Here is a 71,036-nt window from a genome sequence, read left to right as displayed (position 1 = left end):
CCTTCCCAAGGCATCCAATGGGTTGGTAGGAGGAAAAGGAATTTGGAGAAGTGGTTTGGCAGGTTCTGACCCATTCCCAGCCCTCCCTTGGGAAGCTGCAGATCTGCACAAATGATTGTAAATAATCACAATGATTTAGAGATTGTAAATAATAATATAATTGTAAATAGATATTTAGAGACTGTTAATAATAAAAAAATTCCTTTATTCCTTTATCTAAAGGGATAAAGGATTTGTTAAAGATTTTTGTGACAGCACCGGGTGGGAATCCAGGGGTTGGAGCTCAGCTCCTGCTCCCCAGAGAAGGGGAAAAGCTGTCCTGTTATATCAGGAGCCTGTGAGAGCAAATGAGAATTAAAGGGGGGAATTCAAGCCATCTGAAGGAATCCAAGATGGAAAATCTCAGTGGGAAGAGCTCCCTGCTCATGCCTGGGATTGCTCTGGGATGGCTGAGCCGCGCTCTTGGGAGGCATCCTGGACAAAAATAAAATGTGCTGAGGCACTTCCAATTCAGCCTGGAGGCAGTGTCTGTCTGCAGCCCGTGGTTCGCTTCACCATCTGGCAGGAGGAGCTGGAATCCATTTCCATCAGAGGCTTTGCCAGCAGGAGGAATAAAGGCAAGGTGGGAGCTGGTTTTTCCTCCAGGCTGCCTGGGCAAGCAGGAGGCTTTGCCTGAGTGTTGTCATTGCCCAAATCTGCAGCAAACAGCAAACCCAGAGTGGTCTTTGTCTCCCCACAGGCTGGGGGATTTTATTCCAGTTATTCCCAGCCTGGCTGCTTAAAGAGTCCTTTCTTCTGGTGTGTAATTCTAAAAAATGGCTCTGTGGGGTTCAGTCTCATCAGTAACAGGGATCTGAGGGCAAGGAGCAAATCCCAGCGTCCCAGTGCAGATCCAGCACTGGGAAAGGGAGGAACCAGGGCCACATTGGGTATTCAGGGTGAATTTTAGCCCCCGGAAAGGCAGATCAGATGAGGGCTGCTCTCTAAAGCTGCTCCATGTCCATGCACACATTTCACACAATATTCACAGAGCAGAGAGGGCTGTGTCTGCTGGGAGCCTGATTCCCTTGCTCCTGCTGGTGCCTGCCAATAACAAACAGATCCATTTACAAAATCTCTGTCATTGTCACCAGGCAAGTTCCTGCAGGGCCACCGAGACGTGGGCCCCAGGCCAGGTTTTATTGCTCACTTCATCATCCTCCTCCTCCTCATTTTTGGGTTTGCCCGCCTTGAATTTTCAAAGCCCATTATTCACATCAGCCTGGGATTCCAGGGAACGGGATTCCAGTAGTTTGCAAATATCATATTTGGAACAAAAGCCATTTCCCCTCTGCAGAAAAAGCAAAGGGATGTGTGTTGGAGGTTCCTGCTGAGAGGCTGAGCAGGGATTTTGCTGCTCTCTGGGTTTTCCATGTGGCACTGACAGGCAGAGGAACCCATGGAGATCCTGCAGGTGCTCTGGTGGTGCCAACTGGGATCGTACAGAGGACTGAGAGGTTAAAAAAGGCCCAAAAAAAGCCTGCACAGGGCCTAAAAACGCCTCTGAAACAGCCAAGAGGCTGCCCTGCAGCTATAAATATCAAAGAACAAGTCTGTGGTTTGTCCTAAAGCCACAACTTCCCCAGGCTGGGACAGGGATGGCTCCTGGTGGAGATGGGGAGAAGGAAGGGACAGGGACTGAGCATCCTCTTGCTCCTTCCTCCCTACCACAACCAGATTTATGGGCCAGAGAGCTCCAGGGCACAGCTCAGAGCATGGTTTGTTCAGGGAATGCACTTGAACTGCCTCAATTCCCCCAATTTCTCCCTCAATTTCCTAATTTCCCCTAATTTCTCACCCCCTGCTGCACACAGGAGGGGCTGGGCCCTCTCTATCTCCTCTCCCTGCTGGAAATTTCCCTCCTCAGCAGCTGTTTCCATCCCCTGCCCCAGCCTTCCTCCTCCCTCCCTGGCCATATAACAGCATTTCAGCCACCAAAGTGGGACATAGGGCGATTTCATATTTCCTTGTTGTCCTTGGGATTAAATATTCTTAAATAATAACACCAGAAAGGCTTAGAGCAACAGAGGGAATCCTCCAGAGGTCCCATTAATTCAGCCTAGCCGAGAGACACAGGATTACAGGGTGGGTCAGGCTCTGCCCACTGCAAGGTGCAGGATTTATTTGTCCCAAAACAATCGGGTTTTTGCTGAGCTGGTTTCACGTAGAAGCTTAAAATCGGGAGGATGTTAATCTGCTTTTCCAGTCCCTGCCTTTAATCAAAGCCTGTTGTAATTAATGTGTACGCTAATAACTGTGGAAATGAAGGGCAGGTTTAATGGGAAGAGCCTGCACAAATGGAATTTCAAGCAGAAAATGAAGTTTGGGGTGGTTTGGGGTTTTCTGAAGAGCCACCAGGCTGCTGCTCCAGGGAAGGAGCTGCTCTCCCATCACATCACAAGGGACAAGTTAAACTCTTGCCAGGTAAAATCTCAGCTGGTTTGGTGAGTGAGGAGTGCCAGAAAAAGGCAGGAGGTGAAAAGGAGCCTGAGTGGGTGTTTTATCCCTCCATAACCTCTTGGGAGCTGCCAGCATGGAGAAGTTGGGAAATCACACCTGGAACAGGCTGGAAAGCAATGCTGACATCATGAGAGTGGCAGCAGGGCACGGAGAGAGCCACAGCCCTGCCCTGACACTTAATATTCCCTAGGGGGAAAAAATGTCTGGATGGAGAAAAATGCAGAAACTTGTTGAATTAACCCAGAGATTTTATGTCCAGCTGTTGTGGAGTTTAGAGGCATAAAAGATTACTGAGCTCTGAGGTCCTTTGCCACAGGGACCAACAATTTCTGCTGCAACGGGGCTATCAAGGATTGGGATTGTGTTTTATGGGGCTGATATATGGCCCCATAAAGGAGAGACAAGGTCTCTTTCTTCCCTCTTTGAGTAGTCAGTGAGTCACACCACAAAGACACAATAAACCCAGCTGGAACGCTCAGGATTCCAAAGCACCAATGCCAAAGTCTCCATATTATTCCTATTAATTATTCCTATTATGACATTAATTTCTAAGCCATCAATCTCCACACTATTTGGGTACTGTGACTTAAATTTAGCTCAAAATTAGCATACATTAGCTAAATTAATGTAACATACCATATGTGGCAAAAACTAACGCAACATAATGTGGAATAAATTACAATAATTTAACATTGACTCTCAGGACTTGATGAGACTGTAAATCTTCTTTAAGGACCGAGATTAAAGCAAGAAACATTCACAAGTAAATTCGTTTTACGCAGGAACAGCCTTTGCAAAGGCCGTGTTTTGAAACCCAGTTCATTTAGGGAAAGGTTTCATCCAATTTGCCACTTAATGGCTTTGCTTTGCAATTACAACGCTCCCTTCCACCCAGAGCACCTGCAGCACTTCCCCAGGAATAAATCATTTTCTGTGTGTCCTCTAAATCCCAGGAGCAGCAGCATCCCTGGGTTTTACAGGAGTGGGAATGGGCTGTGGATAAACCAGAGCTCAGGCTGGGCTAAGCCTCAGAATTCCTGACTGCTGTTTCCCCATAAAATCATCATAAATCATCCATAAATCATCCACAAAATCATCCATTAAATCATCATAAATCATCCATAAATCATCTACAAAATCATGCATAAAATCATCCACAAAATCATCCATAAATCATCAACAAAATCATCCAGAGCTCAGGCTGGGCTAGGCCTCGGAATTCCTGACTGCTGCTTCTCCGTAAAATCATCATAAATCATCCATAAATCGTCTACAAAATCATGCATAAAATCATCACAAAGTCATCCATAGATCATCAACAAAATCATCAACAAAATCATCCAGAGCTCAGGCTGGGCTATGCCTCGGAATTCCTGACTGCTGCTTCTCTGTAAAATCATCATAAATCATCCATAAATCATCTACAAAATCATGCATAAAATCATCACAAAATCATCCATAAATCATCCACAAAAGCATCCATAAATCATCCACAAAATCATGCATGAAGTCATCCACAAAATCATGCAACAAGTAACACAGGGAAACTCTTCCTCCATTGCCTTATCCCTCAGAAGGACACAGGGAAACTCTTCCCCCATTCCCTTGTCCCTCAGAGCAGCACAGGGAAACTCTTCCCTATTTTCTTGTCCCTCATAAGGACACAGAGAAATTCTTCTCCCATTGCCTTGTCCCTCAGAAAAACATGAGGAACACAGAGAAACTTTTCTCCCATTCTCTTGTCCCTCAGGACATGGGGAAACTCTTCCCCCATTTTCTTGCCCCTCAGAAGGACACAAGGAAACTGTTCCCCATTTTCTTGTCCTTCAGAAGGACATGAGGAGTGCAGGGAAACTCTCCCCCCATTCCCTGGTCCCTCAGAGCTTTGCTCCAATTCTGCCCTCTGGGATCATCCCAACCACATCTCCCTCTCTGTGGGAAGCCCTCTCTGCATGGAGAGCCTCCGGGGAGGAAGGGAGAGGAGGGACAGTGAAGACATTGCCCTTGGAAAATGCAGGAGCAGGTCTATTAGTCAGAGAAATCCATTACTCAGGATGATGGATGCCCTTTCCTGCTGTGCTCTGGAATTCAAAGCCGGATCTGTGTTGCAGCTTGCTGAGGACACATTTACATGACAAGTACACAGATCCCAGCCCCCTGGATTTCTGCTGGGCTGCAGAGCTGCTCTGGCCCTTGGAGAGTTGCTCCTTTCTGGGCCCCACATTTAGGAATCCCAGGCAAACACCCCAAATCACCCATGGCACTGAGGGAGCACAAACAAAGCTTCCCCCAAGGTGAATTTGGGGGAACCCAGGGGGTGTCTGAGGGATTTTGTCATCAGGGACAGCTCAGGGGTGCTCCTGAAATCCTAAGGGATGCTGTGGGGAAGATGAGAGGCCTTGTGTTTCCTACATGGATTGTGAGCCAGAATTCCTGAGCCCCAAACACACCCCAGAGCCACCAGCAGCCCAATTCCTGCAGGATGGGGACAGATCCTCACCTAAAACACCTTTGAGCACAAACCAAGGGGCAAAACAATTAGGAAAGCTGGCTCCAAGTGCACTGGAATGAGAGAAAAGAGATGAGGAAGGTGAAATTCCTGCCCTGCATCCCTGCATCCTTCCCTCCTGTGTGCTGCAGCTCAGTGGGGTCCTGCTGAGGAGCTCCCACTGCAGGAATAAATCCCTACAAATCAGCATCCGTGGCATGGAACAGCATTCCCATGGAAATTGTCATTTTCCTACACTAAAAAAAGGGGAGAAGAGGGTTTTAAGCCAGGCAGAGGGATGATGGAAGCCTTGAGGTCCTGGGCATCATCCTCAGCAGGAAGGTGCTGATGGAGGGAAATATTATTTTTCAATATTAAACCAATCTTGAAGTGACTCAGAATCCGGTGACAGTGGGGTAATTGAATCAACCAGCTCCAAATCATTTCACCTTTGGAGTAAGAAAATGCACAAGTGGGGAAAATCACAAATGAAATGTTCCAAGGCACCTGAAATCTACTTTTGGGGTATTTTTACATCCTATTCTCCGAGATGTTATGACACAATGGCAAAATGTGAAAACACAGGGATTTTCTGAGTGATAAAAAAATTGAAATTTCGCTCACTCCTCGGCAGGCGTGAGCTCAATGTTATAAAGGAGGTTTTAAAGCTGTGGAGAAGGTGATGAAAGAATATTAATGATATTCTTAGATGAGCAGTAAAATACACTGATGCTGCTAATAAATTGTAGCTACTTCCGTGGCCCTTGGGATTTGGGATGGATACAAGATCTGAGAGATAATTCTGGTTGTGCTTTGCTGGAACAGGGTGGAGGAGAAAGGTTAAAATTGGGGGCAGTGGCTGTGCTGGGAGGACACAAGGAAACCTGGGGTCATTCATCACCTCAGAACAAAGCATCCCAGACTGAAGGGACCATTAGAAACTCAGCTAAAACCTCCAAATTATTCATCAGTCCCTAAGCTGGGCCTGCTTTTTATCTTGCAAATAAGATGTCAGATCTCAGGAGCCTTAATTCAGTCCCTGCTTCCCCAATCTGGTGGCCCATCCATAACGATTTGCTGTTAAATACCCCACATTCACCAATTCCTCCCTTTATTGGCTTCATTTGAAACCATCCTGGCCATCTTTTTCTGTCTTCAGGAGATATGACAGAGCCCTTCCACGGAGAGAATTGACTATAAAAGGTGCTAATAAAGGAATCAATCTAACATTATAGCACATATTTAGAATTAATTCTACCTGTTCTCCCCCCCTTGAGCAGCACCTAATAACAGCAGGAATTATCTGGAAAGGTGCAGCCCTTGATTTAAAAACTGATGTGTGGCAATGGTAATGGGATTAAAAATGAATTGCCATTCCTAATGGTTTCCCACAGCATCCATCTCTCTGTCAGGGCTTCCTAAACAACACTGCCTGAAATTAGTCTGGCTTGTTTTAAGGCTCTTCCTAGTGATCTTCGGAATGAATCCCTGCGATTTGGCAACGTCATTTTGGAGTTAAATATCAGCTTTTTTTTTGGTGTGTGTGTGTTAATGGCGCAGAAGCAGCTCTTCACTTAGCAGTGGATAAAATAAAGTGAATTACTGGAGAAGGAGCGGATGTTCTGTTGCTCAGGTTGGTGGGGTCTTGGTGGAAATTAGCCCTAATTTGGGACATTGATCTTTTGTTCCCCTTGCTGAGCTGTGGGAGAGGTGCAGGGCTGGTTGCTCAGCAGGTTGTGCCATTTTCAAATGGATATGCCTGGGTTTTGCAGCCTGCAGCACACCTTGACAATCCTGGCCCTATTTAAGTGACAATCCTGGCCCTATTTAAGTGACAGTCCTGTCCCTATTTAAATGACAATTCTGTCCCTATTTAAATGACAATCCCATCCCAATTTAAGTGACAGTCCCGTCCCTATTTAAATGACAATCCCATCCCTATTTAAGTGACAGTCCTGTCCCCATTTAACTGCAGTCCCCACCCTGTTCCTTTGGAGTACAAACCTCATTGGGGTGCTGGCTGAGGCAGCACATTAAAGCATTATTTTCCCTTTCCCCCCCCCCATTTTCTCAAGTCCTAAAGTTTTCCACATCCCCAAGGGAAATAAAAACACAAGGAATCTTTGATATTCCCTGGCACATCTCCTGCAGAGCTCCCTGGGTGCCACCAGCAGCCCTGGCACGGGGGCAGAGGCGCCTCCAAAGAGGTGTGGAAGGAGAGACACCAAAAATAAACTGGGGGTTTTCCCTTTTTTCCCCTTGCAGGGCAGATCCTACAGGCTCAGGATGAGGGTGGTTTGTTCCCAGCTCATAGATGGGGGTGCCCATACAGGTGTCCCAATCTCCCTGTGTCCCCATCTCCCCGCACAGGTGACACAAATCAGATCCAGACCCATTCCCAGTTCTGGGAGCAGCCTGGGAGCTGGGATTCCTCTAATTTCAAGCACCATCCCTCTGGGTAGCAAAGACATTAAAGGAGCTGCTTTCAATTTCCATCTTCTGAGGGGTTTATTAATAAACGCTGTGGGTAAATATCCTCCATCCAATTATGACAAACACCTTGAAGGTACAGTGTCCTTTTAAACAAACATTAGATGCCTTATTAAATCCAAATTAAATGCTCACTGAGGGCCATTCATTGACAAAAAGCTGTTTCCCAGAGTAATGAGCAGGTCACCTCAGCGGGGTATTTCTGCCCAACCTTGGCTCCTGAGGGAGAGCCCTGCAGAATGCACCAAAAGCTTGGCTGATGAATGGCTCTGGCAAAATGCTCTTGACCTTAGGAGACACTCCAAAGTGATGAACACTTAATGATGAAAGGCTTCAGCAAGAGGTTTGTTTTAATTTCTGGCCAGAACGTGCAATTTTCAGGCTCTTTGCTTGGTGGAGGAGGGAAGGGAAGGAGAGGGGAGGGTAAATTGCAGGATTTGAACAAAGTGGTTTAGCAGCATTGCTGAAGAGCACTGAAGGGGCTGTGGGGAATGTGCAGGGTTTCCCTCAGCCCCTCTAAATTCAGGACAGAAGGAACCACTGGGCTTTTCCTTGGGGTCTTTGGGGGTGCCACCCCTAACACCGCCCTGGGCTCACATCATCCTTGGAGCTTTGTGTTCTCCCAGCCCTTCACATCCAAGGGGACACCAGCTAAAGCTAAAGCCCCTCATCACCTCATCCCTCTGAGCTCTGAGATCCAATTCTTCCCAAATTCCAGCATGCTGAGGTGCCAGAGAGGGACCAACTCCTCCTGAAGCCTTTGCTCTGCTCCCTTCTGCAGGCAATAAAGGAATGGGAGAAATGATGGTGCCATCTGCTCCCGTGCTTGTCACCTGCTCTGACAAGGCCATTTGTTTGTGTGACTGTCACACACATCCCCTGGGCACCCAGCAACCCCAGGGCCTTTTCCCTGGCACTCCCAGAAAGGTTGGAAAAGAAACATTGAGGTGCATCCTTCACTTGGAGGGGCACAGGAAGGGATGGAGAGGTCACAAGCCCTGGGTCAGAACAGCCCCAGGGCTTGGAGCCAGGCTGAGAGCAGCCAGGGACCCCAAAAACCTGTCAGTGTGGTGACCATAATGACATCACTGCAGTGGCCAGAAAAAGATGTGGAGATGTCACCACCCAAAATGGAAGGATGAACAAAACAAAAGTGAACAAGAGGTAAAGGAAGGGAGAGGATGGCTCCAGTCTCTCTGAGGGTTGGCTGGGAAATCAGTAGAGGAGGTTAAAAAAGGGGGAAAAGAAAGACTTGGCTGGAAAATTCACTTGGAATCACAAACCAAAATCTCCATAGAGCAAGACTTGCCCCACAGCTGCAGGTCCCCATGGGGCCAGGTTTGGAGACAATGGTTTGTGTATTTTAATGACACCAAAAATTCCCCCAGGAATGTCAGCCCTGCCCTCCTGACCCTCGGGCAGCCTCAGGGACTGGGATTGGCACCTCAGGGACTGGTGGGTACTGGTGTGACCCTCTGGGTGCGGCACCAGCAGCAGCAGCAGCTCCTCATCCATCCATCCCTCTCTCCAAGGAGATGAGAAGGATTTTTCCCTGAGTGCAGGAAGATGTATTGGTTCAATCTCAGCAAACACTCACAGGGTCTGGGCTCCAGAGGGATTCTTCTGTTCTGTTCTTTTTTCTTTTATTTTTTTTCCCCACCAACTAATTACATTTAAACAAATTCTCACTCTTGAGCTCGTTGGGAAGTGTCAGCTCCTGTTTCTGTCAGCTGGCCTCTCCCTGGCTCAGCTTGCCTGGCGCTTCCATTAACCTTGCAGGGCATTTTGCTTATGAAACAGTGGAACAAATGAACAACGTGCCACTTGGCCTGGAGTTCCAGTCCAGCTGCTCTTTAATTGGCCTGGGTTTTAAAGTGGCCCAGCCTCCATCCTGCAGGTTCCTCTCACCTCAAAGATAACCCCAGGGAAAGACAAGATGCAGCACAGATGAAACAGGGGGGTCTCCATCGCTGTGGATGTGGATAAAATCCATCTCCTCCACTTGGGGTGAGAGGCAGGACCTCACCTTACCCCAAGGCATTGCTCCTTTGTGATGGGCATTTGGGCATTATCCCAATTAACAGCAATCACAGACCCCAAATACTTGATTTTAAAGTCTTTTTCTTTAACCTTTTCTTCTTCCCAGGTGTTGGAGGGAGGGCTCTGCACTGTCACAGATGACATCATTAATTTGGATTTCAGAAAGCCTCCAGGAAGATCTCTGCTGTCAGCTCTGCTCTTTTTTTTTAAATTTTTTTTTATTATTTTTTTTATTTTAGCTACTAGACAAGCCAAGGAGATTTAGGAAAGCCCCGAGGGCATGGCAGGAGGACAGGCCCTGCAAGATGAAGAGTTTGGCAGCCAGCTTGGGACAGGCAGGCTCACGTGCCTCTCATACAGAGAGAATTCAGCCCAGCTTTGTCTCCAGGAGCATAAATCAGCCTGACACTGGGAACACTGAACATCCTACCTCGGGGAAAAGTCACCCCCAGCCCACGAGCACCGGAGCAGCTTTGCCCCAGCACAGAGAATCCCATCTCCCACATGCCTGCCCCATCCCTGGAAGTGGCCAAGGCCAGGCTGGCTGGGGGTTGGGGACACCACAGAGCAGAAATTCAGGATCCTGTGGGGCAGCAAACAACTGCCTTGCTTTGCATCCAGCCTTCCCTGGTCTTTTTCTCTCTGCTATCCCATCCAGCTTTCCCCGAGCTCTCCCACCCTGCTCACCTCATATCCAACTTTTCCCGATCCTTTTCTCTCTGCTGACCCCATATCCAACTTTTCTTCACCCTTCCCACCCTCCTCACCCCATATCCAACTTTTCCTGATCCTTTTCTCCTTGCTCACCCCATGTCCATCTTTCTCTGATCCTTCCCACCCTGTTCACCCCATATCCAGCTTTCCTTCACCCTGCCCAGCCTGCTCACCCCATATCCACCTTTCCCTCATCTTTCCCTGTCTGCTGACCCCATATCCAGTTTTCCTTCATCCTTCCCTCTCTGCTCACCCCTTATCCAGCCTTCCCTGATCCTTTTCTCCCTGCTCAGCCCATATCCAGCTTTCCCTGGTCCTTCCCACCCTCCTCACCCCATATCCACCTTTACCTAATCCTTCCCTCTTTGTTCACCCCTTATCCAGCTCTGCCTGGTCCTTTTCTCTCTGCTGACCCCATATCCACCTTTCCTTCATCCTTCCCTCTCTGCTGACCCCATATCCACCTTTCCTTCATCCTTCCCTCTCTGCTCACCCCATATCCACCTTTCCCTGATCCTTTTCTCCCTCCTCACCCCATATCCAGCTTTTCTGAGCCCTCCCTGCCTGCTCCCCCCATTCTCCAGCCCTGCAGGCACTTCTCAGCTTTGTCTCTTCCTCCTACACTGCCCCCAAGGTGATTCAGCCCCCTGCTCTTTATTCAGAGCCACTTTTGGCAGTGCCTGTGTTATTTATTCCCCGCTGTCCCCAAAGAATTGTCCCTCTGCTGCCTCCTCTGACAGGGTTAAGCCTTTTCCTCTGTGAAATAAAGGAGCCTCTTTTCCTGTCCTGGGAAAATAACGCTGATGGCACCAGGAAAAAGTGGCAGTAGATCAGATCAAGCCATGATACAAAGAACTTAAAATGGGCTTCAAGGCAGGGAAAAGCTGCCAGAATTCAAGGAGCACTTGGAGAAGGCTCTCAGGCACAGGGGGTGGGTTTTAGGGTGTCCTGTGCAGGGCCAGGAGTTGGATTGGATGATCCTTGTCCCTTCTGTGACCGTGTTCACAGGGGTCTTAGGATGAGGGAAGAGGCGAGGATCTGACTCCATGTTTCAGAAGGCTTGATTTATTATTTTATGGTATATATTACATTAAAACTATACTAAAAGAATAGAAGAAAAGGCTCTCATCAGAAGGCTAGCTAAGAATAGGAAAAAAAAGGAATGATAACAAAGATTTGTGGCTCGGATAGAGAGTCCAAGCCAGCTGTGATTGGCCATTAATTAGAAACAACCCCATGAGACCAATCCCAGATGCACCTGTTGCATCCCACAGCAGCAGATAATCAATGTGTACATTTTGTTCCTGAGGCCTCACAGCTTCTCAGGAGGAAAAATCCTAAGGAAAGGATTTTTCATAAAAAGATGCCTGTGACACCCTTCCAGCTCAGAATAGCCCATGATTCTAAACAAAGCCAGGAGTTTGCTTCAAAACACCACCAAAACAGCAAATTGCATTCACAGAGTGTGTTCAGACCTGCCAATCCTGGGATTTCATTTTCAGATCAGGCAAGAGTGAGGGGGTGAAATGACCTCATGGGAAATGTGGGTGTGGTGGTGTGACCGTGCTCACAGGGGTTTTTGGATGAGGGAAGAGATGAGGATCTGACTCCATGTTTCAGGAGGCTTGATTTATTATTTTATGATATATATTACATTAAAACTATACTAAAAGAATAGAAGAAAGGATTTCATCTGAAGGCTAGCTAAGAATAGAATAACAAAGGTTTGTGGCTCGGGCTCTCTGTCCGGGCCAGCTGACTGTGATTGGCCATTAATTAAAAACAACCACATGAGACCAATCCCAGATGCACCTGTTGCATTCCACAGCAGCAGATAACCATTGTTTACATTTTGTTCCTGAGGCCTCTCAACTTCTCAGGAGGAAAAAGTCCTAAAGAAAGGATTTTTCATACAAGATGTCTGTGACATGGCGGCTCCATGGGATCTCAGGAAAATTTCCCCCCAAAATCCCACAGACCTCCAAACTGAGCACTGCAATGCTCCAGTACAGACCAGTTTGGTTCCACAAGAGCACAAAACATCCATCACCTGCTCCTCAGAGCTTCTGTGGCTGCTGGGGCTGTACCACAGCACCAGTACACCCCAGCAGCTTGCAGGAAAAAATATTGTCCAGTTTGATGCCTTCTCCTTTGGAATAATCCCACAGCTGGGTCCTGACACTGCTGTTAAGTGCCCTGGACAGCAGCACTACTAAAACCAAAATATAAAAGCCAGGAGAGAGACTGGGAGAAATATGTGCAGGGAACAGTCTATTAATACCTGCCTACACTGCCAGTGGCTTTAATCAGCACTAATAATCCCTCACTGTCAGCAGCATTTCCATTTACCCTCTAATTTTAAATAATTATTATAATAAAGATTCTATTACCAAGTGCTGGAAACAGTGTCCTTGTCACTAAAACTGTGGCTGGTAATTGAAAAACAAACCAGCAGAGGATCTCTCAGGCACAAACCCCAAAGAAAGGGAGCATTAAGCACCAGGCTGCAGAGCCCTTTGCTTGTCATAACCCATTAGGGGTTTCATTACACATCCTGCTGGAGGTGGGGATGCAGGAACAGCCAGGTCCGGGAAGGGAAGACCTAAAGGGGCAGAAGTTCCAGGGAAATCAGGTTTGTGTCAACATTGTTCTGCTGGAATAAAACACCTGGCAGGAGGATTGGCCTTGGCTCCTGTGGGGGGGAAATACTACATCAGCACCAGCCACATCTGAGTGTGTTCTGTACATTGATTTTTTTTTTTTTTTTCTCTCTTTTCATTCATTCCACCTTGTGCAGGAAAATCCTGGAATCACAAACTGCTTTGCATTGGAAGGGAGCTTAAAAACCACCCAGCTCCATCCCCACCTCCCACTATCCCAGGCTGCTCCCATCCCCATCCAACCTGCCCCTGCAAATTCTCCTCAAGCAATCCTATAAACCCCACAGAAATCCTATAGAAATCCTTTTCCTTTGAAGCCAGTGCAGCTGCAGGGCTCCTGTGCTGGAATCTCCATTGCAGCAGAGTCTAATGAAGCCATGCAGGAGGAGAAGCCATTATCTCACCGGTCAATTAATCAATTTCCCAATTAGGCAGCCCACTCATGGGTGTGGGGGGAGTGCAGGATGAGCCCCAGGCCTGCTGCACCTTTGCTGTTTGGTTCTCAGGGCAGCAGCTCTGTGAGGATGCTTGATTTACCTGGGGAAAGGAACATTTCACAATCCTGAACCAGCAGAGCTGCAGTGGAAGGGGAGGTTTGCCTCTCTCCCTGTTCCTAGAAGCCTGGATGAAAATGAATCCAAAAACAATACTCTGACATAAATGTGATTAATTAAAAACGGGAAAAATATCAGTGGAAAGAGAAATGTGGCTGAAATTTACTCTCTACATTGGCACAGGGTGCCCAGAGCAGCTGTGGCTGCCCCTGGATCCCTGGCAGTGCCCAAGGCCAGGCTGGACAGGGCTGGGAGCAGCCTGGGACAGTGGGAGGTGTCCCAGGGGTGGCACTGGATGGGCTTTGAGGTCCTTCCACCCCAAACCCTCCTGCAATTCTACAAAAATAAAAAATTTTGTCATTAAAAATAACAACAGAGCCACATTTCCAACCAGTCCTACTCTCACAGCACAGCAGCCTCATCCCAACATCAAGCAGCTTCATTCCTTTCCTTTGGAACAACTCTGGAGCCCAGAGAAGACAAATTTCCCTTGAAAAGAGAAAAGAATTTGGGACAAGAACCCAGAAATCCCAGCTCAGTTTCTTTGCAGCCTCCCCACGACCCCAGCCCTGTTTCATAAGAGCTGCTCTTTATGTGCCACCAGCTGCTTCTCCTCTGCCTTTTTACTGTCCTTGAAAGTGGAAGCTCCAAGCTTTGGCTTGAAATTTATTATTGATAATAAAATAAATAAGCAATCATTGCAAAAAGCCCTAAAACACTTTCATGCTTAATTTAAATGCACCGATATAACATTTGGAATAATCTCATGAATAGATGCAAGGGACTAAGATCACACACAAGAAAAAAATCAGCAAATTATCCAGTTGCCAACACAACTTCCTGATAATAAAAGGCAGCTCAGGACAATTTACCATTGTTTAACCAAATTTATTTATCTGCACATAATAGCAGCACAGCCCTGGGGGAAGCAGCTGGGGGGAAATAATTGGGAGTTGATTTATTTTGTATTTGTTGGCTTGAAATTGGAAGAGAAAATAAAAAGGTGGAATATTGTAGAGGGAAAAAAAACCTACAGCAAAAAAATCATTCCAGAATAATTAAATCTCTTTAGAGGGAGGCAGTTTACAGCATCAAGGTGCCCACCTAGCTGGGGAGCCAATATTCCCATTCCTTCAATGGAAAAATCCATTCTTTTCTTCAATAAATCCATTCTTTTCTTCAATAAATCCATGGTTGCCAGCGAAAATCCCCAATTTTTATGGGAAGGCTATTTTCCTGTGAAAATGCCAACTTGATGTGGAAATAACAGAGCGAGCCCTGCTAGTGAGGAGTTTGAAAAGGTTAAAGAAAGTCTGAAAGATGTTTGGGAAACACAGGGAAAAGAAAATGCAAAAATGCGAGGAGAACACCCAGAATTTTCCCCCCTCATTGTAGAGGAGAGGCTTGAATTGGCAAGAAAACAAAATATCTGGGGAGAAGAATAAAAAAAGCTCATTATTTATGATATTTGATGCATTCCCAGAGCTGCCTGGAAGGGAGGCAGGGGAACATTGGGGTGTGGAGCTCTGGAGTCCTTCAATCCCAGATTTTGGCAGGATGGAAGGTTCCAGAAGGTCACCAAGGCAAAATCTCACCTGGGAGCTCCCAAACCCTGCACACGCCGTGGTGTTGAACCAGATTTCTCAGGGAGAGTCCAAGATCACTGCAGGGTTTTATTTTTCTAGATCCAGACTAAGTTTAGGCTGAGCAAGACTCTGCAGGAGTCCCAGCAGAGCAGAAGGCAAAGCTCTGGTTTGGCAAGGTGCAAACAGGGTGACAGCAGCAGAGGGAGATGAAAATGCGACCTGGAAATTTGGGATTGGAACTTCTCCTGAGCTCCTTCCCGCCTGTCCTTGCATCTGAGCTGAAGGGATGCTGCCAGGAGGGACCAGGGCAGGACAATCCCTCACCCACCTGCGACATCTGGGCTCTCCAAAATCCCCATGGACTCTGGGAGAAGCATTTTGCTTTGTGTCAAAAGGAATCACCTTAAAACTCCACATTTCTTTTAAATCACACTTGAAACATGAAATATTTTGCTGGAGCCTTGCCCTGTTGGTCATGCAGAGACTCCAGCCCAGAGGGAAGTTTCTTTACCCAATTTCCCTGTCCCTGCTGACCTTTTCTCTATCCCACATCCCAGCAAAGCTGGAAAATTCCTCTGAGGACCAGAATAATTTTGTCCAACCGCTTCACCTCCCTGAGACATCACTTCTGCCACCCAGACCTGCCTTTAGGAGCTCTGAGCTGTAAATCTTTGTTGTTTTTCCTCCTTTTTTACCCATTTAACATATTTACACACTATTTACAGTCAACCTTCTGCAGGAGGATCCAGGTAGCCACCGGTCACCTCAAGCAAACACAACCTCAGAGATCCCTTTGTGCTGCAAATTGTGCTGCTCCTTCCACTCTCCAGAGCCCAGCAGGAACAAGGAGCCAAATTCTCCCAAGGATTCTCCACTTCTCATGTGAAAATTGAAATTTCCTCGCCTTTCCTTGCGTTGCACCCAACCTGAGCTCGTTCTTTGGCAAAAATGAGAGGAAGCATCTCCTCTCCTGGAGGCTGAAATGGCAATTAAGGACTTAATTTGTAGATGGCTTCTCACATTGCTTGGGATTAATTATTCCACTAGATGGACCCAAGAGCATTCCCAGTGTCCTGTGCCCCCCGGGAAAGGTCTGAGCAAGGAGACATCAATTACCCATCACAGCCCTTGGAGGCAGGATTGCACATCCCCAGATGGAAATCTCATTACAGCTCCTTCCTTTGTCCCACATCACCACCAAATCCACGGGGAAACAGCTTCCTTGGCTTCTTTGCTTTAATTAAGAGTGTGTGTAACAGCAATTTATTTAAATAAAGTTACAGCAATCCAGCAGAGCTCTGCTCCACTTCCACAGCCAGTGCTGGGCCTTCCCACCTCTCCTCTGCACATTATTGACTGTGAGAGTGCCAAAAAATGGGGGGAAAAAGGATGGATTTGCTAGCAAACGGTGCCATCTGTCACCCTGGCCACTTTTCCTGGAGGATGTGTGTCCATTCCGCCAGGCCAGCAGCCCCTCCTGCTCTCCCAGTTGGTGTTTGTGCTCCCCAGCCCGTGCAGCAGTTACAGATGGCCTGGCTCTTCAATATTTTATCAGCCTCTGCCATGCCCCCAAATCCCCAAAGCAGCTTCGTTTCTGCCTCCCTCAATCTGCTGGAATGGAAAGTTTACCCAGAGTGAATTTTGGCCAAGCCAGAGTCCTTGGCTGAACTCACCTCACTCTGCAGCAGCAGAGCATCCTCAGCTCCCTCTGCCTTCAAACAGAGATGGGATGAAAGGATTCTGCTCTCAGAGGGCCCAGCTGAGCTCAGCTCATCCCTGCCAGAGCCACAGAGCTGCTGAAGCTCTGCCAGATCTCCTCATGGACAGATCCTGGTGCATCCCTGAGCCCAGCAAGGGAAGGAGTGTGTGACCGTGTTCACAGGGGTTTCAGATGAGGGAAGGGACAGGATCTGACTCCATCTTTCAAAAGGCTTGATTTATTATTTTATGATATATATTACATTAAAACTATACTAAAAGAATAGAAGAAAAGGTTTCATCAGAAGGCTAGCTAAGAATAGAAAGGAATGATAACAAAGGTTTGTGACTTGGGCTCTCTATCCGAGCCAGCTGACTGTGATTGGCCATTAATTAGAAACAACCACATAAGACCAATCCCAGATGCACCTGTTGCATTCCACAGCAGCAGATAATCAATGTTTACATTTTGTTCCTGAGGCCTCTCAGCTTTTCCTCTCAGGAAAAGATTTTTCATAAAAAGATGTCTGCGACAGGAGGGCTCCAGGGAGGATTGGTGGCCTGGCTGCCAGCCTCACTCCAAAGAGTTCCCAGTGTCCTGGAGAGCCCCTGGAAAAGCAGCAGCCTCAGAGCTTGCACATCACTGCAGCTCCTGCCTGACCCTCTGTCCTGAGCAAGAGGTAAAATATTTATAATTAACCGCAGAAATTAAAAACAGCTTTAATATCCAGGCTGGGTCTGGCCAAGGGAAGCTGGGCTGTCACAGCCCTGGCACTGCAGATGTGGAATCCCAACGTCATTTAGGCTGGAAAAGACTTCCAAGATGGATGGATGGATGGATGGATGGATGGATGGATGGATGGATGGATGGATGGATGGATGGATGGATGGACCTCAAGGATGTCCAGTTTATTGCCTGGAATAGCCTCCAAACCCAGGATCTGGAGAGGAAACACTGAGGACTTCTTGTGTTTCCACAACACCGGAGCTGCTCCAAGGAAATTGTGAGGGATGTTCTCACCCAAGGATTCCTCTGTCCAGCTCACAAACTCAACACACCATTCCAAATTTGATCCCAGGCCCAGCTGCAGCTCCCTAATGAAACCCCCACCACGAAGAAGGTGTTCTTCACCGGGGGGAATTCATGGCTTTGGACACATGGAAGCCAATTATCCCTTTCCTCATTTCTCGATTCATTTTCACCTGTTTCTCCTGCTAATCCCTGGGCCTTTCTGTTCAATTAGCACCCTCTCCACATGGGATGAGGAACAAGCCTTGGCAGCAGAGATTTAACCCTTCCCAAGGTGGAAAAGATGGAATGAAACCCTGGGCAAGGAAATGCCCTGGTTCTGGGAGCACCTCCTTGCTCACGGCATTGATGCCTTGGCTGCAGAGCAGCTTCACTTCCACCTCGAGGAAATCCTGATTTTCCTACAGATTTGTTCCCTTTCCTCAAGGAAATGCTGATTTTCCTACAGATTTACTCCTCTGCTCAAGGAAATGCTGATTTTCCTACAGATTCACTTCCCCTGCTCAGCTGACAGGAGCAATTACCTGCTTTGCTTTGTCAGGTTTGTATTATGGCAAACAGATGTTTTGGGAATCACTGCACCACCCAGATTTTCCTGAGATGACTGGAAAAGAAAGGAATAGGTTTTTTTTTTGTTTGTTTTTGGTTTTTTTCTTCGTGTATTTTGATCCTAACAGTTTAAGGTTCTGCATCGTGGCTGCTGATAAATGTTCAGTCACCCCCACAACTCGATCTCCTGCAATAATTGTCCCTGATCTTGGGAAACAGGAAAAAGATTGGAAAAATACAATTCCTAATTAATTACAAATTCTTAGGTAATTACAAATTACAAAGATTGCGAAAATACAATTCCAAGTAATTCCTAGGGATGCATCCCCACGGCATCTTAGGATTCCTAGGGCACCCCAAATGACCAAATCTTTAGATGTAATTTCTATAAATGTACCTATGCAGCAGCTTTGTCTCTTCAGCTGGATGTTGAACTGACCAGAGCCACAAACACAGCACAAAGCAGCAGAATTCCCTGGTTCCCCTTGCCAGCTCCTGGAAATTGCTGTTGATTTGTGCATTTGCAAAGTCTGCCGTGCTGAAGTTTCCACTGGCTCCCACTCAGGTGGCTCCCAAGGGCACTCATTGGGATTCCCAGCGTGGCACAGCAATCTGAGCCCCTGGGCAGGCTCAGCAGGCTCCATTTGCATTCCAGAGTGGCTCCACTCATCAGATTTTGCCTGGGATAATTATTCAGAATCTAGAACTGCTCAACGAGTGGGTGCCATGGCCCAGGGGAAAAAAAAAAATCAAAATCCCCAGCTGGAGATGCAGCAGCGTGGCTGATTTCTCCAAGTTTTATTATAATCCTCCATCAGACTCTCTAATGATGATCCCAGTGCTGCCTGGCTTTGCACTCCTGGAATATATTAATGTCAGCTGCTCTGCCCCATTCCAGGCATTAAAAGCCCTGCTGGATTTGAGCTGTAATCCTTGAAAAGTGTAATCCAAGCAGGGCTGGTACATGTGTGCATAACTGGCCAAAAAACCAGATTAAAGCAGCAGCATCTGCCTCGGAGCAGCCTTTGGAATTCCCGTGCTGTTCAGGGCGAGGAAATGAAACCACGCACTGGTTTAATTTTCATTTCTAACGCAAATCCTCGTTTCTCATCTTCTCCCTGAGTTTTGGGGAGGATTAGAGGAAATGTTTTGGGCTTTGTCTCCCCTTCCCAGCGCACAGTTACTCACTCACACTCCTGAGCTTGCCCACATGAATCCCTCTCCCTATCCCTGCTCCTGCAGTGAAATCCAGCAAAAATCAGGGATTGTTTGCTTGGCACCTCCATATCCTCCCAGCTTTAGGGTTGGCAGCAGGAAGGATGTGTGAGAGGTGCCTGGAGCCTGCAGGACGGAGCAGAACAGCTTTCAATTATCCCAGGAATGAAAATAGCATCATCCTGCAGGGCTGCCAGCAAGGACAGCTCCCCAAAGCTCTGGGTTCCCTCTCCTGCCTGTCCTGCCCGCATCCAAACCACCTTGGCTGCAGGGAAACAGGGATGGGAGAGGACAAACTCCTGGAAACAGAAGGAATTTGCAGCTTTTGAGGTTTGCTGGACCTGGGCAGTGCTGGCTGCACCTCTCAGAGCAGGTGCCAGCCCCTGATGGGATGGGGACTCACCATGGGAGGTGACAGGGATCGTGTCCCTCCACCTGGGCAGGTGACAGGGATCGTGTCCCTCCACCTGGGCAGGTGACAGGGATTGTGTCCCTCCACCTGGGCAGGTGACAGGGATCGTGTCCCTCCACCTGGGCAGGTGACAGGGGTCGTGTCCCTGCCCCAGGTTTTGGCTCTCCCAGCTCGGATGTGCAGAGCTGGAGCCCTGGAGCGAGGCTGGGCTGCTCACCTGTCTGAGCACGCTGTGCCCAAGCCCAGTGCCTGTCACAGCGGTGGGACAAGGACCCCATTTGCACATCCTCATCACAATCGCTCCTTGTCTTTCCCCCCCCTGCTCCTCCCAGCACCCTCATTTGCAATTTTGCCGTGTTTCTGCTCTGCGTGCCCGGCCCATAAATCACATCAGCGAGAGAGGCGAGCTGGGCTGACAGGAGACATCAGCAATAAGTCAGAGAAGAGAAGGGAAACCATGGCAGCAGCAAACAGGAGAGGGCTGCAATAACAGCATCTATTTTATTTATCTGCCATCTCAAAGTTCTCACTGTCTGTGGCTCAGTGCTCTGTGCCAGGGGACAGGAGGGACAGCTGAAGGTAATAAGAGCTGACCTGAGCTGCTGTGGAGAGCTTAAAGAAAAGACAACCAGGAAAGAACCCAAAATATTCTCACTAACACGCGTCTGCTGTTTTGTTTTTCTGTTCTTCCAGGGGTGACACTCACAGCACTGCTGGATCTGTCCCTCCTTTTGGGATTTACACCTGGCACGGGGCTCTTGGGTCACCTGGTGTTATTTGCACAGTTCAAGAGGGTGTGAAATGCCACCTCCACAATCAGGAGTGTCTGGAACTGGTTTTGGGAGGGGAAAAACCCACCCAAAATGCCATGGGATCCCAAATCTTCCTGGAAGGATGTTCCATGTGCTGTCCTGGACATGCTCATCCCGCTCCCTGCCCTTCCCCAGGCTGTGCTGCTGTTTGCCAAAGTGGGACAGGACCTTCTAAATATAGACCTTTCCTAATGGCTGCGAGGGGGGGAAAATATCCTGGATCCATTTATCTCTACAAGGGAGCACCGTGGGGACTTCATAATTAAACTGTGCACATCCAGTTGCTATGGAGCTTTTCCCAGTCCTGTATCCATCAGCCAGAGGAAAATGGGTCAGTGTAGCTCTCTGCAGGCACCAGGTCCCAGATCTGGTTCCTCCCTTGCCCTGAGCTGGTGGGGTTGGTGTTGGTGGCCTTGGTTTGCACCCACAGCCAGGTGAGGCTGAGCCAGAACCTCCCAGGGGAGTTTTGGAGCTCTCACCTCACACCTGGAGCACGGCCAAGCCCTTGGAAGTCTCCACCAGGTGACAGCAATGGCCTTGCAGGGACATGTTGGAAAATCCAGCCTAATTTTTCATTCCAGCCTAATTTTTCATTCCTTTAGCAGAGTCAATCCCAACTTGAAAAAAACCCAAATAAATTGGAGAAAAATCCAGCCTTGATAAAGAGCCCAGAGCAGGCTGGTTGCTGTTTCTGTCTTTCTTTTCCAGCCACAAAATTCCAATTTCAGCAGGGATGTTCTTCCTGCAGGTTGCCTATCTTACCTGAAATTTCCACCCCTTAGATTTCCTTTTCTAGCCATAAAATTCCAATTTCAGCAGGGATGTTCCTCCTGCTGCAGGTTGCCTGTCCCTACTTACCTTGAATTTCCATCCCTCCTTACCTTGATTTTCCATGAGAAGCAGCCAGAGCCCTGGCCCTGTGAGTGATCCTTTGGAACACCTGGCACGACAAATAAAATACACCCAAAGCTCTCCCTTCAGACTGCTCTGGGAGATACATTTTGTGCATTTCCTGGTCACCTTTAACGAGGTTTATGTAAAAGGTCAGAGCAGCTGCATCCTCTGTGGATCCCAAAGAGGAAAAGACAGCAGAGCAGCTGTCCTCAAGGTGGGCTTGACCTTATCAGATGGATGAAAATGTAGGAAAAATTTTAAAAAACATTGCTGGTGCAATTAGGCAGCTGCCTCTGAGCCTGGGACTGTGACAATTCCTGCAGAGCCATTGTGGGATGTGGGCTGGAGCAGCATCACCCCCAAAAAGCAGCAGGGAGGGTGCACAGATTATGGATTTAATTATAGTTTCCCAGCCCACCATATGGAGCAGCCAGAGGGAGAGGTGATTATTATTGTTATTATCATTATTATCATCATTATTATTATTACTAGTCGCTTGCAAGAACTTTCAGATTTTCTCACTTTTAATCAGTCGAACTCCTGGAGATGATTTGTGCTTTGCTGCCTCAATAACAAAAGGTCCTTGGCAAAAGTAATCTTGCTTTAATTCACTTTAATTCACTTTAAGTCACCTCCTCCTGGGCATGGCCATCAGGATGATGGGCCCAGGGTGGGCAAGGATTCCTCCCATTATCCCAAACTGGTTTGGGTTGAAAAGAACCTTAAAAATCATCTCATTCCCACCCCCTGCCCTGGGCAGCGACACCTCCCGTGATTTTCCCTGCTGTCACCATAAAAATCCTCAGTAGGAAAACACCGAGGGATTTCTTTGCTCACAACCCCCCAGAGCTCCTGGCCATGGCAGTAATTTATCAGCCTCGTTATGCCATCCAAACTAATTGCTTCAAAACACAACAAAGGCATCTCCCGGCGCCTTAACAGCGAGCAGGGAAAGGGCTGTAAAAATAACAATAAACGGGATTTTATGACAGAGGCTTCCACGGGGAAGGGTTGATGGCTGCGCACGTCCAGAGGCCAGGAAAATCAGCTCAGGGTGGGGAAATGTCAGGGAATCCTGGGGGGATGGAGCAGAGGGCTGTGCAAGGGGAGCCCCCACAGCCACACCACAAAATTGGGATTGCAGGAAAAAAACCCAAATAATTCCCACTCCGGACTGTGCAGGGTCTCACCCCTTTCTGAGCCTAATACAAAGGCTTTTAATGAGGTTAATTAGCACACAGAGCCGGTGCTGTCCCGCAGCTGCATCCTGGCCATGAGTGCTGCAATTAGAGCAGGAGTTAATTGCTGTTTTTTCTTGATCTTGCTGTTGTCATTCCCTCTTCCAAAAAAAAAAGGATGCAGACCCCACACACCCTTGGAAGTGAACCCTGCTTGGAGTATTTGGAGGGTTATCAAAGCCTTGGTGTACCTGAGACTCAGCTGAACTGCAGGGCAAGAGGAAATGACTGAATTTTGATGTGAAAAACTAATACTGCGACAGAAAAATAATAAGAAAAAAACCCCCTCATTCTTTGATATTTCTAAACAAAAGGGTGGTCCCAGAGGTGAGCTGCAGCCCAGTCAGAGAGAGGAAAAGCATATTGTGTATTTCTGAGATTTTCCAGGGCTGTTCTGTGCTCCTGAGCTTGTACCTTGTAAGTTTATTTATACACGGGTGACTTAATTAGATGTTCTTTTGTCTCCCGTGGCAGCCAGATGAATCAGCACTCTCTGTACACATGCAAGGTCTCTGCTCAGGACCAGCTCCTCAGAAACTCACATTCCCAGCCTTTTTTAAAAAAACCCTGCCAGGGGTTTTTGGGGGCTGTGTTTGCCCTGACCCGAAGCTCCCAGTGCTGCGTTTTCCCAACGTGGCTTTGATAACACAACCATGAGGTGAAAAATAAAGGCAACACTTTGAGGGGTGAAGAAATGCCTAGAAATGATCACGTTCATTCCCAGGAATGATGGGCACACTCAGGGCAGCACAAGTGGAGCTGCTCCTGGTTTATGGACCCACCATAAATCACCCAGAGCTTGCTCCAACTTGTCATGCACAGGAGACAAAAGCAGCTGATGGAGAGGATTTCTGGGATTCACTGGTTCTTTTCCTGCCTCTGGTGGTTGTCCCCAGTCCTGCACAACATCCCAAATCCCACGGGATTGCTCTCACCTTCCAGTCCAAGCCAGGTGTCCTCTGAGATTCACAGAATTCACAGAATCACTGGGTTGGAGGAGACCTAAAAAATCCCCGAGTCCAACCCAGCCCCAACACCACAACTACCCCATGGCACCCAGTGCCACATCCAGGGCACTTTTCTTAAATACATCCAGGGATGGTGACTCCACCACCATGGCTGATGGAGAGCTAAAATCATTTATCCAACCCCTTTTTAACAAACTCACACAAGCACCTGCAAATCCAGGGTTTGGTGGGGACATGACCACGCTGCTCAGCCCAGCCCCACCCAGGTCACACAAAGGACCTGGGCAAGAGGCAGCCTGGGGACATTTCAGTCCTTAGAACTGATGATCTGCCCCAAAACAGGATCTGAGTGTGGTCCCACACCTGCTGGAGCAGCCACAGCTGTGTCAGTGCCGCTGCTGCAAAGGGGTTTATTTATGCAAATAAATTTATTTTTATTTAAAAAGAAATTGAAAATAAAAATATTTAAATAAATTAAAATTTTTATTAAAATATATTTGTTTTATGCAAAATGGTATATGTTATATATTGATATACATGCATACATATATATGTATGTGTGTATATATCAATATAATACATTGTGTTATGTGTTTATATTACATAATATATATTATGTAATAGATATACATAATACATATCTATAATGTATTATATAATATAAAACATATAACATATATAACATATAACATAATATAATATATAATATATAATATATAATATATAATATATAATATATAATATATAATATATAATATATAATATATAATATATAATACGTAATATGTAATATATAATATGTAATATGTAATATATATTAGATATAATACATTTTATATATATATATATATATTTATATATATATATATATATACACAAAAATGTATTATATATCAAGATAATACATTGATTTTTGCTGATCTTTTCCACCAGCAGAACCAGTCCTTTGCTGTTTTCTACTCCAAACCCACTCAGTGATGTTCAAAGCAGCACAATACTGAATTCCAAAGATTTACACATTTTTTCCCCCCCTCCCAGTGTCTGGCTTCATTTTCCATCAATGTTTTCCCACAACACTGCCAGCATCGCATTATGAAGCAAACACGTGGTGGTGGCAGCCAGATGTCTGCGTTCCAGCACTTCCATCTGCAGCCAGCAACTCCTCCTGGCTGGGGAAAAGCTCTGCCCACCCTGCTGGAGATGTGAAGGTGAGGAATGGAGCAGGTGCTTGTTGGGAAGGATGAAAATTTGACAGGAAAGTCTCACAGATATGTGTGCTTAGCAGAAAGATTTTTGAATGTAGAATATGAAGAAGGAATAGAGATGGAAGCAAGTTTTGATAGAGAAGGAAAGAATTGCTGAGCCAGTCTCACTGGGTAACCGAGGAGGCAAAGGGTGTGTGACTTAGAAGGGGTTTTTATGGCTTAGAGCAAAGGATAAACCCACCCCAAACAAGAAAATGTTTTTACCAAGCAGAAAGAGAGCACAGGCAAAAAGTCAGCAATGCTGCAAGTAGAAAAAGGCTCTCAGAATTTTCCACTGCAAGAAAACTGAAAAACAATGTCTAGCTTAAACTAATAATGTACTAGTAAACTAAAAATAGCTTAAACTGTAATGTACTGACTTTGAGTGATTGGACAACAGTAACATGAATATGGTAATTATAGTAGTTATGATGGGCTATAGATAAAAGTTAAGGTACAGATTGGTTTTATTGTATTGAGATGCTCAGCAAAGTATATAATGCATTGTGACCAAAAGAAAAATATATAATGCATTGTAACCAAAAGAAAAGTTTATAATGCATTGAAACGAAAAGAAAAGTCTATAATGCACTGTAACTCAAACTCAGGGTCTCCAGGCCTGCCTGCAGCTGGAGCTGACAGCTGTGGGCACAGCTCTGTCACCACATGGCAGAGTGGCCTGCTGTAACCCATGGAGACAACAAACTGCATTTTGGAGAGCCCCCTGGAGTCCCCATCCCTCACTTTGGCTCCCACAGGTGCTGGTGCCCAGGGGAGGATGCAGGAGCAGCCGATCCCTCCCGGCTCCCCTCGGGCAGGATTTTTCTCTGGCAGATGGGAGTGGGCTGCAGCATTCATTATTTGATTGCCACCTATTCCTGGCACTCTCACAATCTCCTGTTCCACCAGGGCCAGGAGCCCTCTGGGGTGGGTTGGATGTGGGAGTGGGAAGTTTTATCAGGTGCTTTTTTATTTTTTTCCTCAGCCTGGTGATTATGCAAGAGGAGGTGGAGTGTCCAAGCTGCAGCTCTGTCTTGCAGGGTTGGAGGGCAGGGAGTGTAGGAATGTGCCCCTTGTTGACAGAGTGACCAAATTATCCATTGTCACCTTAAAAGACAGAAGTTTCTCTCCTCAATTTGGTAAAAAAACCCTCATAGGACTTGGGGACTTCACCTCAGACCTAAGGCTAGCCAGCTGGACAGAAGCCAAAAAGTCCTGCCTCAGCAATTCAGTAGAAAAAGAGGAGAACAAAGGAAATAATCCCTTTTGTGGGGTGCTTTTAGCAGGAGCAAGAGCCTTCTGCCCCTAGCTCAGGTTTTCTCCGTAAAAAGCTTTATTATTTTGCCTTTTATTAAAACTTTTCTATTTCCAGCACTACCTCAGAAGCCATCCTGCTGATCTAATGCCATTTTAGGTAGCTGGGCTATCTGAGGTGTGATACTGAGAGCTCATAAGACCTGGCTCAAGGAGAAAAGACATCACAGGGAGGGCTCTGCCAGCTCTAGTGACCTTCCCCAGGGTGCAGGTGACAAGCCACCCCATTCAAGCCCAGCTTGGTGCTGCTCCAGAAGCAGCTGGAATTTGGAGGGAGTCTCTCAGCATCTCTGTTTTCCATGAGAAATTGGGGAGTGAGCAGGGAACACCTGGCTCTTCTTGCTGCTCACTGAATTCTGCTGGAAAACACAGAACCCAACGGCCCCATGAGAGAGTTAAACCAATCCCAGGGTGAAGGGGAATCATCCTAAAAGTGTTGGGATCCTAAAGGTGTGGATGACAGCCCACACTTCAGCACAGGAGTGAATTCAGCAGCAATGAGGCTTTCCAGGCCTGGCTGTCTCCCACATTCCCAAGCATGGAAAAACCCACAGCATCCCCAGGAACAGGAGTCAGAGCAAACTTCCCCCTCCACCTGCTGCTGCTTTTGCTTCCACAGCAGGGACAATTTGATTTATTGGAGGTTTTTATTTCCCAGTGGTTTCCTCAGTGCTGAGTGTGGAGGGAAGATGAGCTGTCTCATCCCTGCCCTGCTCTCTGATCACATTTCCAGCTGCTCTGCCCTGATGGTGACACGTTGGTGTTTGGGCCTGCCCCGATCCAGAGATAAAAACAAAAAGAGGGGGAAAAAGGAAGGGATGGACGTGCAAGTCTGATGTTGACTCCAAAATGCCATCATCCTGCCTTTTCCTGGGAGATCAGCACCTGCAAAAGTGATTCTGCTTGTCTGGGCTGTCCCTGGAGCCCATGTGTGATACCTGCATGCAGGAAGGAAATTTTTGGGATTTCCAAAAAGCATCTGTGACCTCCCAGCTGTGCCTGTGAGGGGCTGTGTGCCCAGAGGGAGAAGAGCTGGATTTCCCAGAGGAAGGAGAGATAGATTTCCTAGAACTGAAATAGATTCCCCAGAGCAGAGACCTTTGCTGCTCAAAGTGTCCACCCTCAGCTGGGCCAGCACAGGCTTGTAAAACCTCCAGGAGTTTTATTCTAGTTCATAAAAGAAAAATGGGATTTTTTTATCCCTCCACATAGCACAGCAACACACATAAAGCAGGGAAAACCCCCTGGAACTTGAAGCTTGAAGGGCGCTCACAGAGGGGTTATGGGGCCTCTGTCACCTGCCTAAAATGTGAAATGTAGGGCAAAAGCTCCACAGAAACTCCTGGAGTATTTTAGGACATAAAAAGCAAAGGGATAACATGACCAGATGCTCTGTAAGAGAATCTGGACTAATCAGTGAACAACAGAGACACCAAATCATTAAACTTATTAGATACTGCAAGACAACAGAGATTAATTCCAGCACTTAATTAGAATACCTCTCCTCTCCCCCTTCATCCCTGTTTTCCTTCCCTTCCCTAGTTTGTCCACATGTGTTTCCAGGGAGCCTCCTTCAGGGAAGAGGGAGGTGTGAGATATGCCAATGTTTATTTTAACAGCTCCTTTTTTAGGGCTCTGCTGTGAACATGCTCCTCCTGTTGAACGGGCTTGTTGCTATGGCAGGAAGTGCTCTGAGTTCCTCGGGTTTGCACTTTTTCCTCCCTTCCACTTCCAGGCACTTCTTGTTCCGCGTGCAAGGACATTTTTGGGGTGTTCTCATGGAGTGTCCTTCTTTCCCTTCGTTAAGGGAGGAGGCAATTAATGACCCACCATAGTTCCATGGGCTGAGGGCCAGGTTGGACAGGGCTTGAAGAAACCTGGGTTGGGGAGAAGTTTCTGGAGTGGAAAGATGAGATTTATGGTCCTTTCCAAGCCAAACCAATCCAGGTATCCATGAACCCAACCCCAACCCAAACCAGGACTTTCTGTAGTGTTCATGGACTCCTGTGAGGCTCCAAGTGGGTGCTTGGCTTGACAGAGCACCCATAAAAATCCTGCCTTAATCCACAGCATTCACACTTTATTTATCATTTATATTTAATTAATCAATAATTTTATCATATTATTTAAATCATGTGTAGATTTAAAATTTATAAATTTAAATATATATAAATATATATTTATAAATTTAAATATGTATTATAATAAATATATAATTTAAATATTTATATTAAATATATATTATATTATATTTAATAAATATTTAAAATAATAAATATATTAAATCAACAATCAAGATATAATTATATTAAATATATAATTAAATATATAATTTAGTATAATAACTTTCGTATAAAAATATAAATAAATATAATATATAATACATATAAAAGTATAAAATATAAATATAGAAATATACAGAAATATATAGAAATATACAGAAATATATTTAATATATTTAAAATATAAATATAAATATAAATATAAAATTATATAATTAATATAATATAGTATTAAAATATTAAATAATAATATAATTTAAACATTTATTTCTCACTGAAATAAACCACATTAGAGCATGGCTGTGCAGCTCTGGTGGCCCCTTTCCAGCAGCAGCCTCTGCTTCCAGCGAGCATTTCAGCTGCTCACACAGTCCATTAGGCACCAGCACCCTCAGGACAGATTTCCTGCTGACCCTTCGCTGATTGCCCTGCCGCAGGTTTGCTCCATCTGCGCAGGGCTGGTTTGACACCGAGGGCTGGAACATTTCCCAGCTCTTTATCCCGGCTTTGTGCGTGCCTGGGCCGGGGGCTCCCAGCCCTGCTCCCCTCGGGACCCGCCAGGGCTGAGCCCGTGGGAAGAGCAGGGATGGGAACGTGGTGGTGATGCACTAATGAGGGATGGTAATTAAACGCCTGGCAGGTTTTTTTGGGTTGGTTTTTTTCCCTGTGTAAAACCCCTCTGGTTTATCGAGTTGTCCAAAGCAATGCTGTGGCTGGAATCTGGGCATGGAGCCCTGCTGGTTTATAGAGCTTCACCTTCCTCTGCTGCTGGAGCAGTGAGGGCTGTGCTGGGAGGGCAGGAACACCTGCAAACACCTGCAAAATCACCACAAACACAGCACAAACACCTGAAAAAACATCCCAAACATCCCAAACACCTACAAAATCACCCCAAACACACCCCAAACACCTGCAAACCCACTCCAAACACACCATACACCTGCAAACACCTACAAAACCCCCCCAAACACACCAAACACTTGCAAAACCACCCCAAACAAACCACAAACACACCAAACACCTGCAAAACCACACCAAACACACCACAAACACCTGCAAACCCACTCCAAACACACCATACACCTGCAAACACCTACAAACCCCCCCCCCCAAACACTTGCAAAACCACCCCAAACAAACCACAAACACACCAAATGCCTGCAAAACCACCCTAAACTCACCCCAAACACACCAAACACCTGGCAAACCACCTCAAACACCTGCCAAACCACCTCAAATGTTTGCTGCCAGCTGATCCCATGCTATTCCTTGCTCATCCCGTGGATTTTCCCTGGACCTTGCTCAGCAGGCCCCAGCTGCCTGCCTGCTCCTCCCAGCCAGGATCACTGGCACATTCCTGCCCAGCTGCTGGTTTAAAATCCCAGCACAGCCACCGAGCTGCAGAACTGCAATCAAACTTTAATTGAGCTCCTCCATCCAGAGGGGACATCCCTGGGTCACTGCCAGGCCCTGGGGTGACCCTTTGCAGCCCCAGGGTTGTGTTTTATTTTATTGCAGGCCCTTGGGGTGACCCTTGGCAGCCCCAGGGTTGTGTTTTGTTTTTTATTCCAGAATGCCAGGGCCAATTTGGTGGTGGAGGAAGAGTCCAATGTTCATTCAGGGTGACAGGGCCTGGTGCAATGTGACTGGGAAATGCTGGATTGCCACAGATGGCAGATTTGTGTTCCCTCTCCCCAAGGCCTCTGGTGCTGGGAGGGTTTGAGGAAGGGCCCACGATGCTGCTCTGCCTGCAGACAGCTTTTCTAATAGCTCAGGAAGTGCCAAAATGTGATAAATGGGGAAATTCTCCTCGAGGTGAAGAGGTTTTTTAAAAGTCAGGTCAGAAAGGCAGAAGGAGGGAGAGGAAAAGCTCGGGCCTTGTCTGAGCTGAGGACCAGCAAGGAACAAACCTGTGGGGATGGCCCTGAGCCCCTGTGGGGTTCCAGCTGCTCCGGGGTGCTGCTCCCTGTCCCACACCTGATCCTGAGGTCACTTCTGCCTCCTCTCCAAAGCCACAGAGCCATCAGTGACCACAGCTGCCTGCTCAGACTGTTCCTTATGCAATCACTCCTCTTTTCGTTCCTTTTTTTGGGTTTGATTTGACAGATTTGCTTCAAAAGCAGCGTGGGAATACAAATGACATGTTCAATCCAGATCAGTTCTGGCTTTACAACGTCCCAGAGAAGATAAGTGCTGCATTATCACAAGTGCTGCCAACAAAAGCCCAGCTCAGGTTGTGGCTCCTGAGGCTGTCACGTCTCTGCCACACCCCAAAACCTTCTCCTCCTGTGGTGGTTACACAATATATTCCTGACACCATGAATTTCCTCCTGCTGGGTCTGGTTTTCAGGAGGAAGAAGTGATGTGGGGTGAGTTAAACCCCTGAGGGCTGCTGCCTGTTCTGCTGCACCCTGCTTTATCCTCATGGATGTGATGGGAACGTGGCCATCCTTTCCAAAAGCCTTGAGGGCCACATTTGAGAGGGTTTCAGCACATCCCTCTCCAGGCCAGCAGAGCCACTGCTTCCCTTCTCTGCAGATTTCAGGAACAGCTCATCCCTGGCCTTATCCAGTGGTCACCTCCCCAAATTTTTGGCCACCGTGGTAAATCTGTCCATGGATTTCAAAGCAGACCCAATTTTCCTCCTGCGTTTGTAGCTGCACTCCTCCAGCTCCCAGTTGGTGTGATCCACTGAATATAATCCATGCCCAGCTGGCTTTTATTTATTCCTGATGATCCTGAGGCTGGAAAATGCTGTAACAGAAGGTTTCAGGACCTGTCAACAGGCAGGGGCACATCCAAGGTAAATTCATATAAAGAGGGATGTGTACATTTGTTTTTACAGTGCTGTAAGAGTGGAGTTATTAGGAAATCAGCCTCTAATTGCCCTCTTAATGATTCTAACTCCTCTGCACTCATTCAGAGTCATCTCTATTGTGTCAGGTATGAAAAGAGCAGCCTCATTGACATGGTTTATGACTTTATTAAAACCTGGGGTTTTACATAAATAACGAGCAGCTCCTCAGTTATATTTCCCCAGTGAAGGAAATGTGTGTGTTGGTGTGGGTCCAAGGCAATTTGTAAACACAAAGTATTAAAAGGCTCAACAATTCTAAAAAAGTTTTTAATTGGAAACTCAACAAATTGCTCGGCAAGTTCTTAATGCTTCAATATGGAGCTCTCAGATAATGAGGAGCTAATTAAGGGGCCAGGATTCAGTTTTTTATGATAACTGTCTCCATATGGGCTCAGCACTCGGTGCTTGCAGAACTAATGAAGGTCAGGGAAGCAACAGCAAAGGAAGAAAGGGAGATTTTTAGCTCTCACAGTTGTGATGATGCTAAACAACAGCCAGGGCTTCTGCCTGGCTTCTAGGCCAGATACTGAGTGAGCTTCATTTAATTCCTGGGACAGGGTGGGGGCATTTCGCAGCCCTGAGCTGCATTTCACTGCCCTGAGCTTCATTTCACTGCCCAGAGCTGCATTTCACTGCCCAGAGCTTCATTTCACAGCCCAGAGCTGTATTTCACAGCCCCGAGCTTCATTTTATGGTCCAAAGCTGCATTTCAGAGCCCTGAGCTGCATTTCACAGCTCAGAGCTTCATTTCACTGCCCTGAGCTGCATTTCAGAGCCGAGATCTGGGGAGGATCCCCTGGGATGGGCTGAGGGCTCCAGGGAAGGCCTCAGGATGAGAGGCAAGGCCAGGGCATGATCATGGCTTGGCAAAGGGCAGGAATGAGAGCAAATCCCACCAGGATTTGCTCCCTTCATCCTAAGGCAGGTGTGACCCAGCTGGAGGGCACTGGTCCCTCTGACTCAGGGTGAAGTTTTGTTTTAATTTAAGTTTTAAATGAAAATTAAATCATTAAGTGCTTTGTGTTGGGAGGGATCTTACAGATCATCTCATCCCACCCCTGCCTTGGGCAGGGACAACTTCCACTGTGGATCCAAGCCCTGTCCAGCCTGGCCTTGGACACTTCCAGGAATCCAGGGGCAGCCACAGCTTCTCTCCACCCTCACAGGAAAAAATTCTTTGTAATATCTCATGTAAATCTATTTTATTTCAGTGCAAACCATTCTCCCTCATCTTGCCATTCATAAAAATTCCCTTTCCATCAAACCTGTCCCATCTGTGGAGCTGGGACTGGGCTGGTGGGGCTGGGAGCAGCTTGGGTTGAGCACCAAGCCCTCCCCAATGCCTGGAGCAGGGCTTCCCAAGGAACACCTTGGCAAATATTAACACAAACACACCCAGAACCATGGTCAGATGTTCCTCTGAAGCAGCTCACTGACTCCCAGCACTAAATTTGGACCAACAAGCCTCGTGCATCAAATAATGAAGTCATAGGCTATAGAAAGCAATCCTCTGGGACGTTCTTGTCGTTGAGTGGCTCATCCACTTCCAATCTGATCCATACCATTAAGTGTAGGGCCATATGGTATCCATTTATAGAATATTGCACTACAGGCAAATAGGACAAAGGTACACCCCTCAAAGCACTTCCCTCATCTCATTAACTTTGGGTACATGCTACAGGAGCTGCTGCCTTCAAGGACATTTTGTGCTCTGGAGCCTTTGTCTTAAATGAATTGCACTCAGAAAATTAGAATCTAAATGTAGCTGTGTCCTAAAGCAAACAGCATTATTTTGCCTTTCTGTAATTCGATTTATTTTTGCAGATCGATGTTTTGAAGCAGGCGTGTTCTTTTGTCCTCAACTCCTGTCTAATGACCACGCTGACTGCAGGGAACCTGGCACAGGGTGGTGTTGGTGTGCCAGGGTGGGCTGGGCGGGTTTCAGTGGTGCCCTGCCATGTGCTGTGCTCTGCTTGAAACCTGTCCCCAAAACTGGACACATTGGCTGGGACAAACTCTGCCAACACCTGCAGAGGTCTGGCTGTGAGGTGTGAGGTCCCATTTCCCTCTGGTGTGAGGTTTGGGGTCCCATCTCTCTCTGTCTGAGATTTGGGGTCCCATCTCTGTTTGTGGGAGGTTTGGGGTCCCATCTCTCTCTGTGTGAGGTTTGGGCTCCCATCTCTCTGCTGTGAGATTTGGGCTCTTGGAGAGGAACCACCCCCTCATTAGAACATTCCTAGGATGGAGGACACAAAGCCTGGCTGCTGGGACAATCAGCCACACCACAAAGCAATCCAGCACGTGGTACAGCCAGGATTCCCTCCCACTTTTCCACCCTAAAGCCCTCGGGGAGCTGGGCAGGAGCAGTTCCAGTGCAAAGCCCAGCCCTGGTGCCACCATCAGCCTCTGTCCCATCGATTGCAGCGCCCCTGAACCCAGCTCCAGCCCTTACAAGAGCAGTGTGCTGCCCTTCAGTGAGTTTGCACTGAAGGAATACATTAATTAAAGAGAAATGACTGCAGGTGCCTTCCTGCTTTTTGGCTTTACAGATTTCTCCTGCACATCAAGGATCAATACTGCTGCCAATTACACCGCGGGTCTCCAGCCCCCCTTTTTGAGCTTCTTGGAGGGAAAAGCACTGCTAAACAGTGAAGTTCTCCACAAAGCTGGCAGCCCAGAGAGCTGGAATTACAGAGTGCAGCAGAGGAATGAATCCTCAGAGAGGTGTCCCCATTCTGCATCCAGCCAAGGCTTCAGTGAGAGCAGCAGAGCTGACACAGGGCAGGCTCAGCCCCGTGGAACTGCCTGGAACATCTTCACGGGGAGGATTGCTTGGTGCTTGTGGTTTAATCCAGCTCTGAGAAACCACATTACACTGCTTTGTTTTTTCCATTTTCCCTCCTCCTGTTGAAGAGCCCAGCAGGAAACTGCTGCAAAGGCTGAGAGGTTGGAATCTGGATGTGCAGCTTGCAGCAAACGCCGATTGCTGATATTCAATTTTCTGACCTTGGTAATAATCCCTGCTCCTTCCCAGGGCTCTGAACCATCCATCTGCTGAGCCCAAAGGCTGAGCCTCACTGGGCCACTTGGCTGGAAAATTGTCATTCCTGGTGGTGCTAAATGTGGCCAATCTGTGGGGGAAGAGGCAGGGAAAAGCTGAAACCACCTCAGTGAGCTCTTTGCAGCTTGCACAGGGACCATGCCACAGCTGCCCTCGAGATCCTGCTCAGGATCACCCTGGATGGCTGGGGAAGGTGCTGGCCCTTCACCTGGAGCTGTCTGGAGTGGGAATTGCTAAATATTGTTCTTCTGGAGGTGCAGGGGAGAGATGAGACCCCACATCTCACAGCAGAGAGAGATGGGACTACAAATCTCACAGAGAGAGAAATGAGATCTCAAATATCACAGCAGAGAGAAATGGGACCCCAAAACTGAAAGAGAGAAAGATGAAATCCCAAATCTCACTGACAGAGAGAGATGGGACCTCAAATATCACAGAGAGAGAGATAAGACCCCATATCTCACCCCAAAGAGAAATGGGACCTCAAATATCAGACCAGAGAGAGATGGGACCCCAGATCTCACACCAGAGATAGATGAGACCCCAAATCTCTCACCTGAGGGAGATGAGCATCCTGTACCCCGTGAGGGCCCTGCTTTGGCAGAACCAGGAGGGCTGAGTGTGACAGTGACAGTCACTCTTTAGAAAAAGTTAAATAAAGGAGATTTTTACCTGCAGAAGCCTGCAGCAAACTGAGGGTGGGGAGCACTCCAAGAATCCAAGAAGGAATGGGATCCAGTTGCTCTCAGGGGTCCCAAGCAGTGTCTGCAGCTCCAATAAAGGTGGCAGATGATGAGATGTCCTCCTGTTGTGGCACCAACACCAGACACTGTCAGTCCCTGAGGGGTGGCCGGACCCTGCTCACAGCCGGAGCAGCCTCAGGATTTTATCTCCTTGAAGCAATGCTTGCTCCAGATGAAAATGGGAAGGGAATCCCTGCAGAGCAGAGAGCCAACCCTCCACCCTCCCAGCCCCAGCTGCACATGGGGAAATATTCCCTGGAAGGAAACTCAGGATGGCTGCTCAGCATTTACCCCCAAAAATTCCAGCTCTCCCTCCCCTGCACTCACACAGAGAAGACACCAAACAAAGCAGGGAAGTCTCCTAATAGTTTTATTGTTCCTTAGATAACTGTGGATAGTACAAATTTTTTCCTCTTAAAAAAAAAATTAATTACCTTCACACTTCCATAAACAAAGCTTCCCATGGGAATCTGCTGCCACAGAAATCTCCACGGAAGCGATTTCCAACCACCATAATGCTATGTAGATAGATAACAGTAAGAGAATATTCCTGTAATTATCAACATGAAATTGGTTACCTGTGTGTAAGGGTGAACACTGACCTTTTTTTTTTTTTTTGCCTTTTAAGAAACGAAAAAACCATCATTTATTAAATCCAAACTACATCATTGCATTTACAACATTCATTGCATAAACTGGACATACAAAGTTTTGCCACCTCTGGTAAATAACAGACATACATTATACAATATAGTTGCTGAATACATAAGTTCAAACAATATGGGTACAACAACTTGTTCATAATACATACTTAAACCATCGTGTTTAATAAGTTACTAAGACACAGATCCATGAGCTACTTCGGGTCTCAGCACAGTTAATCTAAGTGACAAGAACACAGTTGAGAGAGACAGTAGCTGCAATGGAAGGCAAAGAAAACTAACCTGTGATAGGTCTTGTTGAGACAGCCAGAGCTCCTCACGGGTCAGCTTCTCCTGCTTTTCCTTTCCACACATCCACCACAGCTGCCCGTGACGCCGGGGGAATGTCCATGCAAGCCACACACGGAGGAGAGCGAGGCTCCCGAGGGTGAACTTCCAACAGTCATTGCCTTACTGCTTGAGGATGTTCTCTAGGTTTGCTATCAGAACAGAAACAAAACAAAACCCCAAACTGAAGTGGTTCTCTGAGTGCAGTTCCAGCTGCAGGTACACGGTTACTCGTGAGTCTATAACACAGGGCCAGACTTCTAGAAATGTAGAGGTAATGCTGATCTGTCAGGCTTACGCTGAATAATCCTCCATGATGTGTTGGTCTTAATTTTGGCAGCTGTTTTTTATATGTTTACTTATTTAAAGTATGTTCCCTTTATAGCAATTTTTTTAAATTAGTTTCTCCCTTTTTTTTCCTTTTTATCATTATTATTTTTTTTTAAATTTTCACCTTAATTTATTTATTTATTCCCCCCCCCCCCATAAACCTAGTTTCCAACCAAGGCCGGGCTACAACTCGTCGGAGCGGATGACGTGGAAGAGGGTGACGTTGTAGAGGATTTGATGCCCGTTGTTCCAGGCGTAGAGAGCCCGATCCTTGGGGTTGTAGTCCAACATGGAGATATGGGAGTACTTGTTCTGGAAGGGGATGTCGATGTACTCGTAGGTGGAGGCGTTGGTCTGGTAGGCGTAGTGCACCTTGGTGCCTCCCGAGTAGCCGTTGGTGACGTAGAGCGTGCCGCAGATGATGAAGGCCTCGCCGGCGCTGCGTTTCGGGTAGCTGGTGTTCCAGGTCTGCAGGCTCTGCAGGGTGTTGGGGTCCAACTTGCTGATGACGATGTTGCCGGCGTTCTGGTTGGTGGCGTAGACGGCCCAGAGCCCGTTCTCGTCCACCATGAGGTCGATGTCGGAGTGGCCGCCCCAGGCGTAGTGGTACATGTTGTTGTAGCCGGCGTAGTCCAGGCTGCGCGTCTTGAGGATGGTCTCCGTCTTCAAGTCGAACCTGATGATGATGTGGCTTTGGTATTTGTTGAAGTAGATGGAGCCGTTGTAGACCACCTGGCCTGTGCCCGACCAGGGGTGGGGCAGGCGGTGCGAGGTGAAGTTGTCGGTGTTCATGAAATCCGCCATGGATTTGTACTCGCGGACGAAGCGGTTGTTGTGGTAGCTGTCCATGTACCAAACCTGCACGAGGCAAATGCAAGGGGTTAGAGAGAGTATTGGAATGACATATAGCTGGATGGAATGTGCCTGAGCTTTTTTGGTCAAGTTTGCTGCTTGACCAAACACTAGCACTGTGTTTCACCCCACAGACACTTTTGGCCAGCTGGGTGTGTGGTGTTTCACCCCACAGACACTTTTGGCTGGCTGGATGTGTGGTGTTTCACCCCTTGGCTGGCTGGGTGCTGCAGCTGGGCCTGTGGGGACAAGTCCAGGCCTGCAGGAGCTCTGGTGGGTGTGGGATGGAGCTTCCCCCCATAACAGGGGCTGCTCCTCAGGTTTCCCTCTGTGGAGAAGCTTTAAGGCGATGGTGAAGGAAAGGAGTCGGTTCTGATGGAGGGTTTGGATCCGGAGCTTTATTCTGGCCCAACAGCTCCAACAGAACTCCCCAACCCCGTGTTTGCTGTTCCTTTTAACCCCGGGAAGAGGGGCAGGGAAGGAACATGAAGACCACCAACCAGGGGGGGAAATCTCAAGGGACAGAAGACACCTGGATGGCCCAATGTCCCTCCAGGGGTAGAGGGCATCCTTTGGATCTGCCAATCCCTTCTGGAATGCCAGGATTGACAGACAGTGCTGGGAGGGGAAAGGAGAGGTGACTGACACACCTGGGAGGGAATTATCAGGGAGGAACCCGGGGTATCTGAGGCAAACCATGACATGGCACCGCAACAGAGAGAAATCCACAGCCAGAAGTCGTGGAATCATCATAAAATGGTTTGGAATGGAGATTAAAACAGCCATGCCAAGGATGGCTTCCACCATAGCACGCTGCTCCAAATCTGGCCTTGAATCCAGCCAACATCTGTCACCTACATCCAGAAATAACCCCAATTTCTGGAGCCCCAAATCGGCCAGGAAATCAACCCAACAGCAAAGCTTTCCCTGGGGGATAACCTGATATCTCCTTGGCTTAAGCGTTCCCCTGGGAATGCTGGTGGCTGGCACTACCCTCCCTTCCCCAGGGCAATTAGCAGCTTTTCCCTGGCTAAACCCAGCGTTTTCCGTGCTGCTGCTGCTTTTGCTTCCCGCGGTAACACTCAGTAAATTACAGCAGCTGCTGTGCACAACTCCATTAATTTGGAATGCGGGAGCGAGGGATGTAATCATTCATTGTCAGGCAAATTCAGGCAAAAAGTCCATATTGGTTTAAAAATCATACACTGCTGCATCAAAAAGCTTAAAGCGAGGCTGCTGAAATATAAGAGACAAAGACATCTAAATCTTGCTCTGGGTAGATTGGGGAGAGATTTTAGATCATCATTTAAGTGCCAGTTCACTGGGGACACTGTCTAGACTCCTTAAAAAAAAAAAAAGCTTTTGTTATATGAAACCAATTCCGAGGCAAATGACCAAGCTGTGCAGTTAATATCCACAAGAAATATCCAGCCAGCCACTGACATTCTGGATGCAGTTGCTGCCTGAAAATGAGAGAGCTGCTTTCTGTAAGAGCCATTTAGGAAGGAGAAAAGGTAAATTTAGGAAGGAGAAAAAGTAAATTTAGGAAGGAGAAAAGGTAAATTTGGGAAGGAGAAAAGGTAAATTTAGCAAGAGGGAAGCCTTTAAGGCTGCAGATTTGGGTGATGTAGTGCAGATTTCTTCTGCAAACCCCTTGCAAAATCTGACAGCTCTGTGTCTGGAGTGTGATCATCAGTCTTTGAGAAGGGCAGCCCAACATTTGGCTGCTGCCTTTGGGAAGTCAACTGGGGTCTCCAAAAACTTTGGGAGGGAATTTCAGCCTTCTGTCATTGCCTCCCTGGAAAGCTGCAGAGGTGGGGAATGGATTTGTGCAAATGGCTCTGTCCCTCAGCCCCAAACCTTGGTGGGCTTGGGGGTGGCTGAAAAAGCATCAGAGAACAGCCAGAGCTGGAAATGAAACTTCAGCTGGGAAATTATAGGGGAAAAAACCAACCAAAACATGACTCTCTCTTTGCTGCTTCCATTTCATTATCCGGTATTAAAAATTCAACATGCAAATGTGTTGTTGTGCTCAGTTTTTAAAGCTCAGCAGAGCCCTGTGTCACCATGCAGGGGCTGCAGGACCCAAGAGCATTCCCAGCTCTGGAAAAGCAGGGATTGATGGATGAACGATGTCCCATCACAGCAGCTGGCTCTGAGCAACCTCCTCCTGCCCCCACGCAGCAATCCCAGCTCTCAGCATCCACCTGCTGCTCCCACAGCACTCACAAATCTCCCCCGGTTGTGTTCCGTGGTTTCATGACATGAACAAATGATCACAGGAGCACCAAACCCCTCCTGGGGCCTGGGGACAGGAGCTGGGGATGATGAACTGCCCATCCTCACCGTCCCACTCTGCTGAGCTGCCAGTGCAGTTCACCTAATGGTGTGTTCCTAATAAAATTCCCAGCAGGTTTTATATATTAAATACACAGAGAGGCTTGGGAAGCTCCAGCTCCGGTTTGCAGCCTGCTTGTACGACAAAAATACGCTGCAGAAAAAGGCATGGCTAAAAAAAATACCAAAAAATACCAAAAACCAGCGATTTGAGATGAAACTCTCTGAAAATATGGGAAGATCTTTAGCATCTGAACCACGAGCTTCAGCTGAAAATTGTTTTAGTGCCAAGAGAAGTGGCAAGCACAGCCTGAGGGGGACAATTCTGTCCCCTCTTTTGAGCAGAACGGGACGTGATGGGGGTAAAACCTTCCCATCTCACCTCTAAGCAGGGTTTTATTTGGGCTGGAGGTGAAATTTTGCTTAATAACTGTAAAATATGGAGGTGTTGAATTGGGAAACTAGTGCCAACCAGTTGGCTGCTGGAGGGAAAGAGCCTGACAACTCAAGTCACCTTCAAACAAACCACCCAGGGGTAACTTCTCCAGAGCATCCCTTGTCCTCTCTCAGCTACAGAGCTGGTGCCAGGGCACAGATCCCAAAATAGGTGCCCTGATCCAGCCCTTGCTGCTGCCTTTATCCGCTGAAGGATGCTGCATGCAGGAGGGAATTACAGGCAGCCAAGCTTTCTGCTTCTTGTTTTGTTTTGCTGCCTGCAAATCCTCAGCAAACACTCGAGATATTTTCCATTCCATCAGTCATGGGGAGCTGGGATTGATTTTCAGCCAGTTATTGGCCTCCTACCTCCTTGGGATCAAAATTGAATGGTCTGAATGGAAAAAAAATAAAAGACCAAAACAAAGCAAAACAAATCTCTCTCTCTCTGGCTGCAGCCAGTTAATTCCTCACAACAATGAAGGTGGAGGATGGAGGGCAAATGCAGGCAGATGACATTATCAGAGGTGCTGGCAGCACAAGAGCAGCAGGGACCAGGACCATGGGTCCCTCTGCTCAGCCCCAGCTCCCTCCTGGCTGCCAAGCACAGATTAGAAACCCAATATTTGCTTTTTTTGCCTCACAGACCTCGTGGTCTGTGACAATTCCCTCATCACTGAGATTCACCTGCTCAGGAAAGGGAGCAGGGCAGGGGCTGCTCATCTTCTCCTCATCCTCCCTTCCTGGAGGATGCTCAGCCCCTCCTGCTGCCAGCAGAGCCCTTATAGGATGGATGAGGCCATTCCCTGGGTTTCCCAGTGGTGAATATTCACTGTCCTCAGGTGTTGCAGACATCTTTTTATGGAAAATCCTTTCCTTAGGATTTTTCCTCCTGAGAAGCTGGGAGGCCTCAGGAACAAAATGTAAACAATGGTTATCTGCTGCTGTGGAATGCAACAGGTGCATCTGTGATTGGAACACAGGGAGAGCTCTGCCAGCTCAGGACAAGGTCATCCTGTGATTGGCACATGTTGGATGTTTGTGATTAATGGACAATCACAGCTGGCTTGGACAGAGAGCCGAGCCACAAACCTTTGTTATCATTCTTTGCTATTCTTAGCTTAGCCAGCCTTCTGATGAAACCTTTTCTTCTATTCTTTTAGTGTAGTTTTAATGTAATATATATCATAAAATAATAAATCAGCCTTCTGAAACATGGAGTCAGATCCTCGTCTTTTCCCTCAACATAAAACCCCTGTGAGCACGGTCACACTCAGGCACACGGGTGATGCTGCTGTCACACACTCTTACCTTGTTCTCCCCCTCAGGAGCCAGAGGATCCGTCATCCACGATCCAAAGCGGGAGCCCGAGGTTTTAATTGTGATCGGGTCACTTATTCCCGTCAGCTTCCCACAGGCTGGAAAAGAGGGGAAGGCTGGTGAGCACCACGACAGCCCCCAAGGGGCACCGGCACCGCCCCACCCGCCCCTCTGTGCCCCGCTAAGCTCGGTTTAATTACAGGGAATGGCTCAGGAACAAGTGTCGGATGCTTTTGTTTGTGTCACACCTCTTAATGACAATTGTCCTTATGGCTGTGCCCGAGAAAAGGAGCTGCGAGTGGCCCGGAATGGAGAATGAGAGCAGCAGGCAGGTGCAGGGAGGAGCTGCTCTGATCCAGATGAAAAGGCAGCCGTGGCCATTCCAGCCCTGCTGGAAACCTGCAATTGGTACAGGTTATGCAGAGGAGAGAAAGGAGGAAGGTGGAAAATGGCCCGCAGTGTAAATCTCCTCCCTGCAAGGATCATTTACCAGCTGCTTTTCCTGTTGCCCCTCGTGTTGCACACTCGGGAGCATCACACACACTCAGGAGGGTCACACACACTCAGGAGGATCACACACACACACTCAGGAGGATCACAAACACACACTCAGGAGGGTCACACACACTCAGGAATGTCACACACACTCAGGAGGGTCACACACACTCAGGAGGGTCACACGCACACACTCAGGAGGGTCACACACACTCAGGATGGTCACACACGCACTCAGGAGGGTCACACACACTCAGGAATGTCACACACACTCAGGAGGGTCACACACACACTCAGGAGGGTCACACACACACACTCAGGAGGGTCACACACACTCAGGAGGGTCACACACACACACTCAGGAGGGTCACACACACACTCAGGAGGGTCACACACACACTCAGGAGGGTCACACACACTCAGGAGGGTCACACACACGCACTCAGGAGGGTCACACACACTCAGGAGCATCACACACACTGGTGGATCCTCAGCCAGCTCTGGGACAGGAGCCCCAGCACAGCAGGATGAAGGTGGGAGCATCCGGAGGGTCCTGCCCAGCTCAGCCTCACCAGCACAGGATGAGCCAGGTCTGGAGCTCCAAATCTGCTGAATTCAGGGAGCCACTTCAGCTCCTTGCTGGGTTTTCAAGCCCTAAATACGAGGGGAAGCAGCAGCACCTCTGCTCCAGCTCACTCCCCAGCCCTGGCTCTGTCCCAGCCCCTCTCTGGGGCTCTCCATGGATCTGGAATGCTGCAGCCCCAGAATGGAAGGAGCAGCCACATCCCAGCCCCTTTTCCCAACAATATCCCCAGGTTTCAGCAGAGCTGCCCCACCAAAATTTAACGTGAGTGAGGAGGGACAGGGGAGGAGATGAAGATGCCTCGGGATGGTGGGGGATGTCCTGTTGGGTAGGGAGAGCACATTTAAAACCCAGCCAAAGCCCATTTAAAACCCCAGAGCCCATTTAAAACCCCATCCAGAGCAGAGGGAATGGGGCACAGCCAGCACCTGGAGCTCAGGAGGTGTTTCCTGAGCTCTCCTTTTGCATGTGGGAGCCCCTGGCAGTGCTGGGGTGCAGAGGCTGCCCTGGGTGCTGTGCTGGAGCTGCACTGCAGTGGTGCTCAGCAGGAGCCAGGGCTGGGCTGCAGGTGGGAGCCCCTGCAGGTGCTGCTGGAGCACAGGGAGAGCTCTGCCAGCTCAGGACAAGGTCATCCTGCTCCAAATTAAAATCATGGGATGGTTTGTTATTAAGGAGCATCAAAGGTTGTTTAGTCCAGCCCCCTGCAATGAGCAGGGATGTCTTCAACCAGATCAGGTTGCTGTCCAACCTGACCTTCATGGAATCATAGATTTTACACTTGCAGAACTCTGCAATCCCTCTCAGCTGCCTCTCTCCTTGGCCTGTTCTCACCTGCATTGTAATTCCTGATCAGACACATCCACCTGCCTCAGCCAAAGGGATCCCCTTGGCCCAGGGCAGGAAACAGAGGGGAAAATTCCTGCTGCGCACCAAGGGCACCATCGCTGTCCCCACAGCTTCCAGACCCAGGCAGAACAAAAGAGATGCCCCCAAAAATCAGAGATTGCTGAGACACAAGGCACAGGACACAGGGATTTGCCCTCCTGCCTGCTGCACTCCAAACCTCTCGGCTCAGAGGGAGAGCAAAGCAATGCAATGGGTTAAAATAACAAATTTTAATGTCTTGCAGGGGTCCAGCCTTCCCCTAATCCCAGATCTGCCTTCCGTTATCACAGCCCTACATTGCTGTCACTTTATCTCTTCCTCCCATTTCCCTGGAGAGGAGCGTGCTGTAAAATCTCATTGATTAAAAAAATCCAAACAAACAAAAAACAGTTTAAAAAAAGCAGCAGCAGCTGATAAGGGTAAACCAGTGTTGTTTGCAACATCTCCTACACATTTAGCTAGAGGCACACACAGCCCAGCTCCTCAGCAATGCAGGAGGGTTCTTCTCTCTCCTGCTGCAAACCCATCCCAGGCTGCTGGGGGGAATTCAACATGGATTTTGAGGATCCCAAGTCAGTTTTGCCACCCAGGCATGGACAGCTCCAGCCCCTGGGATCCTCACCCACCTGAGGAGATGCACAGCACACCTGCAATATCAGCAGCAGAGTTTTTGCAGCCCCCCCTCCTGTCAGATGGGATTCCATGGGAATTCCAGGTCACTCAGGAACAGCTGTGCCACAGAAAAGCTCATCCTGTGCTCACCCAGGAGCCCAGGACAGGAGAAACACGTGAGGAGCAGATTTAGGGCCTCACAGAGGAGCTGCTTTCACTCCTTTTCACCCAGAGATATTCAGCTCCTTTCTTCTGGCCACAAATCAGCCTTTCCCCAAGTGTCCCTCTGTCCTGGCATGAGATGCATCCCCACTCCGGCTGCACGAGGAATTTTCCAGCAGGAGCAGGTGGGAGCAGCTCTCCCCTCCTCCCAGGGTGCCACCACCTCCTCTCCAGCTCTGGGTGCTGCCCACAGGTCCTGCCTGGCAGCTCCCAGCAGCTCCTCCACCAACGCACAGGCACCAGCTCCTGCTGGGCTCGTGGTTCTGTAACACAGCCAGGAACTGCCCTGCTCCAGCTTCCCAGGAAACCAAGACTGATCCCAATCCCAATCCCAATCCCAATCCCAATCCCAATCCCAATCCCAATCCCAATCCCAATCCCAATCCTCATATCAATCCCAGCCCTTCAGGAAGGGATGGGGCTCTGGCAGCTCAGTTGGGCCTGGATCTTTCCTCTGTTGCCTGGTTGGGAGCTCCCCATCCCAAAACCATCAGGGATGGCTCCATCCCATCCCGAAACCATCAGGGATGGCTCCATCCCCATCCCAAATCCATCAGGGATGGAGCTCCATCCCATCCCAAACCCATCAGGGATGGCTCCATCCCATCCCAAACCCATCAGGGATGGCTCCATCCCATCCCAAAACCATCAGGGATGGAGCTCCATCCCATCCCATCCCAAAACCATCAGGGATGGCTCCATCCCCATCCCAAAACCATCAGGGATGGAGCTCCATCCCATCCCAAAACCATCAGGGATGGAGCTCCATCCCATCCCAAAACCATCAGGGATGGAGCTCCATCCCCATCCCCAAACCATTAGGGATGAGGCTCCATCCTCATCCCAAACCAGGATTTTTCCTAAGGAACTCTTGTCCTGCCTGAATTAAATTCAGGGATGGGCCTCCATCCTGAAACCATCAGGAATGGGGCCCTATCCTGATCCCAAAAGCATCAGGCTCCATCCCCATCCCAAAACCATCAGGGTTGGCTCCATCCCCATCCCTGCACCAGGATTTTTCCCAAGGAAAATTTGCCCTGCCTGAGTTAAATTCCCCCTGGATCCAAGGAGTGCCAAGCCCTGTATCTCCTCTCAGGACCATTAATGCAAAGGCTAAAATCCCTGTATAAATAGGGATCTTCAGGAGTGTAAACAGAAACACAGATTGAAGCTGCCATGATTGATTTCTTTTTTTCCCCCCTCCACACACATGCCAGGGTCAGGAAGTGTTTTCACTATTGATCCATCAATAATGCTTAGGAAACCCAAAATGCAAAACAGGACCTTGGCTAAGGAAAAGGCACTGCCAAGGCTCAGAGCTCGCTGGGAGAGGTGAGCTGGGTGGGAATGTGGCACATCCCTCCCTTCCCCTTGGCCTGTGCTTGCTGCAGCAGCTCCCTGACCCTGTTTGGGGCACACAAACTCCAGGTGAGCAGCAGAAAAACCTTTGTCCCAGCTAAAACCTTCTCCTTGAGACATCAGCAAGCCCAGCTGAGCAGAAAACCTGCAGCAAAGCGAAGTCCCCAGCAATCAGGGCCTCATTGTGTGGCAGCAAAGCATTTGTAAGGCTGTTATCTGAATTTAACTCAATTAGCAACCGTTTCCAGTGGTTTACACACCAGAGAGATAAACAGCATTGGAAATTCAATCCGTGCTGGTTCTTTTAAGTGACCAAATAAATCAGCTTCCCGAGTGAGCAGCAAATCCTCTGGGATGAGCCTTGGGAAGGCACAGAATCCATCTCTGTGAGCACCCAGGGCTGCTGCAAAAGAGCTGCTCTGACCCTAGAGAGAGGGCAAGGGCAGGAAGAGGCCAAAAAGCCCAGCTAAAAACTCAAAAATATTTTAAAAAACACCCAAAAGTTCCTAGACAAGGTTACCTGCAAGAGCTCAGCATCCCTACCTGCCTCCTTCTTACCTGGTCCCAGCTGGACCTGAGCGTGAAGTGATGGGATGAGCACAAAGGGTTAACGGTCCAAGAGCAAATTCTAATTTTTTGGAGCCCTGAATGGTTTGGGAGCTACCCCTTAAAGCCTGCCTAGGGTCAGTGGGAGGATTGTCCCAACTTCCCTGGTTGGAATGGCTTTGTTGAAAGAACTGTCCCCAAGTTTGAAGTCTCAAATCCCTGCTGCTGCTGCCTCTCCCTGTGACCCACAGCTCCTCCTCATCTTCGAGGGATGGGCTGAAGGCTCTGGGTGCAGCAGGGGACCCCTCCTTGGGCACCTCCTCCTCTGCCCTCAGGATCCATTTGCAGGGGATGTGGGGCTGCCAGGAGGTCTCTGTGAGCCCTTGGTCCATCCCACCCTCCTGGGCCTGTTCTCCTTTCTTATTTTCCCTTCTTATCTGTTAATCCTTCCTTATCTTCCCACTGCACTGTGCCCACCTGACAGAGCTCCAGGAATTGGGGACTCCAGCCCTGCTCATTCCTGTCCCCATTACAAGTTCAAGAGGGTGAGAAGGTGAGAATTTCCCTCCTTGCCCAACCCTGTGACCATTATGGGGTGAAGGGAGGGACAACAGAAAGGGGCAGAAAGCCCCAGCCTGTCCTGCTCTCAAACCAAACCTGGGCCACCAGCACTCATTAATTAATGAGAAATCAAACTCTGATCTCTCTAGGCCAGGGGGGTTTCACCTGTCCCAAGGGTACCTCGGTGCCTGACTTGTTCAAATACTCTGAGCATCCACATTTAAATGGGAATTTTACTCTCTGGAGCCTGCAAGGGATGTCCGAGGAACCAGAGGATGGAAATGCAGAAGGAATGGAGGGGAGGTGGCTGCTCACAGTGTGGAGGCATCCAGAAACAAGCAAAATCAACCCCAGCAGCAGAGCCAAGAGAGAAACAAAGCGTTACCTTGCCAAGGATATCAAGTGCTCAGAAGAGATCTGATCTTCCGTGAAGTTACCTGAGAGTGTAATTTCGTATGTGCTACCAAAATAGACTGCAGAGCAGTTAATGTGTTTGGATTATCTAAATGGCGTGGCAAGAAAGTCAATAATGGAAGGAGAAATTAAATCAAGTCAGAGCTGGCCCAACAAACGGTGCAGAGAGTCCTTGCAGCTGTGGGAGGCAGTGCTCTCCTCCTTCCCCGTGTTTGGGGTCACACGTTTGGTTTGGTGGCAGCTGAGCCTCCCCACAACAGCCCCAGAGTTTCAGTGAATTCCAACCCTCTGGAGGAGGTCAGAGATGAGTCCCTGGTGGTTTAGCAGCAGCCTGGTGGAAATGGCTCCCTGCTCCCTCAGGGGATGGGAGAGGGAGGATTCCCATCCCGCGCAGGGGCAGGACCACACCGCGCCCCAGCTCCTCATGCTCTGCTCCAGGGGCATTGGCAAGATGCAAAAAATAAAGAAGGGAAACCGAGGGAAACCGAGGCACAGCCCCACACCCCCCACCACGAGCAGAGCCCTTTGCTGACGGACCAGGTCCAGGGATGCAGAAGCAAAAGGGGTGCAAGTGTTGGCTTTGCATAAGCGTGAGCTGCCACTTATGCAAGCGCCGCCCACACGCCCGCTCCGCTCTGTTGGGAGAGGAGAGGAGAGGAGCATCCTGAAGCGCTCACACCACGAGCAGCATTGCTCCTGCCAGTAATCCTGGGCAGGACTACTCCCAGGAGGAATGTTCCTGGTGGCATCACTCTTGGCAGGATGGCCCCTGGCCGTGTGGAGCTCATCCCTCGCGGCCGGGCACGGCACCAGATGTCCAGCGGGGCATCTCTGCCTCCGGCCGGGATGCGTGCGTTGGCGCCGGTGGCCTTGGAGCCACCGTGGTGGTTCTGAGCCTACCTAATTTTTGCATGCATGCACGAAGCCTTTCTTCAAGATTTGACACTCTGTTCTGAAGCTCTTCGTAGTCATAGGCGCCAATCTCCTCCTGGAGTTCGTTTAGAACTGACGTCAGATTCTGGACCTCCTCTTTAAACTGCAATACCAATTTGGCATCGGCTTTGTACTCTTCCAACACTGGTATCAAAGGCCTAAGTTCCTCCATTTTCGCTTTTATTGCCTGCAAGGTTAAAATAAGCTCGGTTCAGTGCTATGCGTGCAAAAATCTGCAACACTCTGCCTTGACCTGGGTGCTTCCTATGGGAGCGAAATGTTCACATTTCCCACAATTATTAGCATTAAAATTAGCTCAATTATTATTTTTGGTCCGAATGATGTCTTGGCAAGAACATATTAAACAGGCTGCAGAACACCAAAATATTTGGGAAAGGCCTTTATTTGTCATTTTTAGAATGCAACATCTTAGGGTTACATGCTTCAGATCACATACACAAAGAGTTGTTGTTTTTTTTTTCTTTTTTTTCTTTCCAAAAAATAAAAGAAAATAAGATATATATGCATTGACAAGGGTTTCAAACTATTCATGAAATGCATCTACAATTGCATGCAAAGGAAGATCTCGGTTGTGTGGTTCAAGGTTCCTTAGTGAGATATGGTGCTAATTTGGAAAATAATCAAAAAAATCAATGCATGGTGCAAAATGCTCTGTGGCCCTCTTTTCATGGTTACATGGGAGTGAACTGCTTCTTCAGTCACTGCAGCATTGAAAAAACTTGCTTTTTAGTTAGCCCTGTAAGCAAGAAAATGAAATACTGTTGAGGATCTAGCTCACTAACCTGCCTTATATAGATAGCCATTCATAGACAAATACTCTTACGGCACTAAAGAGAGAAAAAAAACCAACACAAGAGCTCCAAAGCACTCACAGTTTAATGCTGGCATTAGCAGGAACAAAATGCTGTGGCTGTTCTTTCAAATGCTGCTTTGGCAGCAAATTAGACAAAAAATTCCTCACTGGTTTCAAGCGCGGAACAGAAAAATAAAATTCATTATCAGATGGATTTTGCAGAAATGAATTTTTTTTTCTTTTAAAATTTTTTTTTGTTTTTTGCTTTTTGCTCATTTAAAGGCTCACAATGCAGCATTTTGTTGCAGATGCTTTGCTCCAGCAGCTAATGAGTAGACATTAATATGCATGCACCTACCCGTTAATGAAGCGTGTTAGAACACCCAAAATCCCTGGTGCTGCTCAAATTACAGTGGCCAAGCTCCCAGCACCCAGGGCTGTGACATCTGCCTGTGTCCTGAAGCTTTTTTGGGGCTGAACAGGATCAGGAATTCCTCCTCAGCCTCCTTCCCATCCATCCCCTCCTATTTAAGCCATGACGATTTTTTCCCTCCCGTGCTTTGCACGTGGGGAATGTTTTAATTTTATTTCATTTAAAGTTCCCTGGCAGGCAATGGGGAGGGTTGAACTCATCAGAATGGTGGAAGGGGGAAAACAATAATAACTGAAATAAAGAAATAATTAAATAAAAGAAACTCATGCCCAAGTCTTTCCATCCAGACTGCAGAGCTAAATTTAGGGTCCTGCAGTAACTGGAGATGGGGAGCGGAGGAGGTGGAGTTGGTGAAAAGTTTTAAGAACCATCTTCCCAGCTTTTTATGAGATAATCATGGTATTTCAGTATTTAGCATTAAAAAAAATCTGCTTTAAAATACCAGCCAGCTGCCTGCAAATGAGGGTGGGAATCAGCTGGGTGGCTGATCAGAAAAGTCCCCAGATTCCACCAGAAATCTTTTCCATTTGATTTTTTATATCTATTAACCCACAGCATGGCTAAAATTTAAAACTCCAGTACTGCTCAGAACATCTTTTTGGCAATTTCATTCATCCTCAAGCAGCTTCCTGAGGGTTTGGCCACTGCTCCCAGTGCCAGCTGCATTCCAGAGGCTGCAGCTCCTCTCCCCCTCTGCCCAGCGCCAGGACACCACACAAAACCCATCAGAAGCTGCTGCCTTTGCTGCCAACACCCAAAATTGGACAAAATCCTGGAGATGTGCAGGTTGCCAGCCTGAGGACAGCTCCAGCCTGAGGACAGCTGTAATAATTGTATTTTTGGGGTATTTTTTTTCAGGGGGGTGATATTTGATTGATGAACTCCTTTCTCCAGCCACCCCCAGGGGAAATGGGGTTTGGTGACTGCCCACTGTGGTTTGACAGGAATGCAAAGGGAGCCCCAGTTCTTGGGGTTTTTTTTTCCCAAGAAATGGGTGCTGGGCATGGCATGGAGAAGCTGCCTGGCCACAGAGGGAACCCACCTCACCCAGAGCTGGGGTGTCTCCCTGCAGACCCCCCTGATGGAATCACCCTGCACCGCCCTGTTTCGGGCACCCAGGCGGGTGTGGGAACACAGGGATTTGTGATTTTACCCTAAAACCAGATGCAGGGCTGAGGATGTGAGGCCACAGCCTGGATCTGGCTGTGCTTTGGGCAGGAAGGACCCCACAGCTGGGATGGGAGCCAGGGCCACAATCCCCTGGCCACAGCTCCCGAAGCAGTTTGGAAATCAGACCTACCTTAAACTGCCTTGCCAGGTGCTGCTTGTGGCTCTCTTCCACTTGCTTAAATTTGGATTCCAGTCCCCTCATCTGGTTTTCCATCTTCTCCACGTACTGTAGGTCTCTCTGAGTCCTCCTGTCCAACACCTCTATCGACTGGGACATGTTTTGCACCTGCCAAACGAGAAGGGGCTCATTAAAAGGTGCTGCCAGCAGCGAGGCAGCCCCCATTTGCACCCCAAGGCTGACCTTTCCCACACGCTCAGCACAGCTAAAGGGCAATCAGCCCATGCACTATTTACTGCCTCATCAACAGCAGCTCCCAGATTACCACCCCGTGCTCTAAAACACAGCAAACCTGCTTTAATAAATTAATTTTTTTTTCTGCAGAGAAGGACTCAGCAATCTGACATGGAAATGAGGGGTGTAGCTGAGGTTAAACTCAGGCTGGCCTCTCTGACAGGCACCTGGGGTGAGCTCAGAGGTGACAGCAGCACACCTGGCTGGGAGGAAACGCTCCAGCCCAGGTGCACAATTCCATCTCCTGGTGAGCTCAAACCTCAGCAGAACTTCATGATCCACCCAGCAGCACCTGCCACAACCAGCCCAGCGGCAGGGAGGGCACCCTGGGGCCGGGGAGCACCGGGCACGGTTGGCACCCCTTTGGTGCCCATGCAGCTCCGGAGCCGAGCGGTGCCGCATTCCCGCCCGGAGCCCATCTGGCCCCGCCAGGGAATGATGCAGGAGCTTGGCTGGGCTGGCGGTGAGAAAACGAGCTGGAGGTGTGAGGAGGGGAGGGGAACGCCAGCGAGGCTGACCTGATTTTGAAGGTTGGCTGCCATCGGGTTTATTAAGATATTCCCTCCTGTTTTCCAGGCTGGGAGAGGTGGAACGGGTCTGACGTCAGCTCCTATTTAGCACCGAGCCATATTGAAGGGCTCTGCAGCGGGGCTGGACGTGTCTGTCCCACAGAGGGGACGTGACAGGGACAGCCCACGGGTGCTGCTCCTGCCACCGCCACGTCACCCCAGCAGTGCCACCACTGGGGTGACGTCTGTGGGCAAAGTGAATCAGGCACCCAGCCTGCTGCTGCTGCTGCGTCAGGGCCTTGCTCCTGAGCCAGCCTGATCCCAGCCTGATCTCATCCTGCTTCCAGCCTGTTCCCAGGCTGATCCCAGCCTGCTCCAGTCTGATATCATCCTGCTCCCAGCCTGATTCCAGTCCACTCCCATCTTGCTCCCAGTCTGATTCCATCCTGCTCCCATGCTTCTCCCAGTCTGATTCCAGCCTGCTCCCAGTCTGACTCCATCCTGCTCCCATCCTGCTCCCAGCCCTCTTCCAGCCTGTTTCCATTCTGCTCCCAGTCCACTCCCATCTTGCTCCCAGTCCACTCCCATCTTGCTCTCAGTCTGATTCCAGCCTGCTCCCAGTCTGATGCCATCCTGCTCCCATCCAGCTTCCAGCCTGCCTCCATCCTGCTCCCATCTTGCTCCAGCCTGCACCCAGCCTAATTCCCGTCCACTCCCATCCTATTCCCATCCTGATCCCATCCTGATTCCATCCTGCTCAGCTCTTGGTGGGTGGATCTGCTCCCCGGATGGACAGGTGCCACATCCGCTCCCGTCTGCGTCCTCACTGCAGCCAAGCTGGCATGAGGAGGGAAGGAGTGGTGAAAATCCCACGTTCCCTCTGGCAAACCCCACTGTGGTGGGCTGGAACTTACCTGGCGTGGCAGAGCGAGGGCACGGCAGGACAGCACGGGGCAAATGCCAAGGGTGCCCCTCCAGCTTGGAAAAACCATCACAGTGCCCCTTGCTCATGCAGGATGACACTGAAACTATTGCAGGGATCTATTAAAAATGCATGGGTGACCTGCATGGCAAAGGCCAGCAGGCTTTGGAGTGTTCTGTACAACTGCTCCGGGGACCAGAGTGTTCCTCAGCAAAGGTGAAGCTATTTGTGGTCTGTGAGGCTCAGAGATGAACCAGCAGCACTCTGACCTGCCCAGGAGCTGCTCAGGCAGGTGTGAGGAGCAGGGAAGTGCAGAACAAGGTTTGGAGGAGAAAAGAGCAAAGCTGAGCTCAGCCAGAGCCCGGTCAGCTCCCATTAGGCTGTGCCTACTGCAGGGAATGTCAGCTCCCAGTGGGTGTTAATTCACCTGGGCTGCATGTGGAGGAGTGTGGAGACCTCTCTGTGCCCTGAGGCAGGAGAAGAGGAGCCTTAGACAAGCATGGCTGGGCTGCCAAGCTCCTTTTATTCCAGTTATCCAGCCTGTCCTTGGAACTGAGCAGCAGAATTGTTCCAAGGAGCAGGGAGAGGGATGACTGGTAGGGCTCATGCAAAATTAATCCCATTTATCCCGCTAGTGCCTAACCCCAGCTGCAAATAATCAGAAAAGAGCATTTCTGTAATGACAGAGCAATACCTGAGTGTGCTGAGCAAAATTTTGGGAGGCTCCTTGGGCTCTTTCTCAGGAGTGGGAAGGGAGAGACACGCTCTGCTCTCAGAGCATCTCGCCCAGGCTGCTGCCCTCAAATACCTCTGGAACGTTTCTGCTGCTCCTTGAAGCACAGGAAAATACCCTCCTCAGGCACAGAGATGTCTCAAATGATCTGCTGGGCTGTCCTGGGGTGGATTTCACAAGCCCAGAGCGGGTATTTGCTGCCTGTGCTGTTTTTCCTGGCCTGGATTTGTAGGGATGAGCCTGAGATCCCTGGCAGCCCCAGCACTGAGGATCTGCCTCTTTTCCCTCATTAGCATATTATGCCCTTGATCCAGCAAAGCACTTTGGCACATGATTAGGTTTCAATGAGCCTGTAGGAGCTCAGGCTGAAGCATGCACAGAAGTGCTCTAATGAACTCAGGCCCAAGGATAGTGCCTCTTAAATTCCCTCAGCTCCATCCATCAGCTGCAGTGCTCCAGCCTCGCCTGAAAATGCTTTTTGCCTCCTCTCTCAGCCTGAAACCTCATTTTCACCAAGATAATGTGAGACAGATACCTGTGGCTGTCTGGGGGAAAAGAGTTATTTTTAGCAGTTAAAATAGGAAATTAATACAAATGAAGCTTCCAGTGCTGCTCTTGTCATCGTGTTTGAGGAGCTGATTCACAATTAAACCAGAGTCACAGGGAGTCAGCATTGGCCTGATGACCTCAGTGAGGTTTATAAGGGCAAATCCAAGGTTTAAACCCTGCTCAAGCTTCCCTGTGGATCTGCCTTTCCTGGCAGCTCCAAAGGGGCTGTTCTGAGCCCAGCTCTGGGGTTTCATCTTCAGGGATGAACCTTCAGCCTTGGGGAGCTGCTCAAACTGATGGAGCAACAGCAAGAGGAATCTCGGGGGAGATTTTCAAGGTTTAGGGGAAAAACCAGCAGAGAAATGGACTCAGCTGATGGTTCAGGAAATGAAAAGTTCATCTGATAAGGTTTGCAGGAGGCAGGGATGGCTGAGAAGAGATTCCACTATCCCTCTGTACACACCTGGGAGTGACCACCGGAGGAACAAAAAGAGCTGTAAAATCTGGAAATCAGCACCGGCTGAGAGGAAGGATTGGCAGGAAACCAGAAATGGTTTCACGAGCAGAGGAGGAAGTTGTGCCCGATGACAGGGCCAGACAAATAAACAAATCAATCAATCAATCAGATTCTGTTTGGAGATCAAACACAATGTGATGACGAGCGGGACTGAGGTGATGCCTCGGTTTGGGTGCAGTCCAAGGGCTGCACTCAGCACCTGCCAAGGATGAGCTCAGACACCTCGAGTGTCAAAGCCTGGGCTGAACACTCTGTGCAGCCCTGGCTGCCCTCCCCTCCCCTCTGTCACCTGCCAGGGTGCCCAGCACTCCCTCCCCAATGCAGCTCCTACACTGATCCTCATCCCCGTGAACAGAGCATGGGTGGATGGCAGCTCTGAACCTCCAAACTCCAAAAGATTCTGCATGGAGATTTCCCTGAGGATGCTCTAATTGCTTTGTGTGCACGCACATGCAGCTGATGCCTCGCAACACCATTTCCATGGGCGAATTCCATGTCTGCTCCTGGGAAAAAACCCATCCACAATTTCCTCCTTGACACATTGTGGAGAACCCAGGAGCTGCAATTTCCCCCCATCACAAAGGCAGGGTCAGAATGCCAGCTGAGGGAAGGAGTTTTCAGGATTGAAATCCTCCCTGGGCAGCTGGGAGCTCTGCCCTGCAGCTGTTTGCACCTCCGGGGATGATCAGCTCAGCCTCCATCAGGATCAGATGTCTGGCACTAAGAGCCTGTTCCTTATTTTGGGGTTTTTCATATAGGTTAGCGTGGGAGTGAGATGCAGCCAGATTAGCAGGCAGGTAACATATCCCACAACACATGCCCAGAAATCCTGCTCCTCCCTCACTTTTCCTCCATTGGCAGCCAGAGAGCTGCATTTAAAAAAGCCCCACTGAGCACCTCCACCCTCCTGATGTTATCCCAGGTCTCCCATTCCCATCAGCTGAGGGCATTGGGTCAAATCCTGATTGTTTAGAGTGGATGAGGAGTTCTCTGAGCTGTTCATAAATCCTGCTGCCTCTCAGGAGCAAAAGCACCCAGGGTGTTATTGCTGTGAGAAACAAAAGCCTGACTTGGGATTATTTTTAGCAGCCTCTGACAACCCAAAGGATTGTTTTAGGGCTGAATGTTTTCCTGGCTGGCTTTATTGTCCTCAGCACATGGGGGAAATCAGTTAAGTGGAGGTTTAATATTGTTAGAGGGAATTAATACAGCAGCTTTCCCCAAAGCAGCAGGATGAAAATTCTTTTGTCATGCACGGCACAGGCCAATATAGCATTAGGGGATGGGGTTTAATTATATATCCAGCACAGGAGCCAGCTCATATTTGCAAGAGAAGAGCACAATTTCACATGAAACAGCATTTCTTCACTGAAATCTATTATCTGGAAAATTCCTTGTTATTGGGCATGTTTCCCTAATGAGATTTTTTGATCTTTTAGGACAGCATACTATTAAAAACTAATCAAGAGGATGTCAACGTTGGGCAGAAAAGCACTGAGTGTCATCTCTGTGCTACCTGCTGGCGACAGCTTGCAAGGTTTCACTTGGCCTTTTCAATACCACCTTGCCTAGCAAAGCTTGGCTTTGGGCTTTTAATTCTCTCTCCCCTCCTGTTGCTGAGTCTGCTCTCAAACTGCTTGTGCCAACAGAATGAAAAAAGGGGATTTTTTTTTATTTTTTTAAATTATTTTTTAGAGATACGGTTCAATGTTGGTGCTTTGATCTCAGCAGTTTTCCCTCGACCTTAGGCCAGGCTCTCCTCTCAGAAAACACTTAAAGAGATTTCTCCTCCTGCCTGCAGCTGATTATTCCCCACTACACACACAGGGACAGCTCCACACGGAAAAACCATCCCAAGGGGCTTTCCCTGGAAACCAAGGCTCAGCTCAGGTTTCTCCCCCACCAAACCAAAGCACTTTTGGCAGCAGGGGCCAAGCGTTACCTTTTCTAGGAGTTGTCTCAGCTGCTTTGTCCTGGCATCACGCGAGCACATCGTCTGCTGAGGTGCCACCACTGTGCATATACAACGTCCCTCGCTGTCCTGGGCAGAGCTGTACACCTGCCAGCTTTCCTCTGGGTTGGTAGGCAACACCTAATTAACACAGGGAGAGATGGGTTAATTAACCAGGGGAGGGCTCTGGGAGGTGAAGGGGGATGAGGACGTGGCAGGGAGTGGAGGCTCCTCCGAGGGCCCAGCCGGGCAAAATTCACTTGGAATGCAAAAATATGGATTGGGGACGAATCAGAGAAAGGTCTGAAAAGGAGAGGAAGAGCTGAAAACCACGAAGGCAATGTAAGTGGGAAAGCAGGGACACGGGGAACAGTGAAAATTCCGAGTGCTGAGCACATCGGGGTGGGAGCCCTGCCCTGCTGCGGTGACATAGTCCTTAACACGGGGACAAGGACGGTGACAGAGCCCCCTCTAACACCGGGACAGGGACGTGCCCGAGCCACCAGGAGGGCACAGTGTCCTACTGAGGCTGAGCAGTGTCCCTGGCTCTGCAGAGCCTGTCGGGGTCTGGGGCCAGGTCTGACAGCCGGAGATGCGCTCGGATGAGGGGCACGGACACCCCGAGGTATGGACACACGGACACCCCGAATTACGGACACCCTGAGTCAGGGACAGCCCAAATTACAGACACTGCTAGGCAAGGACACCCCAAGGCATGGATACCCCGAATTATGGACACCCCAAGGCATGGATACCCCGAATTATGGACACCCCGAGGTGTCCCCGAGGTAAGGACACCCTGAGGCATGGACACCCCAAAGCAGGGACACCTCAAGGTATGGACACCCCGAGGTACAGATGCCCCGAATTATAGACATCCTGAGTCATGGACACCCCGAATTGCAGAATTCCTGAGGCATGGACACCCCAAATTATGGACACCCTGAATTACAAAATCCCCGAGGCACGAACACCCCGAATTACAGACACCCTGATTTATGGACACCAAGTCATGGACACCCCGAGCTACAGACACCCCAAGGTATGGACACCCCGAATTACAGACATCCCGAATTACAGACACCCCGAGGCATGGACGCCCCGAATTACAGACACCCCGAATTACAGAATCCCTGAGGCACGAACACCCCGAATTACGGACACCCTGAGGCATGGGCACCTGAGGTAGAGACATCCCAAGGTACGGACACCCCGAATTACGGACACCCCGAATTCCGTTTCCCCCTCTCTGCCACGTTCCCTGGGCATGAGGAGCCTCCCCAGACCATCGCTCCCCTCTGCTCCAGGCAGGGCAAGCCCGGAGCCGAGCCCTGAGCAGGATCCCAGCAGGGATGGATGCGATGCAGCGCCGAGGGCACGCCGGGGAACGGAGCCCACCCCAAACACAGCGCGTTCCCCTCTCTGCTCTTCATTTTCCTTCTATCTCACGGCATAATTCATTATTTAATCCCACCCAGCCTTGGAGCACTTTGAAGGTGTCACCGTGTCCCCAACCAGAGGGGAAATGTTCTTTCCACCGCTTCCCTACAGAACAAATCACCTTGCAAATGCCCACGTTGACAGACATGCCCAGGCGGACGCACAATTGGATTCCCTGGCTAAAACAACCGGGGGAAAAAAAAAAGAATAATAAATGGATCTCATAAACCCTGACAACGTGATAAAAAAAAAAAAAAAAAACTGAACAGCACAAGCACTACACGGAATACTCCGGGAAGAGCGGAGCTGCAGCAGCGTCAGAAAGCACCAGCGTGCAGCCTGCAGGAGAAAGGTGCCCGATTCTCCCTGCTCAGGGAAGACAGACAGACAGACTGGAATGATTTTCCAGCCATTCCCGAAGTGGGAAGCTCAGGCGCGGCCCCAGCTGTCCAGCAGAGCAGGGACAGGGATGTCCAGCCCGGCTGCATCCCCGTCCCTCCGAGGGCGCATCGGGCAGGCGGAGCGGCGGAGGCGCCTCCCGGGACTCGCACCCGCTCTCCCGGCGGCTTTTGCAGCGGCCACGAGGGAAACTTTGCATCCCTTCGGGTGCGGGGAGGCAGCCGAGTCACCCCCAGGCAGGAACGAGGGATGGCTGAACTAGGGGAGAGGGAGAGACGCTCCCTGCACCGTCACCCCCATCCCCGAGCGCCCCATCCGCGCTCCCGCAGCACCGCGGGGACACTCGAGGGGCAGCGATCCTGCAGGGGACACCTGGGCGAGGAGAGATGCGACAGCCGGGCGGGGAGGGACTGGGCGGCGGCGGGGAGCGGCCGCAGGGACGCTCCGGGACTCGGGGGTGCTCCGGGACTCAGGGGTGCTCCGGGATGCGGAAATGCTCTGGGATGCTCCGGGACTCGGGGACGCTCCGGGATGCTGGCATGCCCCAGGGTGGGGGGATGCTCCGGGATGCTGGGAGGCTCCGGGATGCGGGGGTGCCCCGGGCAGCCCTCCCCGTGCCCCGCAGCCCTCCCGCACTTACTCCCGTGCTGCGGTCCAAGGTGCCGCCCGTGGCCGCCGTGAGTTTGGTGGTGTTGAGCCCCACGAGGGAGGGCAGCGTCTGCGACATCCAGTTGGTGATCATGGCCATGGTGCTGAGGACGACTCCAATCTTGAGTAAAGGCACAGACATGTCTGCGGGGGGGGCGGCAGGCACCCTTCATTCTGCACCGGCGCCGGGCTCCATGCCGCTGCCTTCGGGCTGCCGCCCCGCCGCCGCCGCCGCTCGCCGCCGCCCCATCGTCCTCCTCCTCCTCCTCTTCCTCCTCCTCCTGTGCCCTGCCCGGCGCTGTGCCCGCTGTGCAGCCGGAGCGGAGCGGAGCGGGGCTGGCTCCCTGCGCCCGCCCGGCGCGCCCCGGTCCGAGCGAGCGGAGCCGGAGGCGGAACCGGGGCGGGACCGGAGCGGGAGGGGCGGGCAGAGCCCACCCAGGCGGGGACACTGCGGTGGGAGAGCGGGGAGAGGGAGGGGACGGCGGAGAGCGGGGAGGGAGGGGAGGAAAGGGGTTGGGGAGAAGGGAGAGGGAGGAGAGGGATGGGGAAAGGGGAGGGATGGGAGGGGGAAGAGGTATGGGGATGAAAGATCTGGGGATGAAAAGATCTTGAGGAGAAAAGATTTGGGGAGAAAAGATTTGGGGAGGAAAGATCTGGGGAAGGACGAGAGAAGGGAAGGAGAAAAGAAAAATTATGGGGAGGAAAAGAAAAAATATAAGGAGGAAATATTTGGGACAGGGAAGTGGAGAAAAGGAGAGAAAAAAGATTTGGGGAGAGGTAAAAGAATCAGGGAGAAAAGGTTTGGGGAGAAAGGATGGAACTGGGGAGAGGGGGAGAGATTGAGCAGAGGCAAACAGGCGTGGGGAAGGAAGAAAAAGGTTTGGGGGGAGGGAAGAAGATTTGAGGAGATAAATTGTGGGAGGGGGGAGAGGAATGAGGAGAGAGGGAAAATTGGGGAGGAGGTGGAAGGGATTTTGGGGAACAGATGGAAGGGATTTTGGGGGGCAGGGGGAAGGGATTTTGGGAAGATTGAAGGGGTTTTGGGGAACACATGGAAGGATTTTTGGGGGGAGGCTGAAGGGATTTTGGGGGTGCGGCTCTCCCGCTGCGGCGCGTGGCGCCCTCTGGCGGCTGCGGGCGGCGCTGCGGGCCGGGGTCGCTCGGTGGTCGCGGGGACAGCGGGGACACGGCGGGGACACGGAGCCGTGCCAGGACCAAGGGGAGCCGGGGCATTTCACCGCGGTAGGACCCGCAAGACCCGCGGGCTGGGGGTCCCCTGCGGGTCCCCTGCGGTCCCCAGGTCCCAGCAGGCTGTCAGAGCATCCCCCAGACCCCCGACTGTCACCTCGCCACGTCCCGCAACGACAGCACGAAGGATAAACCAAAGCTCACTGCCAGCCCTGCTCCCACCTCATTCCCCACACAGGAATTCGCTGCCGAGGGATGCAAAGGGCACACAGCCCGTCCGGCCAGCCTGAAATGTCACCTGGGCTTGGTCACCACTCAGGTGTCCCAAAGCCACTGGTGACTTCAGAAGCCAAGAGAACCTCAGAACTGCATTCTTCCCTAAGAGAACCTCGGAACACCCCGTGCAAAGCAGAAACGAATCCCCTGTCCCTCTGCAGGGGACAGAAGTGACACCCCTGCTTTGTGGCACAGCCCCAACCTTGGCAGGGGTGCAGGGAGCCTCAGCTGCTCCATGGGCTGGCCCTGGGAGCCACCACGTTCCCACCAGGGTCTGAACAGCCCAGCCCCAAACCTGAGCCCTCCTGAGCTGCTGCTCCACCGGTGTGAATGCTTGGGCTGGGGGTTTTGTGGCACCAAAACCTTGACCCACCTCACATCCAGCACCTGGGTGATGTGCAGAGCATGTCCCAGCAGGGAAGCAGGAAGCCCTAAAATGCAATCCCTGCTGAGCTGGCCTGTCCCACCTTGTCAGGACTGTGTCCCACCTCAGCAGAACCTTGTCCCAGCTCACCAGGACTGTGTCCCAGCTCACCAGGACCGTGTCCCTTGCTGGGGATGTGGCCCTTGGTGTGGGCTCATCCCAGCACAGCCAGGCTGGGCAGAGGGAGCAGGAGCAGGAGCAGGCCAGCCCATTAATCCTGCAGGCAGACCTGGCAGCTCTGTGCAATGAAGCACATTCAGCAGTTCCACCAGGTGGGGAAATTGAGGTTGAACAGGAGCGCTGCCGCCAGGTCAGATCCTGTCCCTGTCACGCACCCCTGGCACTGCAGGGCAGCACTGGCACAGCTGGTGTGTGCCAGGCTGCAGCAGCTGAACTCCCACCCCTGCCCTTCCTTCCCTCCATCTGTGTGTCACCTGCCCAGCTCCAGCCAGGTGAGGCTGCTGCAATCAGGAGGGAAGCCCTGCTGCCCCTGAACCCCACGGTGCCCTGCTCTGGGCAGCACCAGCTGCCTGCACTCCATGGAACCAGCTTCCCCCAGCCCTGGCATCCTCATCCGTTTGTGGCAAAGCTGCTGCTGGGTGTGCAGGGTGGCACCTGTGGTACCTGTGGGTACCTGTGGGTACCTGTGTTACCACCTGTGGGTACCTGTGGGTACCTGTGGGGTCAACACCCAGCAGCTGCTTCAGGCTGGGGGGGGGGGGGGCAGGAACAGCTTCCTCAGGCAAAAAAACCCCCAAGAAACAAAAGAAACCCAAACAAAAAACCCAAACCCCCCCCTCAAAAAAAAAAACCCACCAAAAAAAAAAAAACAAACAAACCCAACCCCCCCCCCCAAAAAAAACCCACAAAAAAAAAAAAAAAACCCCACAAAAAACCCCCCAAACTTGGATTAGTTCCACCTTTCAGGAGAAACCCCAAATCCCTGCTCTCAGGTGCTTTTCTGTGCTCAGGCCTTGATTCCCTCTCTGATTTCCCGCCCCAGTGCTGACATCCCAACCACCCCAAGCTCCATTTGGGAACAGATTTTGTCAGGGAAGTTTATCCCTCATATTTGTCTAATCCAGACACACACACATAGGAATTAATCCTGTGGATATTTCAGTATTTAAATTTAAGAATCTCTCCTGTGCTTTGCTCTGGATAGAAACCCCTCCTGTGCCATGCCCTGGATCCTGGCTGGGCTGAGCCCTCATTTCCCAGCAGGGCAGGCAGGTGATTTCATTGCCATCCCCTCCTGCTCTGCCGTGATTAAAGCTCCTCAAACAGGGCCAGCAAAGCCCAGAGAGGAGCTGTGCCTGTAATAATGGGGGAAAAAGAGAAATCCTGGGGGATTTTCTTTCTTTCTTTCACTCTCTTGCTTGCAGTGTTTATGAAAGAATAAAAGCAGCACTTTTGGGGGAATCTTTTTTTGTTGCTGCCTAGATTAATGGAGTTAAGGAAGGGACATCAAAATGTTCTTTCAGACCATTTAAAATTTTAAATTAAAGACCTTTGAAAATTCTTAATGCATCAATAACCTGCTGGGAGCAGGAAGGGGGAAAGGGGTCCCTGAGCACGGAAAAGGATCCTGAGCAGGATAAAAGGGGATCCTGAGAAGGATGAAAGGGTCCCTGAGAAGGGAAAAAGGATCCTGAGCAGGATAAAAGGGGTCTCTGAGCAGGAACCCCTGAAGTGGTGGAGCTCAGCTTTCTCCTGGTCACTTTTTCTTTTCTGCATTCCGGGCAGAGAAGGAGCAGGAACACGAGATAAATCAGAGAACAGGGTCTCCTAAAGAAGGTGCTGCCCGGAAAATTCCTCTGCGGGAAGGGGAGAGCACAGAGCTCGGTGCCCAGAGGAGCCTGAGAGGGTCAGGGGGTGCGACAATCGGCGACAATCGGCGGTGGCAGCGCGGGGACACGGCGGGGACACGGCGGTCACTGTCTCCCTCTCCTGGCTGCTTCTGAGAAGAAAAAGTGCCCGAATTCCTCTCGCTCCCAAATGGGGATGGTGTGCAGGACAGAGAATTCCTACTCTAAATAAACCACACCCGATCCCTGTTAAAATCTGGGATTTTAACATTAAATAAACCAGAGAATTCCTGCTCTGAATAAACCACACCCAATGCCTGTTAAAATCTGGGATTTTAACATTAAATAAACCAGAGAATTCCTGCCCTAAATAAACCACACAGAGAAGAAAAAGTGCCCAAATTCCTCTCGCTCCCAAATTTTGCTGGAGGTGATGTGCAGGACAGAAAATTTCTGCTCTGAATAAACCACACCCAATCCCTTGTTAAAATCAGGGATTGTAACATTAAATAAACCACACCCAATCCCTGTTAGTTAAATTCAGGGATTTTAACATGAAATAGACCAGAGAATTCACGCTCAAAATAAAGCACATGGAGAAGAAAAAGTGCCCAAATCCCTCTCGCTCCCAAATGGGGATGGTGTGCAGGACTGAGGATTCCTGCTCTAAATAAACCACACCCGATCCCTGTTAAAATCTGGGATTTTAACATTAAATAAACCACATCCAATCCCTGTTAGTTAAAATCTGGGATTTTAACATGAAATAAACCAGAGAATTCCTGCTCTAAATAAACCACACCCACTCTAGGGTCTGTCCTCTCTGCAAGGACCCGGCTCTGGAATGTCAGGGATCCTCCCGAAAAACTTGGGTTGAGATTTTCCTCGCTCCTGAAAAACTTGGATTGGGATTTTCCTCCCTCCTGAAAAGCTTGGATTGGAATTTTCCTCCCTCCTGAAAAGCTTGGATTGGGGTTTTCCTCCCTCTCCAGCTGCTGGAGGGGCTCTGAAGGGTCCCCTTGGAGCCTTTGCTGCCTCCAGTGCCTCTTCCCACCCCTCCTGGTGCCCTGATTGATGCCAGACACTGACGCTGATGCCAGGCTGTCCCTCACGGGAAATGGCACTGAGTTCCCGCTCGGTTTTGGGGTCACAATTCCAAATATCCTGAGGTTTTTGCCTGGTTTTTGTCACTTTTTTTGCTGCCACCACTTAAACAAACGTGACTGCAGGAGATGGATCCTGATCAGAAGTTTTCACCTCATTGTGGGAAGGCAGGGAAGGAAAGGAAAGGAAAGGAAAGGAAAGGAAAGGAAAGGAAAGGAAAGGAAAGGAAAGGAAAGGAAAGGAAAGGAAAGGAAAGGAAAGGAAAGGAAAGGAAAGGAAAGGAAAGGAAAGGAAAGGAAAGGAAAGGAAAGGAAAAAGGAAAGGAAAAAGGAAAGGGAAAAGGAAAGGGAAAAGGAAAGGGAAAAGGAAAGGGAAAAGGAAAGGGAAAAGGAAAGGGAAAAGGAAAGGGAAAAGGAAAGGGAAAAGGAAAGGGAAAAGGAAAGGAAAAAGGAAAGGAAAAAGGAAAGGAAAGGAAAGGAAAGGAAAGGAAAGGAAAGGAAAGGAAAGGAAAGGAAAGGAAAGGAAAGGAAAGGACCTCAAAGAGTGGATGAAGAGGATCTCTGCCAGCTCCTGGTAAATCTGTGTGAAATCCCTCTGGAACCTCTCCTTTCCTCTGGGAGCAAGAGCTCTGCAAGGGAACATCCCCTTCACGTGCCCAGATCTGTGCTCAGCTGAAGCTGCTCCTGTCATTGAGCCCAGGATCTGCAGCAGGAGCCAAGACCTTAAACCAGCCCAGGTTCCTGATTTTGGGAGGATTTTTTGGGCACATTTTCCTGGGTCAGGCACACACCTCCAGCCCCTGAGTGAGTTCCCAGGGAGGAACTGATCTCTGCGCTGCTTTCCAGCAAGCACAGCTCTGCTCCTGGCCCTGGGCTCAATCCTGAGATTGTCCCTGCAGGATGGGGAGGGTGGGCTGGGAATGGGGAAGAAGGGTCCTGAGCAGGGCAAAAGGGATTCTTGAGCAGGAAAAGGGTTCTGAGCACAGGAAAAGGGTCCCTGACAGGGAAAAGGGGTCCTGAGTAGGATAAAAGGGTCCTGAGCAGGGAAAAAGGGGTCCTGAACACAGGAAAAGGGATTCATGAGCAGGGAAAAAGGATCCTGAGCAGGGGAAAAGGGTTCTGAGCACAAGAAAAGGGTCCCTGACAGGGAAAAGGGGTCCCTGAGAAGCATAAAAGGGTCCTGAGCAGAGAAAACAGGTCCCTGAGCATGGGAAAAAAGTCCTGACAGGGGAAAAGGGTCCTTGAGCAGAATAAAAGGGTCAGGAGTGCAGCTAAAGCCAGTCTGGAGGGTGGCAGCAGGGCTCAGCTCCAGGAGAGCAGAACAACCAACAGCTGCAGCCCACAGAAGCGGGGACACCAGCATTGAAAATCATCGCTGAAAACCAGCATTGAAAACCAGCATTGAAAACCAGCATTGAAAACCAGCATTTCCAGCTGATTTTCCACATTTGGGGTGTGCTGGCACCAAGGCACATCCCTGTGACTCTGCTTCTCCAATTCCCCCTTCCCCTGCCTGCCTGGGGCACCCCAAAACCCCCCAAATCCCAGACGGGCGCTCCTGGGGTGTCCCAGCCTTGTCCCCTTTGTGGACAGAGCAGAGCACAGGTGACACTTTCCCCTCAGAGCTTCCCCAGCGCTCTGCTTAATTGCCTCTGATAGTAATTAGCTTTATATTAACGAGTGGTGCTAATACTGATTACCAGGACTGATAACTCCAGCAATAAATACAATTTCCAGGGCTGGAAATTACCTCTGTTTTTTTTTTTTTTTTTTTTTTTTTTTTTTTTTTTTTTTTTTTTAAATTTGCTCCAGCTGAAGTTAAGCAAGACAAGGAACAAATTGGGTTTATGAGACATATGAGACAGCTGCCTCCTGTTCCAGGTTTGCAGATTAATCCTATCCCTGTCCACGTGTCTGCCTGGCACCAAAGTGGGCACTGGGAAGTTCTGCATGGGCAGGAGGGAGCTGGGCTGGGCACTGCAAACAGCCCTGACAGGGACTTTTAGGGAAAATCAATGGGTAAATTAAGATAATTCATATTTTTAGGGTTTTTTTCCCTCTCCCTCCCCCTGCAAACAGCTCTGACAGGGACTCGAGGTTCTTTTAGGAAAAATCAATAGGTAAATGAAGAATATGAAGAAATGGGAATATAATGAATGAATGAATATAATTAATAAACGAGTATATAATATAATTAATTATATAATGTATATAATGAATAAATAGGTACATGAAGAATATGAAGAAATGGGAATATAATGAATAAAGGAATATAAAGAATAAATGGGTATATAATATAATTAATTATATAATGTATATAATGAATAAATAGGTACATGAAGAATATGAAGAAATGGGAATATAATGAATAAAGGAATATAAAGAATAAATGGGTATATAATATAATTAATTATATAATGTATATAATGAATAAATAGGTACATGAAGAATATGAAGAAATGGGAATATAATTAATATTTTTAGGTTTTTTTTTTTCCTTTTGCAGAAGCCCTATAAATGTTTCCTATCAGAAGGTGTTGCTCCCAGAATTACTGGGGCTGTGGATGTGGGAGCACCGTGCAGCTCCTGAGGGAACTTTGAGGAATTCCAGGAGGTTTTCAGTGCAATATCCCAGCAAAAGGACAAAAGGACAGGTCGGACGGACAGACGGACAGCAGCTGGCAGCCCAGCCCCAAGCTCTGCCCTCCTGGCAGGTCCTTCAGAGCAGAAATTGGGCCCCAGGAGAGGTGCCCTGGTGTCCCCGAGGGGAGGACAAGGACAGGCTTTGCCCAGCAGGGCCCTGCCCGGGGCTGTGTGCCCACCCAGAGTGCCCACAGCTCCTCTGCCCCCCATGCCAGCACCCCCAAACCGAAATGGGGCATTCCAGGGTGGGGCTGACCCGTGGGGAGAGGCCAGGCCGGGCACAGAGCGGCTCAGGGAGAGGAAATGCCAGAGCCTCGGGCCGGGCACCCTCAGCCGTGCCAGGGATGGGGGCACAGCACAAACACCTGGGGGGGTTCGGGGGCAGCTCCCCCCTTGTCGCACTCAGGACACCCCAGCCCAGCCAGGTGTGGGAGACCTGAGCAGAGCAGGGGTGCAGCCCCAGCCTGGCATCACCCCTGTGCCCCCAGCACCCCCGTGCCAGCTGGGGGGGCACCCCAGGGTGCTGCAGCTCACAGCCCTTGCAGAGAGAGCCAGGGATCACAGAGACAGGCCGGGCTGGCCCCTCCTGCCCCTTCAGGAGCCAGCTCAGTGCCCACTCTGTGCCCAGCTCGGTGCCCAGCTCAGTGCCCACTCTGTGCCCAGCTCAGTGCCCAGGTCAGTGCCCAGGTCAGTGCCCACTCTGTGCCCAGCTCAGTGCCCACTCTGTGCCCAGCTCATGCCCAGGTCAGTGCCCAGCTCAATGACCACTCTGTGCCCAGCTCAGTGCCCATCTCAGTGCACATCTCAGTGTCCAGCTCATGCCCAGCACAGTGCCCAGCATAGTGCCCACTCTGTGCCCAGCTCAGTGCCCATCTCATCCCCAGCTCATCCCCAGCTCAGTGCCCATTTTAGTGCCCATCTCATCCCCACCTCAGTCCCCATCTCTGTGCCACTCTGTGCCCAGCTCATGCTCAGCACAGTGCCCAGCTCAGTGCCAGCTCTGTCTCCATTTCATCCTCAGCTCATCCTCAGCTCATCCCCAGCTCTGTGCCCAGCTCTGGGCCCTTTCTGTGCCCATCTCTGTGCCCAGTTCTGTGCCCATCTCATCCCCATCTCTGTGCCCATCTCTGTGCCCAGCTCTGTGCCCATCTCATCCCCATCTCTGTGCCCAGCTCCGTGCCCAGCCCCTCGTGCCCTGTGGCCTGTGCTGTCACTGCAGCGAGGCACAGGAGGGCACAGCAGCAGCTCCTGCACCAGCAGCAAAGCTGAAATCAGCCCCTCCGTGGCCCAGGCTCTGTGCAGGGCACAGCACACCCAGCCTGGCACGGAGCTGGGCAGTGCCCGGGCTGGCAGGAGGGTTTGGGGATGGCATCTGCCCCCGTGCCAGGGGAACCTGGGCTCCGCAGCGCCAGGCCAGGCGGCGGGCACAGGGCACGTGCCCAGGTGGGCACTGCAGGGCTGAGGGCAGCCCCAGCTGGGCGCTCAGCCAAGCCAGGCTGTGGCAGGGGCTCGCAGCAGGGCAGGGCTCTCTGCCCACGACCTGCTGGGCTCCCTGTGCCCACCACGACTGAAAGTTGCTGCCAAAGTTGAGGTGCTGCAGTCACAGAGGAGGCAAGGAGAGGGGAAAAGAGCCAGGCAGGGCAGAAACCTTGGTTTTCCTTTGTTTTTCCTTTGTTTTTCCTTTGTTTTCCTTTGTTATCCTTAGTTTTTCCCTTGGTTTTTCCTTGATTTTCCCTTGGTTTTTCCTTGATTTTCCCTCATTTTTCGCAAGTTTTTCCCTTGGTTTTTCTTCTGTTTTTCCTTTGTTTTACCCTTGATTTTCTCTATCTTTTCCCTGTTTTTCCCTTGTTTTTCCCTTATTTTTCCCTTGTTTTTCCCTTGGCTTTCCTATGCTTTTCCTTTGTTTTCCCTTGCTTTTCCCTAGTTTTTCCCTGTTTTCCCCCTTGTTTTTTCCCTTGTTTTTCCTTGATTTCCCCTTGGTTTTCCTTGATTTCCCCTTGGTTTTCCCCTGTTTTTCCCTGGTTTTCCCTTGGAAAATCCCCCGGAGCAGCTCGATGCTGCCAAGGCCAGCCAGGAGCCGACAGCACCCATTGCCCAGGCTGTGCTGTGACCCCATGGAAGCTGAAGGGACACTGAGGTGACATCCCTGCCACCCCCCTGGCCCCATGGGCACCCCCAGCCGTGCCCTGGTGGGCAGGATCTGCTGTGCTGGTGGTCCTGGCTCTTTGTCCAGCGCGGCGCATGCGCACCCTCAGCATCCTCACACACAATGGGCTGCTCTGCTCCTTCCTCCCCACCCCTCCTCATCCCCACAGCCCCTGGGTTGCTCAGCTTTCCCCCCCTTTCCCCGCCTGCATTCCGGGCTGCTCGGCTTTTCTCGGGATTTGGGGCAGATCTGGGCTCTCCTTTTGGCTTCGCAGCCTCCCAGGGATCCTGGCAGGGTGTAAAGGCAAAAAGGCTCCAGGGGCTCAAACTTCAGCAGGAGGGCAGTGGCAGGGAGAGCTTTGTCACTGGGAGAAAGGGGAAAATCATCTCCATAAAGCATCCAGGATGAGAGCCCAGCTGCTAATTGCTCCTACACTAAGAAGCCTCCATTCCCCTCCTATTTATAGCTGCTTTTTCTTTCCTTTTTTTTTTTTTTTTTGTGCTTCCAGGCAGCACCACAATTAACCCCACAATCTAGAGCATCCTCTTGCAATTACTTTTTTTTCTTCCTCTCCTCAGTGACTGGTGAAAAAAAAACCAACAAAAGACAATCGCCCTGCCTGCCTCTCCCCAGGCAGCCTCAAGAAGTCAAATGGAGTTTTAATTCCACTTGCAAGAGAAGGATTTTGGGTGCCTCCTTTCCTCCACCCCACAACCCCACGCCTCACTCAGCCCAGAGGCTGGGACAGCAAAGAAAACCATGAAAATCCCAGCAGAAAAAAACCAAAAAAAACCAGCAGATGGAGTGGAGAGAGTGGGGATAAATAAACTGCCCCCATCTCCCACCCGGCTGTCACAGATGCCAACACCAAGGGACATTTAAATGTCACCTAAAAGCAGCACAGCTACCCCCACACCAGAACCCAGAGGGGTGGGGGGGTGACAAGGAGGGACAGCGCTCCCACCTGGTCCTTGAGGCCACCTGGGCCAGCAGCTCCACCCCACACAGGGGTCCCGCATCCCCCAGGTGAGGTGACACCAACACCCTCCATAGGCGCTGCCCTTCCCACAGGGGTCCCACGGCCCGAATCCCACCCAGGGCAGTGAGAACCGTGCCCAGGTGCGGGGCAGGGCACAGGTGATGCCCGGGGAAGGGGTGGCTGGGCAGGTGCAGCATCCCTGGGCAGGTGCAGCATCCATCCCCGGGCAGGTGCAGCATCCATCCCCCGGCAGGTTCCTGTGCTGCTCTCGAGGTTTAGCAGAAAATGGCGTTGGGGAGAAAGGGAGAAGAGGAGGAGGAGTGGGGGAAAGGAAGAGCTGGACCTACTTGGGTGAGTTCTGTGCCCATCAGGATGAGGAAGCAGAGGGTCAGCAGCTTGCTTGCCGGTTGCATCTCTCGCAGCCCGTTCTAGGCAGCTCGCATACAGATCACCTCCGGGCGAGCCTCCCCTGCGCCGTCCCCGAGCCTCGCTGCCTCCTCACTCCTTTATTCTTATTAATATTTTAATTTATATTAAAAAAAAAAAAAAAAAAAAAAGACAACAGAACGCTATTAAAAAAAAAAAAAAAAAAAAGACAAACGGCAAAAATAATAATTTAAAAAACCAGCCTGATTTTGTGGGTGGCTCTCAGCACCCTCGGGAAGCGATGCCAGAAATCTGCTCAGCAGAGCCTTCACTTTGCATATTTATTGGGATCCCAGTTTCTCTCCTCTGCTCTCGGTGCTGGCTGTCTGGTAATTTATTTAATTTTTTTTTTTTTTTTTTAATGGCTCCCCTGCTCCAAAGACATTTGCGAGGAGAAATTCAGCGGAGCACGCAGCGATTATCTCTGCTATTGCCAAAAGTTTGCCTGGAAAAGGGGGGTGATGGGGAGAGGACAGGGATTTAAAAAAAAAAAAAAAAAAAGAAAAAAAAAGAAAAAGAAAGGAATTGGTAGGGCTGGCTACTAGCAGGGGATGGCTGTGGAACAGGATGTGACATCAAGTGAGGCGGGGGAAATTTAACTAAACACGGCAAAGGGAGAGGGGGAAAAGCAGGCGCGGGAGCACGGCTGAGGCTGCGGGGACCCCGCGGGGAGCAGGAGGTTAAAACCGTCCTTAACCCCATCCTTATTCCCATCCTGAACTGCATCCTTAACCCCATCCTTAACCCCATCCTTATTCCCATCCTGAACTGCATCCTTAACCCCATCCTTAACCCCATCCTTACTGCCATCCTGAACTGCATCCTTAATTCTCATCCTTAATTCCCATCCTGAACAGCATCCTTATCCCCATCCTTAACCCTATCCTTAATCTCATCCTGAACCCCATCCTTAATTCCCACTCTGAACCCCATCCTGAACCCCATCTTTAATTCCCACCTTTATTTCCATCCTTATCGCCGTCCTTAACCCTCTTCTTAATTCTCACCCTGAACCTCATCCTTAATTTCCATCCTTAACCCCATCCTGAACTCCACCCTGAACCCCATCCTTACATTCTTAATCCCATCCTGAGCAGCATCCTTATCCCCATTCTATTCCCATACTGAACAGAATCCTTATCCCCATCCTTAACCCTATTGTTAATTCCCATCCTGAACTGCATCCTTCTTTCCCATCCTGAACCTCATCCTTAACCCCATACTTAATTCCCTTCCTTAATTCCCATCCTGAACCCAATCCTTAATCCCACCCTGAACTCCATCCTTAATTCCTATTCTTAATTCCCATTCTGAAGCCCATCCTT

At 49.7% G+C, this 71,036-nt stretch overlaps 1 protein-coding gene across 2 annotated transcripts; it reads right to left on the bottom strand.

Annotated features, from left to right (window-relative positions):
- Positions 1 to 35,701: 35,701 nt before the first annotated feature.
- Positions 35,702 to 70,201, bottom strand: OLFM1 (olfactomedin 1). Of its 2 annotated transcripts, XM_059486341.1 has the most exons (7): positions 69,915 to 70,201; positions 69,633 to 69,796; positions 56,223 to 56,372; positions 50,769 to 50,924; positions 48,189 to 48,408; positions 41,603 to 41,709; positions 35,702 to 37,525 (listed from the first exon to the last, which is right to left on the bottom strand). In XM_059486341.1, exons 2-7 carry the CDS (start codon positions 69,696 to 69,698, stop codon positions 36,851 to 36,853), a joined length of 1,374 nt encoding a protein of 457 aa, XP_059342324.1. In that variant the 5' UTR covers positions 69,699 to 69,796; positions 69,915 to 70,201; the 3' UTR covers positions 35,702 to 36,850. The 2 variants fall into 2 exon arrangements, with proteins under 2 accessions (XP_059342324.1, XP_059342323.1); XM_059486340.1 differs by lacking the exons at positions 69,633 to 69,796; positions 69,915 to 70,201 and adding an exon at positions 58,711 to 59,107.
- Between the last annotated feature and the right edge of the window lie 835 nt (positions 70,202 to 71,036).

This window comes from Ammospiza nelsoni, chromosome 20 (genome assembly GCF_027579445.1).
Source record: "Ammospiza nelsoni isolate bAmmNel1 chromosome 20, bAmmNel1.pri, whole genome shotgun sequence".
NCBI classification, from domain to species: domain Eukaryota; kingdom Metazoa; phylum Chordata; class Aves; order Passeriformes; family Passerellidae; genus Ammospiza; species Ammospiza nelsoni.
This window is presented reverse-complemented; position numbering and strand designations above follow the sequence as displayed.

Excerpts from the sequence above, each read along its gene's own strand:
- OLFM1 (XM_059486340.1), bottom strand. The coding sequence starts at position 58,860 with ATGTCTGTGCCTTTACTCAAGATTGGAGTCGTCCTCAGCACCATGGCC. Across the intron at positions 50,925-56,222 it reads TGAGACAACTCCTAGAAAAG|GTGCAAAACATGTCCCAGTC; the intron begins GTAACGCTTGGC and ends CTCGTTTGGCAG. Across the intron at positions 37,526-41,602 it reads CTCCTGAGGGGGAGAACAAG|GTTTGGTACATGGACAGCTA; the intron begins GTAAGAGTGTGT and ends TGCCTCGTGCAG.